Source organism: Argentina anserina, chromosome 1 (assembly GCF_933775445.1).
Source record: "Argentina anserina chromosome 1, drPotAnse1.1, whole genome shotgun sequence".
Taxonomy (NCBI): domain Eukaryota; kingdom Viridiplantae; phylum Streptophyta; class Magnoliopsida; order Rosales; family Rosaceae; genus Argentina; species Argentina anserina.
The window spans coordinates 7795307-7867073 of record NC_065872.1 but is presented as its reverse complement, the minus strand read 5'-3'; the positions used below and the strand labels follow the sequence as shown (position 1 = coordinate 7867073).

Below are 71767 nucleotides of genomic sequence, written 5' to 3'. Positions count from 1 at the left end.
GAGAATAGTGGAGAATCAGAACCAGTGGTCGATCTGGCCTCCATGGGCCTTTCGTTTGTTTTTGTTGCTTCTTCAACTTGTAATTCTATAGTTATAGAAATAGTACTTCTGTACTACGATTGATTACTTTACGCTTTTTTTTTTGGTCAATACATTGATTACTTTACGCTTAGTGATCTATATGAGCATAAGTTTGAAAAGATTGGGTGGTTGTGAAAAAATTTATAAGAGTCCGCACGGCCACACCAGGTAGCTAATAATATTTTTTTGGCTGTACGCCTGTACTGCACCGGCCCTAGGAGAAATATAAAGAGCTTAATTAGGGAGATAGAAAGATTTTGTAAATGGACGGTTTGCTTGCCCATGCAAGTAGTTAACAGATCATCTTAAAACCCCAAATTTATACACAGTGTTTGTTGAGCTGTGCGCGCTCTATGTATTGTTTCACCATGCTTTTAGTATAGTAGGTTAACTGTACTGGCTGGGGTAAATATTGAAAACAATCAAAACATGAGAACTTAATTCTTGATCTATCGGTTTTCGATTTTCCTTGTCAAATATTATGGGGTGATGGGAATTATATATGGGGCCAGAGTCAAGCTTGCATCGAATGATCGAATAGAAAATTCAAGTGTTACAATTCCTAAGACTTCGATATGCATCCAAGTGTTGATAGCAAAATTTTACACAACCTAATGATCTCAATCTAACCCTACTCTTTGTCATCGATCGGTAAATCCAGAGAGAGAGAGAGAGAGAGAGAGAGAGAGAGAGAGAGAGAGAGAGAGAGAGCACCATCTTAAATTATTTCTCAGGTAGTTTGAACTTGGGAGAATCTGATTGGTTGGGATTTCAGCCCTAGTGGAGCTCTCAGCTCTATATATACTCACAGAGAGGGAAGTTTTTAAGCAATCACAGCTGATTCAAGGCAGGGTTTAATTGCTACACTACTCTACAGCAATAACTTGCCTGCATCGATCATTCTTGCGTATTTAGCTACCTAGTTGATCTAAATTCTAGCCAACATTCTTAATTAGTTACTCAGTTTCAATATTTCAGTTTTTACCTTTGCTCTCTAAGCAGCTCCTCGATCCGCATTATGGCCTTAAGCAAGTCAACTTTCATTGGTTGCTCTATATTTCTGCCTCTACTTATAATCTTGACCTGGGAAATTCAGTCAATTGAAGCAAGGCCCTTGGTTGATACGAGCGAGCTCCGAACAGCTGATCAATACAAATCAGCGGTTCACCACTTGACTGAATATGAAAAAGTGATCGTATCTCACCCAACCTCAGTTTCACCACCACAAAGTGAGGTTACTGGTGCAGCACAGCCCCCTCCTCCCGCCCATGGCATAGTAGACTTCAGGCCCACGGCTCCAGGTCACAGCCCCGGTGTTGGACATTCCACACACAACTAGCTCTAGGGCTTGCATGAGTTGCTTCCAATATCCTTATGCATGAGAGCCACATTGACACATTGTGTTTTTAAGCCGTCATTTCCGTAATTAATCTGTTAGATTCCACGCAAGAAGTTTGTAGTTTGTACAAATTTGTTTTAAATTAAAGTTGTAATTGGCTGGTTAATTATAAATGAAATTTGTGGATTTCAATAGTTTTTTTCGCATCTGTATATTATCACCTCAATAGTGCTGTCAAATTAAAGTATATAATGTATGCTATACTATTACTTTAATTTACAATGATACTATAGTCTAATTAGGGATAAATTAATAATGTATATACCTAAGGAATAATTGATTGTTTGATTCTATTTTTTTTTAAATAAGGGTAAGTGTGGCTCCCCTCAAGCCTTCATTAATGAAACTATCGAATACAATAGGGGGACTTGAAGCCTAAACCCCTGATTACAAAGACCTGACATAATATCAAATATCCTTACAAACAACTACCCAACAAAGCACCAACCAGTAAAAAGTACTACACAAACAACGACTCTATTTGCTTTCGACCAGCAATGACATAGAGAAGACATCTAATGTCTAATAAAACAGTTCTCCAACTATATTACCGCCGGAATAACCCGACGAAACTTAGTATCATCTTACCGCTAGGAGATAACGCTCATTTAACAAACTGGCGACACTCACCTAGAGCAACAAATACCAAGGTGCAGAAACCTACACAAGGCATATCTTTCCCTACCTTAAAAAAATAGGGTATTATTCGTGACAAAGAGTCACGTTTTAGCAAAACTAAGTAACAATAAAACATAAATGAAAAATAGAAATAGTTTAGGATCAAAGCTAAAGCCCAGGCCCAAGTCCAAACTAGAGGCCAGACCCAAAACTTGTTACCAACAAGCCCAAGTCTTTTGCTGCAGAGGCAGCAAGCATGACAGAGCTTTCCCGTCGGCACCTCCCAAGACGATCTGACACCGGCATCAGCCTTCCAAGACACCAACCATCTTGCCGCATCCCTCTCCCTCAACCATGACCCAAACCCGCCAAACCAGATTAGGACAACCCGATCCTTAGCGTCGAGGCGTAAAAGGCGCATTCCAAGACACAAAAAACATGTTGAAGTGTGTTTTAGAGCGCAAAAGGCGCAGGCTCAATTTTTTTTATATAGACAATTAAATGAAAAAAGGGCAACTATGTTGCACATGGTCTTTTGGGTTTTGAGAGACAGAGGCCACATTTCTTTCTTGCACTCTTACGTCTCCTCTTCTCCTCTATTTTGCCACAAATCTCATCTTCTTGAAATTTTCTCAAAGACGATTCCGTCAAGACTCAAGACTCTCCTCTGTTGGGCTCTCCACATCATTCAATCTCTTGGTCTCCACCTACAAAGTCTCCCTACCTGCACGAACATCTCATCAGTCTCCTCCTCTCAATTTCTTGATTGGAATTTAAGGTAAGAAACTAAACATTTCTAGTTGGGTATATGGATTAATGACTATAATTGATAGATTTTGTATTCCCAACTCATATGGTCATAAGTATATATCGAGTTTAGAAATCTGATGTAATTTAGTCGAACCCTAAATTGAAATTTAGAATTCTAGTGAAGCTTGTAATCATTGTTTAATAATTGAATTTAGATTAGGCAAATATTGACATGATTTTCTAATATTAATTATGAATCTGTATGAATATGAATTTAGGATGAAATTTATGCTCATTTTTTTTCATAATTGAATTTCAGTACTTATGTTAAATATTAATTAATCATAATAAGTAGTGTTATTTATATAAAGATAGGTATAATGAATTGTTCTTGTTTTATTTTATATTTCAATACTACTTAGTACTTTGATATATGGATTTATGTTATGTAATGCATGTGACGTTGGATTAATTGCATGGTTTTGATATGTATTTGTTATGAAGGAATAACAATTTATCATGTTTATTTTGGTTACAAATCATGTTATAAGCATAAGATTAATGAATGTACAAGTATATGGTTTTTATTCATAAGACTTACGTCTTTTGTCTCAAGGCTTACGCCTTTGTGAGGCTCTTCCGAAAATGTTTTGGCTACGCCTTAGCCTTTTAAAACATTGCTTGTATGATCACAGTTAGAATTCTGGATCTGAGAGCTAGCATGCATGGTTTGCTTCTGCAGTTTTTGGCTATAGGTAGTTTATCGATTGATTTAATTTGGCGCTGATAAATTGGTTTCTATTAATAAGTATATGGCTTAGTTTTCTTATTTAGACTTGTAACGAACGAGCCGGTCTTTTTAACTGTAGTACTCGCCAGCTAGCTGGTTTTGCAGGCCAAACACTATTTGTAGTAGCTTAGTTTACAATCAGATTGGATTCTTTTTACTTAGCATAGAACTTTAACTTCTCTGATGAGATAAAAAAATGCTGGAACGATTTCATTGAAAGAGAGGAAAAGAAGCAATACAAACAAAGGCTAGCGGCCTGCCTAATTAAGCAGAAGCAAACTAAGGACAAGAAAGCAACCTAAAGCAAGAAATCAAGAAAAATAACCCAACAACAAAGAAAACTAAAGAGGAAGCAACAGCAGAAGCATTGGGGAGGACCAGGAAGTCCGTCGCTTCTCAGTACTTGCAAGAGGGAGGTTCAAAACTTCAAATTAGTAGAATCAGATAAGTAATCCCTTATTCCAATTCCAGAGAGGAAGAAGCCAAACTTACTATCCACATTATTCAATCATAGTCCATGTCCTGATAAAGGAGCTAATTTAATCAGCATGCATCATGTATGCATTTCTTTAGTAAGCATACATGCATTCCCACACATGAATGCCAGAGGCCGATCTCAGAGAGAGCGGACCCAACGGATGCTGGGTAAGTTTCTATTGGGTTATGATAATATTCTTTTTTCCCGCCGGGTAAAATCTCAAATCAATCTACGTATCTTATGGTACCATATACCTTTTCATTAGGCCGTGTGTTTAGTACCATTTTGAATGGTTAGTTCACGTGAGATAGGCATGCTTTTAGAAGCATTATAATGGAGCTAAATGGTCATAAAACTTTCGTATTCTGGATATGCACCTACTTTCGTATTCTGGAGCTCAGTCCTCAATGTCCTGGTCTCTCACACTTAATGTTTGTTGATGACACCATTTTGTTCACCAAGGCCTCGGTTTCAAATTGCAGAGTGTTGAAGTCAATTTTGGATACTTACTGTGAAGCTTCAGGTCAGGCAGTAAACCTTGGCAAGTCATCAGTATATTTCTCTGCTAACTCTCCTATTGAGGTTCATGAAATGGTTGATGAGGAGCTGCAAATTCCAATCAGTGTTCAGCCGGGCATTTATCTTGGTCTCCCAACCATTTGGGAAAACTCTAAGAAAAGCGCGATGGCTTACATTCGTGAAAGGATTAACCAGAAGATTCAAGGTTGGAAGGCTAATATCCTTTCTCAAGCGGGAAGAGAAGTCCTCATCAAAGCCGTGGCTATGGCTGTCCCGGCTTATCCAATGTCTATTTTTCTTCTCCCTAAGACATTGTGTAAGTCAATTAACTCGGATTTGTCCAAATTCGGGGGGGGGGGGGGGGGGGGTTTAACGAGACTAAGGAGAAAATGCTTTGGAAGAAGTGGGATGATCTTTGTAAAGGGAAGTTTGAGGGTGGCCTCGGGTTCAAAAATATGTAGGCTTATAATCTAGCTCTCCTTGCTAAGCATTGTTGGCGGCTGGTGAACAATCATACATCTTTATGGGCTCGTGTTCTAAAAGCAAGATATTTTCCTCATGAAATTTTCTTGAAGGCAAGAAAGGGTCAATGCCGTCTTGGATTTGGAATAGCTTACTGGCAGGGAGAGACTCAATTGTGGAGGAGTCGATTTGGAGAGTTGGTAATGGAAGAAGCATAGATGTTTGGGTTGATAGGTGGATCCCAAATGGCAAGGGGGGTCATATTGTCCCCACGGATACGTCTAATAGATTTACTCCTTTGTTGGTTACGAATTTGCTCGATAGTCAGAGGAATTGGACTATAGCTCATTTGAAAGGTTTTCTCAATGATATGGATTGGTGTTCCATTAATGCTATTCCGGTTGGTGATGAGCAGGAGAAGGACATACTTGTGTGGCCTCACTCCAAGAGTGGTTTATACTCTGCAAAAAGTGGGTACAAGACGATTTTTGATGAGATGAGGAAAGGTTATGTGAAGCATTGCATGCCTTCTACGTCTCATTGTATTGATCCCAAGGTCTGGAAGGCTATTTGGCAACCAGGTTTCATTCCAAAACTCTCAAATTTCTTGTGGCGTGCTCTTTCTAATGCTTTATCTACAAATTGGTGCATTTTCAAAAGAAAAATTATTCCTAGCCTGGCTTGTGAGTTATGTGGTGAGCAACAAGAAACGGTGGAGCATTGTTTACTACTATGCCCGTGGACTGCGACAGTATGGTTTGGAAGTAATCTTGGTTATGTTCCTGACAAAGCCTCAATTTTCACTCTTGATACATGGTTGCTTGCTATGCAAAAAAAGTTTAATACTTTAGGGGAAGATTCTTCTAAGCTCTTCCTTCTTGTGTGTTGTCACCTATGGGAAATTTGGAAGCAAATGTGTAAAGCTGTAATAAAAAAGATTGCTCCAGATCCTACTGCCACAATTGATAGGATTCAAAGCAGTTTTTCAGAGTGGTTTGCAGCTTAGCCTATTCTGGTGAATGACAGGGAGGGGAATGATACGGTTGCTTCATGGCTGCCTCCTCCTCCTAACTTTGTCAAAGTAAATTTTGATGCAGCTTGGAAGTCCACGCACCCTAACAGTGAGATAGGGGTGGTTATTCGTGACTTTAGGGGTGAGTGCATTGCAGGTGCAAGTGTTTTGAGCTCCCACAATTCGGCGGTGAAGGCAGAGTCGAATGCCGCTTTGTTAGGGCTTGAAAAGGCAGCTAATCTAAGTGTTAGGAAGGTTGTGGTGGAAGTGGACTACAAAGAAGTCATAAATGCTCTAAGGGGTGATGTATGTGCTAATTGGAGGTCAGTGCTTTTTTTAAGGAAGGTGCTTCAGTTGAGCTCTTTGTTTGAGGAAGTTTTCTGGAATTGCATTCCGCGTAATGCTAACCGCATTGCTGATGCCGCGGCAAAGCTTGCAATTGAGAAGTTGTGCTCTATGGAGTGGGCTAATACGCCCCCAACTTCCCTCTCTTCGGTGTTGAGGAACGATGGTTTGCCGTGTCCTCATTAAGCCATGTTGTTCTCTTTGCTAGTTACTTTGTCTAGTTAGTTTCTTGTTGCTTTCTTGTTTTTGTTGTTTGGGTTTTTGCCTCCTCTTTTAATGATTTTTCAGTGAATTGCCTCCTCATTATATATGCAACTATACGCAACTACGTAAGAAGTGTATGCAACTATAATTTATCACCATTTTCGCACGAGTTGGGTGCTTTGGGTGGTTTCAATTTGAAAAATGGTAGCCAACGCCTTATCGTATTAGGCATAGTAATATCAAGGAAAACTACATCTGGATATAAGTTGAGGATGATAAAAATGAGTTTTGGATTTCTACAACGTTAGCGTTCTCTGACCAAATTAATTGGTAGCACTTTTCAATCTCTTGAAGTTGTGTCTTAGTGTAGATGTTATTGACTCTTTAAAATTACATTTCTTATCTACTTTGTACATTACGTAATAAATATATACTGACTTATTACTGTTTTTGATGAATATTTTCCGCTCACCTAACTTTCAGAGGCTAGATCCGTGATTGATCAATGCGTTTCGATATAAGCATGCACATCGATGAGGCTAGTCATCTCAGATCGACTATCGCAAATGGAGCTAATATCACTTAATTTTCTATTTAATTTAAAATAAAAAGGCATGTACATCATGTAGCTCTGTGTTCTAACTGTTCTTCCGGACGTACATTAATTGTTGGCGCCTACTGCCGGCCTTATCAAACACCGAGTTTACACTTTAATTACAGTTCCGACTAGTCTTTAAAACAATTTCACACCTTAGTGCGTAACCTTACTAAATTTAGTATCGTTCACATTTTCTTCACGTACTGTTCACTGCACATTTCCTTTTGTTTTTTTACCGAAAGTTTGAATGCATGCTTGTGCTTTCAGATGAATGACTTAGTGAATAATTAATAGATCAATTATAACTTAATGCTGTTTGATTAATTACATGCATGTGATGTCATAATCCCATTTTTTCCCCTTTCTCCGCACCCGCGTCTTTAAAGGCGAAAATTTCATTCCGACCTAACCCGACTTTTCCGGTCAACTCCGGCGGTTTCAGGTGACCGGGCCGACCCAGATAGCTTCATCTTCTCTTTGTGCACCTCCCTGTGGTGGTGGATCGTGGAGTAGCACGCCAGTTTCCACGCATCGAAGCCCGGAAGCGACCCGGATACCCGTCGGTGACCCGGTTGTGTTTTTCAATTTTTCGGCGATCTCCGGCGAGTTTAGGCTTCACCACCGGTCTCAAACTCTTTGTCTCAACATCGTCAACAACTCCTCCAAAGGTTTTGAGCTAAATCGAAAGGTAAGAACTCGAATCAAGAATTTTCAATTCTAGGGTTCATGATTTGGGATTTTTCGGAAATTCCGAAATTGGAGGTTTTAAGCTTTGATTTAGACTTTGTTGTGAATTAGAAAGTTATTAGGAATGTCATTTAGATTGTGTTGGTGAAATTTGGTGGTCATTGGTGGCGATCGGTAAACAGTGGCGCCGCATGAACAATGTTCATGAATAGTACTATGAACAGTGGTTATAAACAATACTCGATAGACAGTAAATGTGAACAGTGTTTACTAAACAGTAAATAGTATTATAATTATGAATTTAATTTGTATTGTCACCATAGTCGTTGCATCACTAGTTTATAAAAATTATTTTAAAAATATGTTTTGGTTTAAATTACATGAACTTGATCGTCTACGGTTCATGGGTAAGTGAAACGCTATTTTAATAAATGATTTTGAAAAGGTTTTTTGTGATTATGGACTATGTTGAATGTGAGTAAATCTCACTATGACGAGTCTACCCTTGGTGGTGACTCATATTTACGTTTTCTTAAAAAATATCGAACTATGACATGTATATAATATAGTGGGTTGTGTATGTGTATAAAATGGTAAATACGATACATATATATGAGTTGTTATATTATATACTGTTACATTCTTATTTCCAAATGAATTATATTGTGGCAACTATATTTATTTTATGTGAGCAAGAGTTGCTTGTTGTAGTACAATAACATGAGTGGATTGTTATTGTACGTGGTTTTAGCATTGAGTTTTGTTAAAACGTTTTATGTCTTCGGACGTGTTTTTTCTGTCTTCGGACGTGTGTTATGTCTTCGGACGTGTTTTCTGTCTTCAGACTAGTATTCGGACGTGTTGGCATGTCGGAACCGAGCCTTGGTCGGACGAAAGTTACGATACAGTTAGAGCTCTAGTCTGTCTGCCGGTGTACTGCATGAGGAGTAACATATGGGTTACCAGCTTATGAGTACCCATATTTTTGGGATTTTTGGGTGACAGATGGATTGCCCAATGCCCGGCAGTGTACTGCACGAGGGGTAACGGATGAGAACCTGGGTCTCATGAGTACCCGTATTATAAATGTAATTGGGTAAACAGATGGGTTGCCTGATTTCTCATAAGCACTTATATTTTCAGATATTATTGGACAACCAGATGGGCCGTCCTGTGACTCATGAGTGCATTTATAATTGATTGTTTCAGTATTTACTGTCGTATTACTATGCATGTTATTTTGTTATTTTACTCATACGAGCTGCAAAGCTTACCGTGTTTGTGTTTCCAATCTCGGTGCACCTATTCGATGGTGTAGGGGATAGTTCTGCATATGTGGATTAGCATAATTAGAGGGCTTTCGCTGAAGATTGTCGAAGATTTTTTTCTGCTGTTTGTGGTGAGGATTGAGTGAATTTTACATTTTCATTGGTTGTGTATTATTTTAGTCGAATGAGTCATGATGTGGACTCAGTTTCGATACACTGTTATGATAAGATGATTTGAATATACTTGATATTGTTTTAAAGTTTTTATAGTTTCAAATTCGAATTTTTACCATTTAAAATTCGAGATCGTGTGAGATGTGAGGTTTCACTGACATCTCTATCATCATTAACAAAACATATCCTCCCCTCTTTTTTCCTAGTGAACGAAAAAGATATACTCCCTTGATTCTTGAACAATGCACACCGCACGTTGTTCATTTTATATCAGTATTTTGAGACTGTCGAGCGCAACTTTGTGCACTACATGAATCAACTGAATCAAGTGCGCTTTTGATCTGGGGAGGGCTCTCTGAAAGGCTTCCTCAGAGCGTGGAACGAATAACAGCTAAGCCCTTTTACAAGATTCTCCATTTCTGTTAATTCCATACAAAATGGAGCTCAGTGGAAGCATGGGGGCTCATCATTTGCTTCAGCTTGCTTGACTCTATTAGTCTTCAAAAGGCGATTAGTTGAATCCATTTGTTTAATCTGAGACAAACTACAGTGGTCGGGACCCGGCCTCCACAGCTCTGGGGTTTAGTTAGCGACTGCACCTTGACTTGATTATATTTTATTCTTTGACCATGAGAATTTTGTTTTTTTGTTTTTTGCAGCCATGACTCAATGAGAAACTTCAAAAAAAAAAAAAAAACAAAACCACATAAGGGATCATAGCGTAAACCACTGGTTGTGTCATCTGGCAAAATTTGGGATGTACGTATGATGTTCATTTCTCCACTAGTGATCGATATCAATTTCTCAATCCGAAGCTCAAAAGTTTGGTCATTAGGAGAAAACAAAACTTGATCTATATTACTTCATGTTTAGATTGAAGAGTTGGATTGGATAATCTGGTTTAAATTTATAAAATTCATCAAAAGAAATATTGTAAACACACATTAATTAGCTTGCAGTAAACATTCGCGTACTTAATTCTTTCTCGAAACCAAAAGCTTGATATTGCGATTATATTTATCTTGATCTTATATATTTCTAATATATAAATATATATACAAATTAAAGTGGCTAAAGATGAAATAGCTACTTTTGAAGTAAAAGAAAGAAAAGCAACAACTGAAGTGGTAGAGTCTGAGTCAAAAAGAGGATTCCTCACTTCTTTCTCTCATTCAAAACTGTGTATGAGACTTTTATCTTGCACAACTTCTAAGTGATAAAAGAAAGAAGAATTCTGAAATGAAATGTTCCAAATGTTTCTGTAATTTGCTTCCATTGGACCATTTGTATCTATATGCATTAGGATCCCGATTCATGGACGAATCTATAATATAGTATATCATTCGTGTCTCTGTTACAACACAGCAAAACAAAATGGTTCAAATGTGAGAAAAAAGAACAACAAAATTTAGGTTGTACACTCTGGGATTGTAGTTCACTCGATCAGAGCACCACCCTGTCAAGCGTTCTCTAGGATAAGAGGAGGTCATTCTTAACCTTATGACGGAAGCTAGAAAAAAGGATCGTATCTTCGGGGTACGGTAAACTGATTGACTATGTTGGATACAAAACCAAAGCGCCTACCCGGGCGGTTGGGAGTCGGATGCGGATTCAGCAGCCTAAATCATCATTCTACAGTTTTTCTTGATTTGATACTCTTCCCACTATAGAGTTTCCTAATATGTGTTTAAGAAGTCCCTAATCTATTCTATCAGTACTACTAGCGAGCTAATATGCTGCTAACAGTAGTGAAAAACTGGTCTTTATTAAGCTCCCCTTTTTACCTAGCATAATAACTAACAGGATTAGAAGACTAGCAGTTCCACTAATAGGATAAGAGCGGATCCTTTATATCGCCACTCAGCCTGCAACCGAGAATACTTTTCAACGAGCATTCTTCGGGACAGAGGCAGTCATTACAGTGATCCGTCCTTGTGTTTCATATCTTCCTCGGCGTCAGGAAGAATAGTGAAGAACGTTTTAAGCCTGTCAACCAGCTATAGGAAACTTTACAGGTGTGGGTTCCAACCTGACGACAATTGTCTATAGAAAGGAGTTTTGATTATACTTGTCCCGCCATCAATCTAAATGCTTACAAAATTTAAAATATAATTATTGCAATTTGCAAGAGAACTACTGCCACTCTACTATATATATGTGTATAATGACCCAAAATTACTCGTTTTAGACAGCACGAACCTTACTTTTCAATAGTGGTTCCGGATTATATGAGGTGAATGAGCAAACTATCATATATATATCGGAAGCAAGTCAAACTTATTATCATATAATCATACAGCAATCCAACTAAAATTCCATAACAGAAAGAAAGTACTGGCTCCCGGGTCAATCTTTAATGGTTATCACTAACCACTTAGATTCGGTCAAATTTTCGGCGGCATCATGTAAACCATCCATGATGGTCACTAGCTTTCCATCAAGATAGTGGTATTTAGAAATTATTTCTTCAAATGCACGAATGCCACAGATTGATATAGTACGTAGTGCTGCTTGTACTTATTATGCACGCGCAAGAAGTATATTGATTAGCTAGATTAGATTCGCAAGATCAAAACAACGATATGTATGATACGATATTCTTTTTAGCAAAATAGAGTCGCAATCGATCTTAAAGACAACGATATATATGATAAGAGACACCAATACACTATACATTTTAGAACAAAGACTCAATAAACTCTAATCAATTGTTCTTGTGCGGGAATGAGTGATTATATGGCTATGTTGAACTTGAATTTCTTTTGCAATTGAATACGGTTTAAGTTAGACCCAATTTCTTTTGCAGGATGTAATGATATTGCTCAAGGAATCTTCACCAAACGTAGCTAGCTAGGTTCTTTTATAAACGACGGCTAGGGCTAATCATTCAACCCATTTGAAATCATAGAGATCCAGGAAGAACATATCTGTTTGAACAATTGAACTGTGGACCAGCAGATCGAGTTATAATCCAAGCATGTAGAGTACTAGCCATTCCACATTACATATAATAGTACACCCGTAAGTGGAGAGTACAGAAGAAAGTAAGATTGATTCGTACTTAATTAGTTCTGTGTTGTTTATAACTTAATTATTTGAGTACTGATAATCACTTAGCTCTAGCTTCAAGCAACATTTCAGCACATTGAAGGGTCAACTTTCATATAAATCAATCACCTTTCAACGCCATGCCTTCAGTACGGCCTTCACAGTTCAAAGTTAGGCCTTAGGGAATGAAGAAATTATCCAACACTTCATTTCGATACTGATCGTGAAATTGTTACAAGAGATTCACATCAAGCCAAATTTTATTACATGCACGTCGAACTAACAAACGCTGCTCATTGTGCAGGTAATGCAGGTTAAAGGATCGAGAAATTATTTTGAAGATTTAGAAAGTGGTGAATGAAGGTTGCATCGGACGAGACTTTTTGAAAGGAAAGAGAGGTCACCTACAATGATGCCCCGTTTGTATTATTATCGACATAGCTAAACATTGGGGGACCTTTGTGCCTAAACCCAATCAATATTATTATAACTATCTTTGAAGAGAACGTCCCAAATAATAACAAGAGCCTCCTCAAATTATATCTGATCTACCAAAGAGAAGAATTGAGCATCCCTTCTACAATCTTCAATGATACGGCCTACTCTAGAAAAATCCTCTTCAACTCTCTTAAGAGCATCTAGGAGCAAAGCACAGTCTGACTCAAGCTCAACCACGTCCCAACCTTGGTGAATAGCTAGTAAGAGACCAGCCCTTACTGCTTCTGCTTCGACATGAATCACCGAACCAACGTAGTCCGTAGGCCAAGCTAGAGAGCTGCTGAAAGAAGCTGAGGTTGATAGTTGATACCTTTCCAATAAATGGGAGGACTGGAAGAGCTGACCGGAAAAGAACTATAATTTAATTAATTAAAAGAAGAAGTAGAAGAAGAAACATTGTGCATTTTACTTGAGCATAAGAGTAAAGCAATCATTTTCTTCGTGATTTGAGAATTAACTCTTTAGGCAAGTTGGTTTGGACTATTAATTATTTTTTTATGAAAAAAAGAGGGATTAGTATGAAAGTGGCAAATGGACTAGCAAATGATTGAGGAAGATCTTTCCCCTTAAACGGCTCGGAAAATCTATGACTTACAAACGTACCGTCCAGATTGAAATGTCTCTATTTTGTTTATTCCATAGTAAGTAGTGGTTGAGGTCCTCGCACTGCTTACTCTGCTTGGATTATAAATACCCACATAGATATCAACTTTGATATTACGTGTCGACTTACTTGCTTCTACAAATCTTTCGCATCATTTCAGCTAGATTGAGTTTCTGTAATCAGCCTTTACATACAACCCTCATTCAGAACTACATTCCAGATATGGAAGCTAAATGTGCTGTTCTTTTTACCCTACTTGCATGCATTGAAATTGCGATTGTTGAGGGAATAAGGCCCTTTTGGTTAGAAAATAAATCCACAGACACGATCCTCATCGATACAAGGGAAGCTAACTATAAAAGAGAATTGGGAGAGCAAAGCAGGGAAAACAACAACTTCAAGGGAGAAGACAAAAGTGCACCGATGAAGAATCAAGAACACTTCAGTAAGCCGGGAATTCCAGCATATAATGACGAGGAGAATTTTCGACCTACAACACCAGGTAACAGTCCCGGCGCTGGTCATAAGTCATTACAAGCCAGTGAACCAATGACAGTAGTGGGTGGTAGAGATTACTTTACTTCAGGAACGAAAGAAGATTACCGGCCAACCCAACCTGGTCACAGTCCTGGTGTTGGCCATGCTCTTCAAGATAATGTCAAACCAATGCCATAGACATATACAGAAATCGGAACAGTTGGCTTCCTGTGTGTATGTGTCATGCACGTAATTAGTGTACAGTTACCCTAGCTATGCATAAAATTTAATTGCCATCTTCTTGCTTGGTCCCAATTCAAGTTTTAGTTTATCTTTCTAAGTAAGCTGTTGTATACTTGATTATATCTCGATCTGTATCATCTTATATATGCTTTGCATGCTATAATAAACTGATAGTAAAATTTCTTGTTGGATCGGATGTCTTCCTAGCTTTATCCAGGTTCGAACACCAAAACTAGTTGAATTATGTCTAAGTAATCAGACACTATGTTGCAATGTAATAGTTTGAATATTTCACATGCACCTAAAGTTTACCTTCAGAGCGGTTGGCAGCCCGGCCTTAGGGGTACTACTTAGCACTGTTTAAAAAGAAAAATAAAGACAAACGCGGGGGATCCTTGATCAGGGACTTATTTGTGTGTATGAGGACCAACGTATTTGGGACTTATAAATGATGTGCATATGCAGAATATAGAAATTATGCTCACTATATAGAAATTATCATCATCCCGGCGTAAGTTGATCTGAGTTCTTATATATTTTATCCCTAGACTGATCTGGCCGGCTTGGGCTTCCACCTCTGCTAGCTAGGGTTTGGTATGCAATTTTTATCTTTGAATTTTTATTTTGTTTAGACGAGATGTCGCCATTACATATATCTTTCCAATTTGTGGGAATGAGGGCGGCTGCTTTTGCGCAAAGATATACATATACCATCATTACCATGGCTTCTTTTCTGCAACACTATTACATAAGTACGATTAAATATATTATTACTTAAATTAGACTTTTAGAATTTGGTTTAAATTTTAGCATCAAACATCAAGGGCCAATGAAGCACTTTTTCACATATTGATCTATAATTCTATATGATACGTACAGAGAGGAAGACAAGAGTTCAAAAGGACGATATCGAAAGCGATAGAAGGCACATGAAAGCAACCGTCATATGTTGCAATATGCTGAAAGCAGTATTTGATGTGACTACCGCCAATATTTGTTTAACCCACGAACAAAGAACTTTAATAATACTTCATAAAAGCAACGAACGAAAGAGAAACCGGTCAGGAGAAAAGGACATTTTATACTACTAGAAGATTATTAACAAGGTTATAATACATATTAAGTCTACTCGATCCAGGCTAGCTAAGTAGCTAAGTGAGAACTAGCAAGACTTTTCCATATGTTGAAAGAATATTGCCACATTGGTATTCAATCAATTAGTCCAATGTATCTCTTTCAGCCAGATTAGTCATATGCAGTTGGAAAGTTCCCCAGAAGTGGGAAGTCATGCAGCAAAGTATATTTTGTAGTAAAACCTATATGATCGGGCTCCTATCTCAATAGTTACCAGACATTATTCAGTTTTAACTTCAAGTAAAAATCATAAGATATTTGGAGTCTACTTTAAGTGCAAAGCTAGCTAGCTAATTCATAAGAAAATTAACCGGCCTAGCCTTAACTTGGTTGGTATGCATATTATATATATGCATGCTACTGGTACTAGCCGCAAATCTGAAAAGGTTCATGAAGTGAATCCTGACCGCATAATTCTTGAAACCACACGGCAATCAAAGAGGTTATATATACTAATTATAGCTAGTAGCAGTACAAAATGTATATACTACTAAGCCTTTATTTGCGCAGTAGCAGTGAACAGACCCATAAGCCATAATGTTTTATTTCAAGTTGGCGATCGTAGACAAAGAGAATCAATAGATATAGTGAGAAAGAGCACTGGATTTGAAGAGATCGCCTCATGAGTCCATGTGCATTGAGATTTAGCTTGGTAGTTCCCTATCTGACTGTCTATGACAGTTGTGATTGCATTACATATATTGTAACGAGTTGCTATGGCCAGCTTTTTTATTAACTATATACGAAGAATCTTATATGCAGCAAGTGGAACATATATAAGCAGGTGACCTCTACGAACTACCGTGAAGGTTTGATGATAATATAAATTTGAGTTTATGTCATTATGTGAATAGTGGCATAGGTTAGGCCGAAAGAATCCTCCTCCACACTCTTGGCTCAGGTGTGTGATACAAGTACCAACTTGTGTTCTTAAACAAACGTATAGATCATTAGGAGGGAGACAATGTTCTTCCCCCAGGAGAACTGAATTGAATTAGAGTTGTAAGTTTTATGCAGAACTCAAGAACAACTTCAAATATTGTAAGTCTTGAAAAAAAATTACAGAAACAGCAACCAGAACTGGCCGGTTTGCTGATCCTAGCTGATATCCTCATGTCTTTTGGTCTATGCATTCATGTGAGAGGAATACTGCTAACTTCATACTAATATCAATCAAAGCAATAATAGATCAAAGTAATAATCATTATGATCAATGCATTTAACATGCCTACACACATATATAAATACACGCGATATTGTTTACGGATGTAATTGGAAATTACTCTTTAGAACAGAAGAAAAAAACCATAGAGGCCCCTTTGAAATGAGTAATGCTAGGTAGCTCATAACTTAGAAGACCATCTAAAACTCATCTTAGGTGGCAGCTTATGTGGCAAGGTCATGTATGTCATCAAAACACATAATTATTATTCATTATTAATTATATTTTTATAAATAAAAAATCCTTTTTTCTTTTTTAGTTTTCCTAATTTATCTTTTTAACCTAACTTGTTTTTACCTAATCTAACTCAGTTCACATTCTTTCTCTCCTAGCCTCTGCTCCGCTCCTCTCATGAGTCTCATCCATCCTCTCACCTGCGTGTTCTATTGTTCTCATGTATATTTGATCGATCATAAACTAGTCTTCAAATAATTGATCAAGTCCTATAATTGAACAGGTTTCCTCACAAGAACATCATTCAGACGTGGCTAGTGTTTTTTTTTTTTCTACCATCATAATTAGGGTTAAAAGAAGTTGGATTTTGATTTGGGTAGAGAATGTTTAGGGTTTTCTTTTTTGATCCTGCTACTTTTCCATAATAAAAGAAAATATTTATCTCGATAAGTAATTTTATCAATAATTTTGTTGGATATTCAGTCCCTTATACTCTTAAAATATTAGTTTTTATTCCCTAGTTGGAGATGAATGATTTGATCAATGGAAGAGAAAGGTAAAAGGTTTTTTTTAAAACGAAGGAGAGATTCACGTGAAAGGAGGAGAGAACTGATTAGATTAACCATTAGGTTAAAAAGATAAATTAGGAAAAGTAAAAATAATGGAATCTTGTAATTATAAAAAAATAGAATTAATAATAAATAACAATTTTGTGTTTTGATGACATAATTTTGCCACGTAAGCTGTCACCTAAGATAGATTCTAGATAGTCTCCTAAATTATAGGTTACCTAGCATTAGTCCTTTTAAATATCTCCTCATGAAAAACTTAAAAGAATGAAATTGTGTTTAGGAAAAATGATTGATATGTTCATGACATCAGATCGATGGTACTTAAACCCAGCTAATAGTTTCTTAGATTTATATGACTCGTACGTCTGGCCTGTAGTTCGTTTGTAACTGTTTTCAGTTAGCGATGCTAACTTTCTTAAGATATACGTACATTTATATAGCGTTTTCATTTTCCGTCATTGTAAACCTGTAAAATTTGTTACTTTATCACGCCTATAGCCAGTCATATTGTACTCACAGTTATCACTGCTGAATGATAAACATACAGTAACAAACTTACCCCGATGGTTGGATGAGCACTATTTAGCAAATTTTTAATTTACTACCTTGTAATTAGTACATGAACACGTTCACTGGCATAACTAGCTGTTCCGATCCATATTCAATATTTTCAATGTAAAGCATCTCACGTTATACGGAAGGAATCTTCCTTAGAGTTCGGGGTTACCTTCTGTCGATCTGTCTAGGTTCCAAGCTAGGGTTTCCCAGTTCAATTCAATTTTTTTTTGAGTCCGTACATACTAGCGCTGGTTTTTCGCTCTATAAATACCCCTGCAGTGAGAGATGAATTCCTTGCAAGTCTATCTCTCTTCCTTCTCTAGCTAGCTTGAGTTCATTAGATTATACATACGCGCTAGCCCTTCAAGTCCGCTTATTCACTATGGCCAACGCTACTTATACTTGCTTATTTTTCCTACTAGTAATTTTCTCTCATGAACTCATTTCCTGTACTGAAGGAAGGAATTTAAAAGTAATTAGTAAGAAGTTGAAGTGTGAGAAGTGTTTGAATCAAGATATTGATGCAAAATCCATGGCAGGAGATCAGGGTAGTGAAGATTCAAACAGTAGCGAGATTCATAGCCCACCAGCTGCTCCATCACAAGCAAGCCCTGGCCATGTCGAAGCATTTCGCCCCACAACCCCTGGCCATAGTCCTGGAGTTGGTCATACAGTTCACAACTAATTGGAAATTATCTTCATCAAATCTGTAATAGCAACTGCATGCGTGTGTACTACATGACTAGCAGTAGCTAGGGCATTTTATTTTCAGCAGACAAAAACAAAAAAGAACAAAAAAGGTATTGTGTTTATATTCACTGCGATTGTTTATGTATTAGCGAAGATCAAAGTGGCTTGTATATCTATGTATTTTCACATTTATCTGAATCGAGAATCTTCCGGGCCGGTACGTACTTATAAGCTTTTGTTTCTTATGTATTAGCTAGACATACATGAAGTCTCTCTCTCTCTCTCTCTCAATGGAAGAATGAAAGAAATTCAAAAGAGGAAAATTAAGCGGGAGTTAATTTAATTATTTATTTTATCAATAATATGATTTATTCTCTCACACTCAACAACTGCACGGGATTCCTAAATCACCGTTGACGAGCATATTTGCATGGTGATAAACAGAACATGGAAATAAGTTTGTTTTGGTGACTAGAGAAAAAGGCTTCAATGTGTATCCAAAAAAAAAAGATTCAAAGCCTTCGATGTGGTTTTTACGTACCCAGAAGACCTTCAGTCTGGTAACACTGCATTAGATAAAGGTCTTTATTTGATTTATCATCATACTGTTAATTCTTGACCGAAATGGTATAACTCATTGGCGAACATATATTCAATAAAAAGTGTCCAGAGCGAGATAGATTAATGCATTGAGACATTGAGTGACATAATGATTTAGAGTACGTACGTACTTGAGGATATACCATCAGTTGATGCTTAGATCAGCTCAGCTACGATATTAGTGAACAAACATGAAATCATATATGCGTCCATTGATCCATGTCAAGTACATTCTCTCTGTCTTGATAGCTGGAGTTATTATAAGAACTCAGACATCGAGATTAGAGCGACAAATCCTGGCCGGGAATTAAACTGAGGGAAGTTAAACAACTCTATAACGCATGGTGTTTTTTACTCGTTAAATGAAACTTATATCATTTTTTTTAAATTTCAAGTATATATATATATTCGATCAAAAAAAGTATATTATATATATGTATTACAATAGAAACATCCAACAGAAAAACCAACTTTAAGATTTCACGAATATATTTACGTCAAAGTCACATATACAGATCGACCATATATAAGAGAATGTGGATCAGAATGTCCTTGCATGTCTCCTTGCTTACCTCTTGCATGCATGAGTTTGGAGTCTCTAAATCTAAACCCTTAATGACTTTACGCGAAGGTTACGGGTTGCAAATTTGTTTCTACATGTAAAATGCAAAAATCATGATTTTGATTAAGTGAATGAGCAAGTCCTTGATTGTGAGTTGTTTTTTTTTTCTTGATGAAAAAATTAAATTATAAGGCAGGAAAGCTCTCTAACACAACCTAAACTATGAAAACCGAAGTTAAAGTCGTGTATGGAATAGCCAAGGGGTTCATTATCTTAGGTAGCAAGTAATGTAGAGTGAACAATATTGGCCGATTGCATCAGGGAGAAAGTTTGATTGCCTCACTGCAAACTCACATAATATGCTGATGGAGATAAACGTACTGGTAATTAACTGGCAATACTTCTAATATCGTGGACAATCCTGGTAAGATATTTGTTCTCAAGCCAAGGCTAGGGACGATGTTTTTTCAGAATTTCCTAGTTAAGTTAGGCATTACTGTATATACCAAAGTTCGAATACTCTATAAAAATCATCAACCTATAAAGAAACAGAATTTTGAATCTAAAATTGGGCTATTTCGATTATCTCATCCTCCCTCTATCTCTATCCCCGTCCATTTCCCGCTCCCTCTCTACCCCCTCCCCATCTCCCTCCATATCTCTCTCTCTCATCTTAATCAAGAACCGTTCCACACGTTTAGCAAAAAGGATTCCAGTTTTATTTACAGATATAAAAATAAAGAAGTGTTCGTTCATGAATGGAGAAAAGTTATCAGTACTTCAACAACACCAGGCCAGGAAATAAAGTAAATGCATGTTTTGCATTATGTATGAACAGAACTCTTGTAAGCCTGGAAGGTAAAGGAAACCGGCTACATATTACTAGTTAATTTTTTCGTGTACTGTAATTCCCACAGGCCTTTTGTTTCATTCCAACATTCTTGCCATTAACTGCAAGTCGGTAGGGGAATCTTTGTAGGTTTGGTGTCTCAAACTCTCAATATTCAAATATCATGCAATTATGTTATGAACTATAGTATAGTATCTAAATCACCCTCTTGTGCGACTGGAATTCTATAAGTTTAATGGAGGTTGCTTTCCTATCCTTAGTTAGGTTTGTCTCTCCCTTCAACTTAAAAATAATTAAGTTAATGTCTTTTTATTTATATAAATTAAACTGAGGATTAGACAATATAATATTCTCTACAATAGCGGATTAAAATAAGCCCATGTCTTTGGCATTATATTTTGCTTGAATCCCGAATACAGGCTATACAGCAAGTGTACATCTAAATAGCTAATTAAACGACATTAGTATTGTTAGGGCTATCTAGCTCAACACGTGAAATAGTGGGAATTAGTGCACCCATACATATTTAAACCCCTAATGCAGCTAGCTAGCCCTAGCTCTTGAGGGATCTGAAAGGTAAGAGGTACACTTAAAAAGTGCCAAATTTGTGAAGACTTAATATTAATAGTGACGAGCCTTATAGTTCTAGTGTTTAGGAGTATTTTTTTCACTGTTAGTTCTGAGTTAGGGTTCGAATCTCCTTTCTTGTTTTATATGTATCTTATTTTGAAAATAAACATTGTTGTGTCGCTTAACGGTCCATACATGGCATGCAATAGCGTGATTTTACACGCCGTAAGAAAAAAAATAATGGGTAAGACCCACCTAGAATATTCCTAATTAAGTCATTCTCCTCACTCGTTCTTGATTGAGTTTAATTAGATGTGAGAGATGTTAGTTTATATTAGTTGAAATTACACTGCGTTTTATATTGATTTTAATCGGGTTGATTCTCTACTTTAATTAACACAAATATGAGAAAAGTACATCATCTGAGAAATCGAAAGAAAAAAAAACTAGGTAATTAGTTGCATGCTGCTGCATGGGCCATGGGGCAAGCAGAATATAGACAACTAGCATGAAGCGGCGGTGCAAGTTTTGTAATGAAAGGTTGGGCATAAACAGTTAATATAAACCATCAATTGCTGTACTACTTTTCCTTCGGCTCTCCTTTGCTAGCTTTTGATGGATTTTATATCTCATCGATCTAACACTGGAATTGGAATCTTCCCGCTCCATTGGACGTCGCACATGCCTTGGCCGGTCTGCAAATAAACCTCCGATACTTTAACCACACTTGGACATGCGATTGCTGCCATGCACTACTCTCACTCCCATATATAAATACCACAGTGGAGTTGCAACCTAAAACATACCAGCCTAGACTTCAACCACCGTTCAGAAAGAAAGTTAATTATTACATCTCTCCATAGCTAGCCTCTCCCAGTCTCCCCTCTCCGATCACTCTCTCTTTCTGATATCTCTTAGTTTTCCCAAGATATGGCCAAGCAGACTAGGTTGATCGCCACAACTACTAGTTTTCCCAAGATATCTCTTAGTTTGCTCATCGTATTGATATGTTGCCACGAAATTGCTCAAGTTGATGCAAGGCGTTTGAAGTCGGGGTACTGTAAGAAATGTTCGAAGCTGCAAGGTGAGATAAACACTTTGAGTGCAAGAAAGGTTAGTAACAAATATCCTAGTGGTCGTTTGGTCCGAGCAGCTGAAACAAAGACGATGAAGGCAGCACATGTTACGGATGATTTTCGACCTACGGCTCCTGGTCATAGTCCTGGTGTTGGCCACTCCATCAACAATTGATTTGTATTCATCCTAGTTTACTAGTTATTTTTCAAAACAGATATGTTGTAACATTTAGTATCTACTCCTTCGACTGATGTATATAAAGTCTCTGTTACTCCGATCCCCTCCTGAACTCTTCTCCGCTATGACAGAAAAACTGGTATTCTCTTCAAACAATATTTGGAACTTGAGTAATTACTATACTTCAATCTTTACGTATTCTCAATGCAAATGGAAGAAAGAAGACTCAAAATCTACCATGTATAACCCCTGTTAATGATTGTGATGAACGAGACATTACACTTTTGAGATCCCTATAGTCTCCTCATGTTCAAGGGAAATTTGATATTCTTCTTCGATCTTTTCGGCATTTTGAATCCGTGTTTAGTGCTTGTTAAGAGAATCCTACTTATAACGCCACTTATAACACCTATTACAAGTCAGTAAAAATGTAAAATGCTATGTACATCACTGTAACTAATAAATGAACAACTAAATTAACATTTACAGTTTCACACATTGACTCATTGTTCATAGTTGTCATGTATGGTGCTTTCATCACTTTTTCCCAAACCATCGATGGCCTCCAATTGGAATTTGCAAATACGTACAATCACTACAAATATGAGAGACAATAATCCACCCAAGATACGACACATCATCAGCAAGCCGTCAAAAACAAACATTCATTCAATTGGGAAAGGCTGCGGCTTACAGGCCCCACTGAGTTGCATTATGGACGTTAACCAGCCCACTATTTACGTACCATGACAAAGGCCCATCTGGCCCACGGCATCTCCGAACCCTACATGGGATCCAACGGCTGCCAAGGCAACCTTTTCCAAGCGACGGCATAGATTTGACAACACTAAATGGGAATCTGCCATGACTGCGACGCCGCCGCCATAGTCTGGCGTATCTGACTTGACTATTTCCCCCTAAATGGCAGCCGGTGGCAGTGCGTGAACCCCACTCGCGTTTTGCTTCTCTCCCGGTGTGGAAGCTTTGTCAATATCACACGCGCCGTAGAAAATATCCAGCCCTCTGTGGTCCCACTCATAGACCCACCTACTATTAAGGTGATTATTAAATAACAGATTCCAGAAAAGTCTAATATTCGAGTATATTCAATAACGGTGGACATTGGCCAGGAAAATGGCGTTTAATTGTATAACAATTTGATGTGTCTCCCTTAATTCATTTGTAATATCATATTAACAACATATTAGTGCATGTAAAGCACTAACAATAATTGATCACATCATTGGAAACAAATATGAGTTGACTGAAATAGGCATGCCTCAACAATACAATATGAGGTTTCAAAAAGAGTAGTGAGAAATAAAATTTTAAAGTCACACAATTTTTTCAAAGATTGCATATACAAAAGTTCAAATAAGATTTATGCAGATAAGTATTTTTTTTGTTGAATGAATCAAATATGAAAAAAGATAAACAAGTCAAATGTGTTACGAACCCGATTTAGTATTGAATTTACGTACAATCCTAATAATTGAATTCCAGTATTGTCAATTTCAAAACTTATCTATTCTAAAGATGCTGTCAATTGTTCAAACTAACTGCCTTACACTCCATAAACATTATCACGAGAAAATCCAAGCCACTTAATTTCGGAGACTATAAGATAAGTAGACTATTAAATTTAAAAGATGCAAAAAATTATTACTCTTCCCTCCTGGTATACCTGTGTGAGTGGAATACACCCGGGCATAGTTACCATTTTGTCCGTGGTTGTGGCACACGAGGACCCTCGAATGCTGAGCCCTGCGGTGCGGCAAAGGCTCGAACCACAACGCGCCAAAGCGTCCCCTTTCCGCGCCTCCCAGAATATAGTGCCCGGGGGCATAACCGTCGTATCACCTCCTCAAACACCCACTTATTTACAAAAAGCGAAAATCCAAAACTCCTTCAATTTAAAAAAAATCACACCACCCTGGTTTTCAACTTCTATTTCCGCCCTGCCACCTCTGCCCTCACCAGAAATGCTCCCTCCCTTCAATTTCCACCAGTTTCCCGAGGGCGGTTCCGTCATTTCCCCCAGCTCAGTGGCTGTAAAAGCTCTCTGTGTGTGGTTATTGAGCCCATTTCTCGTTCGCTATTATCAGGTGGTGGTGGTCCGGTGTCGTCGTCCTGCTTCAGCTCTAAGCATCGTACACGAATCGAAGCCTAAAACGCAGCGTTTAAGGTCCTTCATCGCAGCCTTGCATGGTTCAGCCATGGAGCTCAAAACCCTAACAACCTCACCTCCGAAGCAGCACCACCACCGGCACCTCACTCCGCTCCGCCGCAGGTCCGTCGCGGAATTCCTCTCTCTTCCGCCATTTCGTATACTCTCGATGTTTCCAATAACTCGTTCTAAAAAAAAAAAAATCTCAGATAGCTTTTGCAACATTTCTCAGCTCACTTCATCATCATCGCCTTCATCTTTGTTTCGCTGTACTCGATTGTTCGTTAAATCTTTTGCTTATATAGAAGGCCTTGAATCGTTCGACTTTGATTTTGATTTTGATTTTTTTTTTTTTGAAATTTGGTGATTTTGTTTGTTACTGAGCTTCGAATAGTAGTGGTATGTGCTGATTGTGCTAGCTAAAGAAGTATCTGTGGATGATTTTGGTGTAGAAGGAGTATTTAGTTTTCGAGTTCTCGGTGTTGTTTTAGGAAGGTTTTGGTGTTTAATGGAGTGCTTAAATCATGTCCAAGCTTGTTGGAGAGTTGGAATTATGTGTTTGCTGCCAGATTTTTACTGTGCCTGTGGTTGTGTTCTTATTTAGGGTAATAAATCTAGTGGTGGATTTGGGTAATAATTGTTTGGAGCCTTTGAGAGTATGGAAATTTGGTTTTATTAACTTGCTTTTTATTTACTTTTGAAATTTTCTGGGATTGTTTCTATTTTTTTTTCCTTTTGGGATTGAGATGAATTTATGTTTATTTCTTTGTTTGGCTGTTGATAAAGTGTTGGAATTTGGAGTTGGAATTTCTGTACTGATGTAGATGCAGGCAAATTTACTCGGCTGAAATGCGATTTTGGATAGTTCTCATTATTATTAATTTTTACTGTGTTTTTTCACTGTGGGGGGAATTTAAGCAGCTTGTTGTAAATTTTGAGACCAGGTTTATTTTGTCTATGAACTTGTAAATAGCGATGTTGTGATGTAATTTGCATTGCTCAATTCTGCAGGGGATTGCCGCTTTCGACCAAAGCATGCCTGGTGTTTGTGGTTTTACTATGTACTATTTTCGGCTTGGCTACATGTGACAGCTCTGGTAATGGGTTGCAGAAATTACTAGGAAATGATGAATGTGGCTCATATGGAGATAAGTTTGATGCTCCTGCAGATGGTTTTCTTGGTGGGACCCCCTCGGGCAGTGGAATGCAGAGAGGCCATTTCAACAGTGAGAGTGTTTGTATGAGTTCTCTTTCCTTCTGCTTTCCGTCAACATTACCTGGTTTTTTGGAGCATAAGCTCAAACTTGCGGATAGTGAAGTATCTGGGAGTCACTCTGATGGTCTATCATCTATAGGATCAACTGCAAACAACAATGTGGCAAGTAACAAAAGTTGGTCCTCAGATAACGGTATGTTTAAGTTATTTAATGGGGGGATAGTTTCTTGTTCTTTGATCTCCAAAGAGGCTACTAATGAGTTTTCATCCCTTCAAACTGATAGTGCTAATCAAAATGATCTTTCTTCATGTAGAGGGCCTTTGCTCTATCAGAAAAGCACAAGTTATAGGTCAGAGAAGACCACTGAGATGACCAAATCTAATTCTTTTGGTGGTTCTTCCTCACCCCATGTAGAAATTATGCCTGCTGTGTTAGATTGGGGACATAAGTATATGTATTTTCCGTCCTCAACTTTCTTAACTGTGGAAAATACATGCAATGACAGCATTTTGCATGTTTATGAGCCATTCAGTACCGACATACAGTTCTATCCTTGCAATTTTAGTGAGGCTGTGTTAGGACCTGGTGAAGTAGCTTCGATTTGTTTTGTCTTCTTACCTAGATGGTTGGGGCCTTCCTCTGCTCACATCATTTTGCAGACAAGTTCTGGTGGTTTCTTGATTCAGGCTAAAGGATTTTCCACTGAGTCCCCTTATGGAATGCACCCTTTAGCAAGCATGGATGTTTCCTCCAAGGGAAGATGGAGTAAGAATTTGTCTTTGTTTAATTCCTTTGATCAACATTTTCATGTGGAGGAAATAACTGCATGGATATCAGTGTCTCTAGATCATACTTCCCATTATGCAGAGGCAGCATGTAGGATCAGAAAAGATCAAGGTCTTGGTGTACTGAATGTTAAAGATCGTCTTTTTGTGAGTACTGGTCAAGTTGGTTTGCCTCTGCTGGCAATGAGACCCTTTAGGAACTGGGATATTGGTCCCCACAGCAGTGAAACTATCATAGAAATAGACTTTTCCATTGAATCTAGAGGAAAAATCTTTGGTGCAATTTGTATGCAGTTGCTAAGATCTTCAGAGGACAAGTCTGACATCGTTGTGCTTCCTTTTGAAGCTGAAGTGGACGGAATGGCAATGAGTGATGATCTTGAAGGACCTATCATAGCATCTCTTCAAGTTTTACACCCTTGGGCTGGCAATGGTGCTGTTGTTGCTATATCTCTGAAAAATTGTGCACCTTACGTTTTGAGAGTTCGTGAAGTAACTGAGATTGCAGAGAGTAAAATCTTTCAGATGAAGCAAAATGAGGGACTACTGCTCTTCCCTGGCACTGACACATATGTAGCCATAGTTACTTGTACTCACCTGCATGTTGAAGATGCGCGATGTAAATTAATTATACTGACAAATGACTCAAGCAGCTCGCCGATTGAGGTTCCTTGTGAGGACGTTGTTCACATTTGTTCTAGTCTCTGGAAAGATTCGACTGTTGGATATGAACATCAATCTGAAAGGAGTGAATCTGGTGATTTAAAGAGACTGTTTTCTGACAGTACCAAGCAGCTTCCATCATCGATCATGGTATGCAGATGCCAGCACTATTCATTCTGAGTATTGTTTGGACTAGTTAACCTCGATTATGCTTTCTAAGTTGCTGTATTATTTTCTTAAAAGAATTATATTATATTTCCACATCATTGAAGCGGTGATCACTGATCAAGCATGTTAGCTTTAATATATGCGTGTGTGCTGAACATGCTTTTAGTTGAAGAAGTAATAGTTCGAGGTTCCTCCTTACAGATTGTGTCTAATTTTCTATTAAATAAGAAGAGTATGTGTACAACTGTGTTGTGTACTTTGTTAAAGGTAAAGAATCTACTTGTTCTAAAAAAATTACTCATCTGCTTCACATTTTTGCACTGGATCTCTATATGATTTTGGATTTCTATTGTTACTAATAATTTTCCACTATTTGTTCTTATGCATTATCATCTCCATCCAGAATAAAACCATTTGTGAAATTCGATATGCAGGCCATGGGTACAGCTGGGGAAGCAGATGAATTGGTGCTTCGGAACTGGAAATCTCATGATACCAGGAGTGGCATGTCTGTGCTTGATGATCGTGAGGTGTTGTTCCCATTGCTTCAGGTGGGGAGTCATTATTCTAAGTGGATCAATGTAAAGAATCCTAGCCAAGAGCCGGTTGTAATGCAGCTTATACTAAATTCAGGAGAGATCATTGATCAATGCAAAAGCTCGGATGGTCTCATACAGCCTCCTTCATCCGGTAGTTTAGTTTTTGAAAAATCTCCTTCTCCGAATAGGTATGGGTTCTCGATAGCAGAAAGTGCATTGACGGAAGCTTATGTCCTCCCTAATGGTAGAGCATGTCTTGGACCGTTATTGTTTAAACCTTCAAGTCGATGTGAGTGGAGGAGTTCGGCCTTGATAAGGAACAATCTATCTGGTGTAGAGTGGTTACCTCTGAGGGGCATTGGAGGGTCACTTTCTTTGCTGCTCCTTGAAGAATCGGAACCTATTCAGGGTGTGGAGTTCAACCTCAGCTTGCCAATTCTACTCAACATTTCTTACCCAGACATGTTGCTCCATGTGGAAGATAAAACACTTTCTTGTTTACAGCCGTTGTCAAAAGAGCTCTATGTTAAGAATACTGGGGACCTGCCACTGGAAGTTACAAAAATGAAAGTGTCTGGAAAAGAGTGCAACTTGGATGGGTTTACGGTACAGCATTGCAAAGGTTTTTCTCTTCAACCTGGAGAATCAGCAAAACTTCTAATTTCATACAAAACTGATTTTTTAGCACCATTGATTCAACGAGATCTTGAACTGGCCTTAACAACTGGTACTTTTGTGATACCCATGAAGGCAAGCCTCCCATTGTATATGCTCAACACATGCAGGTCATCAGTGTTCTGGACACGCATTAAAAAATACACTGGGGCAGTATTTTTTGTGGGTTCCGTGATGTTTCTGGTCCTATGGTATATATTCTCTCAGGTGTTCGCCCTTTCTTCCAATGATTGTTTGTGCACGAACATAAGTTCCTTGGATACTTCTACAAGTGTGGCAAGAAAACCACGTGACGTGCATGGCTGTAGAAACAGTAAATTGCATGTGTCCAGTGAAATAAATAGCTTGCTAACATCATTTCGGGAAGATAGAACGTTGATGCAGGCATGTGTTGGTGGATATACTCGGAAGCAGGCAGTGACCATAGACCTGGAAATGAAAAGGGAAGAAGGGAAGAAGTCTGATCATCGTGCCAAACAGATCCTAGAACCTCCTAACCAAACACATGATTTGTCAGGGAGACCAAAGAATAAAGGCATAGCCTTCTCACTTGTGTCTGAATTTGAGTTGCTTGAGAATCCTGACAAACTAGAAGCTTCCGAACTGAGTAGCCTGACTGTTAAAACTGGAAAGGAGAAGGGAAGAAGGCGCAGGAAGAGAAAGAGTACTGGTTCCAAACTAGCAGGACTTCTTGAACTCTCAAGTAGTCAGAGTGGAAATTCAACTCCTTCATCACCGTTGTCTCCAGTCACATCTGTAACTCCAAAGCAAATGTGGCAACTATCTCCTGATGTGGGCCAAGCGGTTGTGGCTACGTATCCTTTTACTCATGGATCTCCTCAACGCTGTCAGAAGAGTCATGTTTTTAAAACTGCTTCGAAGTTAAACTTATTAGAACCTGGGGATTCTATGAAGTATTGCAATAGCCGCACAACTTCTCCTTCTCAAGTGCAGCCTTCTGCCCCAAGAAAAACTCTGCCAAGACCTGTTTTGTTGCCTTCTGCCACCTTTCCTAGTGCCGGCAGGCTTTCACCTATTATGGTAACCTCTGTTATTTCTCCACATGCTAGAGCCCCTGGGTCCAAACTCTATGACCGGAAAAATATCAGGGCAGAAGAAAAAGCTCAGCTTAAGGATGAATATACATATGATATCTGGGGTGATCACTTTTCTAGGCTATTGTTGGGTAGGTCAAAGGATACCAATCCCCTGAGCTCCAGCAATACAGAGAGTGACCCTGATAGCTTCTTTGTAAAGGGCCCACAAATCCTCATGACAAATTGCCCCCCAAGATCTGTAAGTTCTTTCTATCAAGAGGTTTAATGATAAAAAGTTTAAAATAATCTATATCTTTCTCTGCTGCCAGATATCTGTTTAGGTTAGCATGACTGCAATTTTATAGGTGCAATTCCATGAAGAGGTGCAGCCTAATTAATCTGATGATAGCTAACTAAAATATAGCACATTGAGTAGCCTAGGCTTATAGAATAGATGGCCTTTATCCTAACAAAATATGGATTTGGGGGGGGGGGGGGGGGAACAGTAACAGGGGAAATAGATCTACACTAGATAGATAGATAGATATTAAAGGGTAAATAAGAATTATAAGATTTGTGCAGCATGCATAGAGTACTTGCAAAATTCGTAATTTCCGGAAAGAAAATTTGAACCTGGTTTCTGTTCAACATAGTTTAGTTTGACTACATATGGAAACAGTGATTGGGAAATATATATTTTACCCTAAAGTGCTCTTATTTTTTTGTAAATTGAGGAACTACATGGTATAGATTTGGAACTCAGTAATTGTTTAGTCAACCAATTTAAGGCCATGGTATAGATTTGGAACTTAGTAATTGTTTAGTCAAACTCAGTAAGTGTTTGTGGCACTCCGATTGCAGAGGCTAATGTTAGATTTATCTGTTCTTTTAAACTTCCTGAAGCCTATGCAAGTTAGAATTTCCAGTTAAGGCTATAAGAAGACTTAGTAATTGTATGTGATGCTAATCAACTGAGCATTTGTTAGAAGTTCGTCAAATGAGCACTCTTTTACTCTTAGATTTTATCGGAGCTTTGGTTAGTTGGACTCGGTTCTGCTGTTGTGTTATTTGAAAAGGTTATGGAAGATGTTTGCAGTCAGTTGGTGTTCCCTATCAGACTTCATCCTTTTGAGTTTTTGGATGGTCCTAAGGTTGTAATCCATTTGAATTGTGAAGCGTAATGCTTCAGTTCATTGTAGTCGGTGTACTTTCTATAACATAAGCCCTGCAATTGAAGTGGATGTGGCTTATATTTCCCACTGATCACTCTCTTGGAGTCCTTAAAAGCCTAGCCCAAAATAGATTTTTCCTGTCATCCAATTGAATGCAAATTTGTACATGGATGTTAGAAATGAATATAGACCATGCTATTCATTTTGCACTAAATTTTCTGTTGCAATTCCTTTTACCAGTCTTGTGAATTAGACCAACAGTTCTTATGTGTACCATGTGGGAGACAATCCTGTTATGGTGATTGTAACTTTACCTTGCAGTCACTGTAGTACAGCACCGCATGCAGTTAATTTCCATTAGTGTTGGCCGCATCGTTACGACCGGAGCAACACAGAAATAGTGGCGATGTTGATGGCAGCCAGAGAATGAGAGCTCGTGTGAGTGCTTCGTCAGAAAATGCCAGCAATGGAGGAAGATAAGGCCATTAAGGTGATGGAGTTGCGAGAGAGGAAACTGTCATGGATAACAAGGACTCCCAGGGACCATTTCTGGTCTTAGAGCTGGCACGACCTTTATGAACTACCAAGAGCTGGCATATCAACGGATTACATGCAACTGAACAGTGACAACTGACAACGGTAAGATTTGCGATCAAACCGGTCGGACGACCGGTAGGTGAGAGCCGATACAAGCCTAGGTTCGTGAGGCCTCCAAACTAATACATTCAAGCTAGCTAACCGATAAAGAGAGGGAAACAATAAAAGCATGGAATGTAACAATATGGTTAGGATAGAGTTAAGCAATCACACAAACATGACATTAAATCCACTAATGATTAATAGAGATATAAAATACACAAGTAGAGATCCTTCAACACAATCTCTTTACAGGCATTACAAGCCAACTTGGTTAATACTAAACCTAACTTATGAAATCAATCTAGATCTAATTTATGAAAGACTGAACACGCATTTTTCTTAATCTTGAGACTGAACACGCTCAAAATTCTCTAGAGCTCTTACACAAATCTTTTACTTAAAGCTCTCACACAGCTTTTGTAAATTGAATTCTCACATGGCTCTATAGTCCTCACATAACTATTACAGTTTGACTAACACTCACACTGCTAGCTAGTCATCAATTTTCACTTAGTTGATCTTCAAGCATTTTTAACAGTGCTTAAAAAAACTCAAGTTCCTTTCTTAAACACAAAGGTTTGTCACTGATCTTAATGAGTCACACAAATGCACATGAGATGAATAAATGTTTCAAATCAATACACATGATCATAAAGATAATTGATCCTCAAGTGCAACAATGCAAATAAGAGAATTCTTTCAACTACGCACATAATCAATTATGAGAGATGCAACAAGGATTATAGCTTTCAAAAGTAGAGGTTCTACAACATAACCTCTTTACTAGCATAACAAGCTAACCTATGATAAGTTGTATTATCATATGCACTAAATCATGTACGAGAGAGAAGAATGAACAATAGAAACTCAAAGGTATCACAACCTATTGTATATGCTCCAAATCTCTAACGTTCACTATTTCTCAAATGTTTATTTATATGAGAATACAAACTTCTCCCCCTCACCTAATGCACAACACATTGATAAGGAATATATATATATATATATATATATATATATATATTATCAATCTGTTATCTTTTGAAAAACTCATTCAAACCAGAATATCCTTAGTTACATTTCCAATATAACACAACTTCTTTTCTAAAACAAAACATCCTTTTAAAAACTCTTTTAAGCAAATATTATGTATGATATGCATGAATGCAATTTACCTTAAAATACTATATATATATATATATATATATTATCAATCTGTTATCTTTTGAAAAACTCATTCAAACCAGAATATCCTTAGTTACATTTCCAATATAACACAACTTCTTTTCTAAAACAAAACATCCTTTTAAAAACTCTTTTAAGCAAATATTATGTATGATATGCATGAATGCAATTTACCTTAAAATACAACTCATGAGATCAATGATGATATCAATCACCATGACTTGAATATTCATTCTTCAATCAAATTCAATCTTTGACAAATTCTTTATCACTTCGATTCTCTTTTCTTAAATAATCTGCCATAAGATAAATATAAATATAAATATCTGATAATCAAGGAAAACAATGTCATAACCACATTAGAACTTATTTCCTTACGCACATATAAGTCATAATCATATTAGAACTTTTTTTAAGCACACCACTGATGGGACGCGCGAGCGTCACATAATTAACCCCGTAAAATGTCATTGGTAGAGTTTTGGCTCTTAAATGCAAAGGAGAAGTGATATTATTTGAGAGGTGAAACCAGGTATATATAGAGGAAAGAGGGAAGGTAGGCTTGCACAGTTTGAACTTTGATGTTGCCTCTTTCTTCCTATTATAATGTCATGATTTAATCTCTTAAATCATGTCATGCTTTATTTCCTAAATCATGCCATGTTTTCTTCCCTAAATCATGTCATGTTTTATTTCCTAAATCATCTTCTAGCTTTTAGGTTGCATATGCATGACTCTATCGCTCTTTTTTTTTCAGTTAATTAATCTTCATATTTATTTCTTCATTCTTCTTTTCTTCTTCCCACGGCAAAGACTCCATCTCTTAATTCTCTCCACTTTTTTTTATCTTTTCTATTTAATTGTTGCATGACTTGTTGATGATAGGACTTCATGTGCATGGCTTCTCCTTGTTTTCCTCTAGTATTATCTCTTAAATCCAATCTGAAAATAAGAAAATAAAATCATAAGTAAGAGAAATTAGTTTCGAAACCTAACAAGGATTTTTAGTGCAAGAATGACTCTCAAAATATCGCAAATGCGACTAAAACGTAGAAAGATAAAGACTCCTAATCCAACTAGGTTTCCTAGTCATACAAGGATTCCTACTCAAACTAGGACTCTAGACCAATTCTGCATTTTTAACTTATATAAGCACAAAAATGCATCAAATACCGCCCAAGACTCTTACTACAACTCAATGACTCAATAATATAACAATAAGAGCTAATCAAAATACAAATGAAGGTAAAAACATGTTAAGAACGTCGCACAAAGTGCTCATATCAACCACCTTAGTTATAAAAGATAATTTTAATTCAACAAAATCAGAATTAAAGATAGAAAAACACAACCAACTAAGAAACTGTATGCACATTGCACATTGTATAGGAATGCCAACATAGATATGTACTTTCAAACAGAGCTGAACCTTCCGTCTATATTAGCTGGTTTTGGCCGGGATAAGAAGGCTAGCCGGTCGTCAATGACAATGAAGGTGGTCCATTGCTTTGGCTAGGGTTTACTGGACCACATACAGCTCCAGCATGGAAGACTAGGACTCGACTCGTCCTGTGTGTTTCACCTCTGAAAGCTACCGTCTACCGATGTGCAGAATACGATTGAGATAGCTACCCTTTGTACATAACTACATCAAATAATTGAGAGCGTATAATCTCAAACGCATGCAGTTCGTAACAAAATTATAAGTCTCGAAATTCAATACCGAGGCGCCTACATACCCTCCATATAATCCCTTTCTCGACAGAACTGCTATTTATCACTCGGAAAATTTTTCTATGCACACCATACAAACACACGATCCAAACTCTATATCTATGTGACTATGATCATGTAACCTAACACTGAATATATCATCTCTCATAATCCAGTGGATGACAATGGATTAGAGAAAGTCGATCACTTTTATTCTGAATGCATGTGCTGCTACTTTTGCCCTTTTCTGATGGCCTGCGTCCATCGAATCTTCATCCATATCAGCAATATGGTTCCCTCACTCCACTCTTTCACAGTTTTAGTTGCTACAAACCGATCCCCGACGTTTAAAGTGTGCCAACGACCTATGCCCTAATCAGGGGACCAAACTACCAAAGGGCCACCCTCTCTAGGTCCATCTCCAATTCTCGATCGTGAATTTCTCAATGTGGGTTTAGGGTTGTAAGCAATTCTGGGAATTGTACCTTTTACTCCTTTAGCTTTATAGATGCCCCATTACTTAGGTCATTTTCATGACGACTCATTTTCAAGCTTAGTACGTATGATAGAAATTAAAGCTTCAATCGCACCATGACAATCAACATTCTATTATCATATCTTGCTACTCTGCTTCACATGTTGGCTTTTTCTTAGGTGTCTAGTTTAGCAATAATACAGGTTTAAAATGTTGGGGTCATGCATCTACAACTCTAAAAGCAAATGCCTATGATCTATCCTCTTTGCATATAATGGCTTAATTATGTGACAAGAAATATTGCATTGGTGGCTCTACACCAAATGAGGTTAGTACCAATTAGCAATCAAATTAATCTAGGTGGTTCATGGTTTACAATGTTTCATACCATGAAGATAATGTTGGTATGGACTAAGAATTGAGGTAGGTACAATTATTGCTCTAGTAGTGGCATATATGATGCATAACTTAGCATTCACCATGCCCCCTTGCCATCACCACATGCTTTCACGAAGTGTCACTTCAGCATATGACTATAAAACCTTTAATTGAGTTCAATACCAAAGCTGAAATATATCATATACGTGAGCCCCTCTCTATCGCTTCGTGAATACCGGATCGGCTAGGGTTTTTGGAAAAAATTGTTTCTCTCCGACGGTGCGTCCTCTAACGCTGTCGTCGTACGAGAGTCTTGGCGGGTCAACCGGTGGTCTTGCTCGGGTGGTATATTGGTGGTGGTCACTGGCGGATCTAGCCTTGGCTTGCCTAGGCTTAAGCCCTTGCAAGATTTTTGAGGCAAACATGTTTAGTATATATGTACTCCACTACATTCCATCTGTTTTTTTAACAAAGAGAAAATATCAGAGGTTAACTTGATCATAAGGTAAGGATCTCAGTAACTGATTTATTTGGGACCTCGTTTGACTATCAAGTATCAACGTATTCATGGAGCTTCCTTCTCCAATGACCTCCGCCTCCATATCTTCACCTCATTTCCTTGTAAGGACTTAATTTTTGTTCATTCAATTTAGAGGTTTCTTGCTACAGATTTTGGTCCATGAGGTTGGTGTCCCTAACTATATATATGCAAAAGCTTCTCGATCTCACCAAACAATGCAATTATTGATGTATATGAATCAAATATGCTCATACTAAAACATGCAAATCATTCATGTTCATGATCATTCCTGCAAATACAACAATCAAGATTAATTAAGGAGCTTCTTAGCCATGCCATGAGAAGGGATAAACACTCGTTTACATGCAATTGACTGATTGAGCTTCAATTGATTATTACTTCTACATGCATTACATCAGTCTTCAATTATCTTTTCTAAAATAAGAGATATAGGAATTTCCTGTAGTTGTTTACGAAAAACCAAATGGAGTTACCGAGAAGTTGGAAAACGAGTTTTTCTTTGTCAATTATAATTAGCCCATGTACTATTTAGATCATGGATCCGCCACTGGTGGTGGTTCGGAAGAGGGTGGCTGGTTAGGGCGGTTTATGTTTCTGTAATTTGATCTATTGGTGCTGGTATGCGGCGTCGGTGTTGTGAAGCTTTCATAAAGTGCTGACTGAGTTGGTGGCGACGTGAAGTGGGTATGGTGTGGTGGTTCGAGATGGGGAAGCGTGGCGGTGATGGTTTTGCTTGGTTCTTTTCTGATCTGGGTAGAATCTAATCGATATGTTGTTTGTTTAGATTCTTGTCAGACGGGTGCTTTTCTTTCACCACCGGCTTGGATGGTGACTATGGCGGCCACTGATGTTGATGTATGGGGATCAGCCTATGATCGGAAGCGGAAGCAGACGGCGAGATCTTTGATCAGCTGCTCTCTTGCGGCTCACCGGAGGTGGGCCTGGGTTGGGTCAATTTAAGTGGGCTTGGGCCTTTTTGCCCAAGTATATTTTTGTCCCTTTTTAGTATTTTATTTTTCTAATAATGCTCTTTATTCAGTGTAGTATACTTGTTCCTTAGGTAACACATGATTTAACCCATTGCACTAGTATTGATGTATACCATTGAGGTCTTACGTGGATATAGTATTGGGTTACTTTATAGTGCTTCCTATTGATCAAGCGTAATAGTCTATATTAGGCTTGAATATGAGTTTATCTCCCGCTTGACCAGACGTATGGTTTGTATTGGAGTTTTTCTCCTGCATAACTACTGGTAGTTGTAGGCTTGGCCGTATGGGTGACTTGTCCGATAGAATATATCAATTTCCCTATAAAAAGTTCAATGCCGAAGCTTCTATCTCTTATACTTGATAAGTTGATATTACATCTAGCTCTTTTATTCTAATTTAATCAGACATTTTGAAATGCAGTGTATATATATATATATATATATACACACGTCCGTACCTTAGCTGAAGGTATGGATTTCCATTTTTTACCAACTTTACGATTGATTTTTCACATCTCCACCTTCAAATCCTTAGGTAATAACGTATAGATTATCTCTGTAAATTTTCAGTTAATTTGGTAATCGTAAATCACTCAAAGCTGCGTTTTTCTATTATTAACATGAACGGTTCAAGTTCGGCAGGTTCATTGGTTTAATCTAGTTAGATACCTTAACGATTATCAAATTGACCATAAATTTACAGAGATAATATATACGTTATTACTTAAGGACCGAATGATGGAAATGAGAAAACTCGATCGAAAAATTGACAAAAATAAAAATTCATACCTTGAGCTAAGGTACGGATTTCCGCACCGGATCCAAATTATATATATATATCACAAATCAAAAATTCAAAGGAAAAAGTAATTACCCTGAGTTGAACAAAGGGCCTGAACAATGTTTATGCCGTATACCGACATTGATAAAAATATGGCAAATTGCATTTTACTGTCGTACACTCGTACATATATAATTTGGTTTGGGGAAACTATACTAAGAGGGTGTATTAGGATACAACTATTACATCGTTTATTTCAATCGCTCTTTTGTTTTTTTGTTTTTTTATGCGAATCGCTCTTTTGTTGCACACCTTACCTCATATGCTTGATCCATTCCCATGTTCAAAAGTTAGAAAGATGTGTTAACAAGTAAAACATACTTAATGTTGAGATTGATACTTGATGAAGAAAATGATTTGTTAAGCTAGAGCTATACATGAGTTATTACTCGAGAGAGAACTTCACTTTTCGCCCGACAGAAAGGGTATGTAGAATGATCGATGTTGAATGAGTTGGTATAAGAAGTATTAGCAAATTGCTAGCTCACGAGAGTGAGAGCTAGGCATGCTTTGCTTCAACCAGGCAAGCACATGTACAGCATGCAAACGAAGTTGCACGCTCACGTGCTTCTACTAATACGAAATGCAATGCATCATTGAGCTCAGACCATGTATGCACGGTGCCCCTAATCTTGTTCTTTAATTTGATCATGTCCTATTAAGGCTTTAGATTATTATATCTCATGTTCTTATAATAATCAAGTGTAACAGTGCATCGGGAATGTCTAGTTCTCAGAGTCTTACTATTTCTTTGTGATGGACATTTTGTTTGTTATCATTTTTTTATTGCTATAGGGTTTCTTTTCAGTTCGAGAAGAAATTGGTCATTTTCGTTTGGGGAATTTCTTTTAGTGGTTGGCTAATACTTTTCCGATCGGGGTCATATTTTCTTGTCTCCAGTCTCTTTTTGTTTTGAGTTGGAGTATGCTCGAGTGCTAATTTGTCGCCATTGTTGGATTTTATAGAGATCAATGCAAGCCTTGTTTGTCATTGTTGTAATGGCTCAGTTCTATTGAATCACCTTTTAAATCTCAAAAATCTATTGATCACAGAGCTATCTTGGACAAACCCCTAAGCACAAATTTGGGTTTTGTACGTGATAAGACATGCATGTGTGTATATATAGCTGAATGGTATTTTTTTTTGTTTTTCTTCTTGATGTACTTCTATTCTAGTCCCACATTGTGAATGAAATGTCATTTTCTTTCTATGATCAAAACCATCCATGCATTTTGCTGGTTAGCTAGCTGGGGTTATCCAGTTTGCATCCTCACGATTAATTATTCACTAAAATATCAAGTGTTTGTTTATAGTATGTGTTTAGTTCTTGTGCATGCATCGAATAGTTTACTTGCATTTGAAGCAATGAGAACTTAAATTTCAGCGAAAAACTTTAGATTCGCATGCATTATTAGGGGTAGATCGTCCAAAGTTATCTGCAATTAGTCTTGCCGGGTTTGTCACGCATTTATGTTTGATGTTATCAGTTAATAATTCATAGAGCTTCAGTGGTTTGTGGAGTACGTTAATGTTTATCTTTGATCCTTTGTCTTCATGTTCCTGATGCCTCTAGCAATCGAAACTTGTATTGTAAATTTAACCATACTGCATAATTCCATATAACACTAATTGAATTAATACACTAGGATAAAGATCGATATATCTTTCCACTCAAGAAGAAGTATATAGCTGAGGATTACAAAAGTTTATGCTACATGTTTCAAATAGTTTAATTATACTATCAAAATTATCACCTCGGCCAGTAAATTCGTCGAGTTACTTCAACAGCTCAACTTGATCTTTTAATTTTTTCTTTTCATAGAGGATGGTCTCAATCATCTAATGACGATAATTTTCTAGACGAAATACGTACTTACTAAGAATATATATCAAACCTCCGCAAGGACTTTCATGGCTAGAAGTTAACAAATGGAAAGTTGCCAACATGTGCACTAATCAGTAATCAATCAGTTAGTGACGACTGACGACAACTACGAAGTACTTAACGCCTTCTGCAAGTGTAAGTACCAAGCCACCAACAATTGGGGACCATAAACATCAATTTGTTACTCTAAAAGTATTTAAAACGAGAAGCTGCAGATCATCAATACAGTTGCAGATTGATGCATGGCCATGCTTAATTGCTTGCTGTAAAATTATCATATCCAAGGTACAGAAAGATGCACTGTTCTCATATTAAATGAACTTCAACTATATGCCTTTGTAAGCAAGCAATAGCTAGCCCGACATATAACTTTAATGATGGAGAAAAGCCAGTTGTTAATCGGATATGGAAATAGTGATGCAAGAATGGAGATGATCCACTTAATTTTGATCTATGCCTTTCACTCCTCACTGATTTAACATGCTTTCATTAGACTAACATGAAAAATTATCATGGAAAATGAAAGCTTACTTGACTGTACTTGGTCAAGAAGATGACTCATTGACTCTAATCTCAGCCTATATTATTGGAACCACTCCCAGAACCCTACCCAAATGGCCAAATAGTAAGGAGCATCATTCATGACGTTCTGTTTTTGCTGGCTAGCACCTTATTAGTTAACATATTCTACCTTTAAATTGGAAATTGCCTGTGCTTCTTAAACATCAAAATCATTTGTTTGAGCCTTTGAGGCTACCATGAAAATTATGCTACCATGTTTGCTACCCTACCCAATAATGGAAATTTCCATATATATTATTGATGTATTTCAATAGATGTTTTTCCAGTTTTCACAAAAAAAAAAGATGGATTGTTAATGAAATACATTCGTTTAAAAAAAATATATATTAAGTTGAAAGAGTGCTGACGATGGAGAGAAACATGCATATTGAATGTGTACATGCGTCTAATTTTTTTAAATAAAGATGTTCGAATCAACCTTATGTATACTTTAGTATAGTAATAAGTTTGTGGTTTTACCGCTGATCAATTCCAAATTGCTTGTTTTAGTATTAATCAAAGGAAATACCAATTCTTAAAGGTCCAAGTAGGAGACAATATCACTGAGCATTAAAAGACAACAAGCATACCATGGGAAACTCATTTAAATTATTTCTAATAAATGAATCAGAACCAATGAAGTTGGGTTTAGAGTTAAGTACACAGGGAATCCAAAGTGAAGTCACCAAAAGAGGGTAAAATAAAGAAGAGCATAAAGAAGATTGGTTGGTCATGAATTATGATAAGTAGTAGTAGGAATCGAAAGAGGAGTGTGCAAGTGAGTGAGTGCATGTTGATTCATGATTATGAGAGCAGGTTGTCACACAAGCACAAAGGCCTAAAGTCACTACTTGCAGTCTTGCACCACCACTACTGACAGGTCACTTTCCTCTCTCTCTCTCCTCAAAGAAGAAGAAGAAGCAAGAAGATCAAGCAGAACAGAAGCAGCACTAAAATTTTGAAGCAGGTGAGATTCTTAGAGAGAGAATGTGTTTGGGTGTTTCTGCTTGTCTCCAATATCCTCTCTCTAACTCTGATGTTTATTTTTACTCCAGATTATAATATATAGTTCTGAAAATTTTGATTAAAAATCTTCTGATTGCAATAGAATAATGCCAGTACAAATTGTGAGTTGGTTTTTGTCTGTCTGTTACGCTTTTCTTGGATGACTCTCCAGCCTCGAAATCTCGTCGTTTTCTGCTTCTTCTCAACTTCTGTGGGCTTTTCCTGTTTTCCTTTCTCTCACTCTGTTGTGAGATATAAACAAAACAACTGATCACTTCAGCCATTTATGTTCCTGCTGGTTCTTTCTCTTCTTCATTTCAACTTTTCCCGCTCAACTCTGCATTACGAATATCAAAATGTAAATACCCTTTATACTATTTGGCTTTCTTATATTGCTTTCTTTAGAGAGAACCATCAAATTTAGGTAGTGACCCTGTTCATGTTTTTCCAGGGTGTATTGAATTTGTGTCTCTGTTTCTCTCATCTTCTTGAAAAAAGATGAATTCCAGAGTCCGGACCAATCATCAGACCATGAAAGCTGCTTCAAATAATGATAAAGTAAGCTTCTTTCTTTTTCTTTTTTCTTCATGGTTCTTGTTTCTTTGCTAAAGCTGATGTCTGGTCCAAATCATGTAACACATTTCGAGATGTGAGCCTTCTAAAGCTTTTCTGAATCCGAAATGAGTTTTGAAGGTTATATGAAAAAGGAAAGGTTTATTCCCATAACAGTTTCGTGTCAATTTTCCACATTTTACAAATGAGCTACTAAATATTCCTTTCCATTTCGGCTTAATCTTCTACTTAGCTGCAAAAAGTGGAGCACTTTTGATCCAAATCCAAATTGGGTTCTTTGCTCCCCTCAAGAAACGAATAGCTTCTTTCTTTCTCTTTCTTTTGTGTTTCTTTATTTAACATTGATTTGATTTTTATGTTGAATTTACAAAGAAGGAGAAGATGGAGAATCAGAGGAAGAACAGAGTGATGGGTTCTGAGAAGACTGGAATCAATCGTCGTAAATCGAATAGAGAAAGGAAACTGGCATTGCTGCAAGATGTACACATTTCAATTAGTTTGGCTCTTTTTTTTCTATTCTTTTTTCTGTGAATGATGCTGTTTTTCTATTTTGGGTACTTTGAAATTTATTGGTTTGACTTATTGGTGTACTTTGAAATTTTCCAGGTTGATAAGCTGAAGAAGAAGCTGAGGCATGAAGAAAATGTTCACAGAGCTTTGGAGAGAGCTTTCACTAGGCCATTAGGAGCTTTGCCTCGTCTTCCTCCTTATCTTCCTCCATATGTTAGTAAAATTTTTGCTCTTTTTGTTCAATCTGAGAAAAACCCACATGAAAACTAGGTCAAAACTGATAAGTGTTGATGACTTTAGTTTCAGTTGGTTGTGTGACATAGTGATGTGAAGTATTTGATTGTTTCGTTCCAGACATTAGAACTTCTGGCAGAAGTAGCTGTTTTGGAAGAGGAGGTTGTTAGGCTTGAAGAACAGGTTGTGAATTTTAGGCAAGGTTTATACCAGCAAGCTGTATATCTATCTTCAGCGAGGAATGTAGAAAATTTGAGTGAGTCTCCAATTGAGCAGGCCACCCCAATTAGAAGTTCTAAGCATCAGAGATCAAAGTCTATGTCACATAATGAGTTTACATCAGCAATATCAGCAACCAAAGTTAGTCAACCTTCTCTTGGTAGAAGTGCTTCTACTCGAAAGCTACTATCCACTGATATTGCCTCCGGAAATTGCTCTAGTAGGCAATTCAGTAATGGAAAACAAGTCACCAGGAAGCCCATCTCATCCTGCACACCTATCTTAGAAGATGTGAAAGGGAAAGAGAATAGATTGAGTACTAATGCAGTGAGGGATAAGCAATCACCTGACAAGAAAATAGCCAAAAGTGTTTCAACACCAGTGAAGAAAACTCCCACCAAACATGAATCCCTGCCGAAGTGTTTGGATCCTTTGAAGTTAGAGGTACATTCTACTGATCGTTTCTTATTAGAATCAAATTTTAAAATATTATGTTTATTAATTTGTGTTATGTGTAACATTCAGCTAGAGTGTAGATTAATAGACCAGGAAAAGGCACATGAGAGTTCATCCGGTTTATCAGATGATAGGACAATGGAGACAGATAACACTCCCAATAAAGTATCCGAGGAGATTGTGAAGTGCTTGTGTAGCATTTTTATGGGGATGATCACTTTGAAGGATAAAGTTGAGGAATTGGAGAATGGAGAGACGGGGTTTCGAGATCCTTATCAGATTGGTTTAGAATCGAGAAAAATTGATGTTGGTCCTTATCAACATCTGTTTTCGATTGGTATTGGTTCAATTGATCTCAACAGAACAACAAGTGCATTGATGCTGGTACACAGACTCAAGTGAGTTATCATTAGCCTGTTGAATACTATTGATCATGTGCACTGCTTGGAGATTGTCTTTGAACTCAACTCTTAACAATGTCCAGAATTTTACTTGGAAAGCTTGCTTCAGTGAACCTAGAGGGTCTAACCCATCAAGAGAAGCTTGCATTTTGGATTAACACTTACAATTCCTGCATGATGAAGGTAATATTCTCTCTCTCTCTCTCTCTCTCTCTCTCTCTCTCTTTCTCTCTCTCTCTCTCTCTCTCCTGCAATTTTCAAACACTTCCTGTCCAAGACTTTGGGACCTTTTGAAGCTTTGCTGTTCCTTTACCTCATGTATCTAGACAACTATTAGTATACTGAAAACAGTTCTTAAAATTGCTGTAGGCTTTCCTAGAGCGTGGGATACCTGAGACTCCTGAAATGGTTGTAGCACTAATGCAAAAGGTAAGGGTTAGTTTACTAATGATATACAGTCATTGAACTTTACCTTTAATATTGATATAAACTGTCAACTATTGTTTGTAAATTGACTTTGTCTATGTTTGTACTAAGGCAACAATAGCTATTGGGGGACATTCTCTGAATCCAATTACAATTGAGCATTTCATTTTGAGATTGCCTTATCACTTAAAATTTGTAAGTAGATTCAACCTAAACTTCATTATCCTACTCTTCGAGTTGACCGACTTTTATCTGAGTTTCAGTGTTCTTTGATTCTTACATGCCAATTAAGTTTCACATTGTTTCTCCTGTTAAAACAGACATGTCCAAAAGCTGCAAAAAATGATGAGATGAAAGCGCGCAGCATATTCGGATTAGAGTGGTCTGAACCCTTGGTTACATTTGCGCTTTCTTGTGGAAGCTGGTCCTCTCCAGCTGTAAGTTTGTTTCAAATCTTATCAGATATTTCAAAGTTGGCAAACTCTTGAAGATTATTTTCCATCTATATCATCATTAAATTATATGTATTTGACATCCATATCACTAATTGAAGAATATTATGTTTCAATTTTTGAGAAATCATAGAAGTTCTATTAGGTTTGAACATTATTGTTGATTTTGTACTTACTGATGCTGCATAAAATGACTGCTAATTAACTTGAAATTGCTCTCTAAATTTATTTCAGTTTATAGACTTGCTAGTACTGATATGTTGAAATATCTTGTAAAACAAAGGTGAGGGTGTACTCTGCAACTCATGTTGAAGAAGAGTTGGAAGCAGCAAAAAGGGACTATATACAGGCAGCAGTTGGAATTTCAAGTGCAAACAAGTTGATGATTCCAAAGCTATTGGATTGGTATCTACTTGACTTTGCAAAGGATTTGGAGTCATTGGTTGATTGGATTTGCATGCAGCTTCCAAATGAGTTGAGAAATGAGGCAGTTAAAAGCCTTGAAAGAAGGGGAAGAGAGCCATTTTCACAGTTGGTGCAAATAATGCCTTACAATTTCAGCTTCAGACTTCTCTTAAAGCCATGAAACTTTTTATTCTCTTTTTATCTCTCTGATTCTTTAGTTTGCATAGTGCATATTGTATATGGTGGGTTTGTATATCGATATAGTAAACAATGCGCAGGTACACACGCAAGAAATTTTGGGCAGATTAATTTTCTCCCCCACATTAATTTTGAGCTTGTTCACTAAAACTGGTGAAATTTAAACCGCAATTTTTGAGAGGCATATGGATGAAAAGTCATGTTGTATATTTAATTGTCGTCAATTTGTGTTCTTGTGTATAAAAAAATTTCGCTTAATCAGAACCCTGCAGGGGCTGAAGTTCTGCGTGCAGCCCTGCATAACACCGCACATTCTGCATAAACCCTATCAGCCATCAATAAATAGATTCAATTATTAACTTCTGTAGATATGTGAAATTATTAATCACCTTGGTTGCCAAATTCACAATGTCACTTCAGTTCTGTCGTCTGTTCATGTGCATTGTAGTTTTGGTCATATCATTATTGCGTACAGTATTTGATTCGTCCCATCCAGGCGACTTTAAACTTATGTAGGAGAAGAGAGTAGAGACTTCAGTGAAGAGAAGCTTTGAAATAAACTCGACAGAAAATTGCACCTCAACGATATTCTGATTTCTGAGTCACTTGAAACTCATTACTTCCGACTCCACCTCCAGGCTTTTTTGGAGACCTGCAGAAGTCTCAAGTCTGAACATTACTCGATCTGACATTTTGTTGCATCGCCTTTAAAAATGTACCAAACATGTTTATGATTGCGAACTTCATTCAGATGAGGGATTCGTCCTCATTTTTGTTTCATTTTATTTTGGCCTGAGTTTCCTCCTGATCTACTTCAAGGAACCTGTTTGTATTTACCTCATCAAAACTCCGAGTCAACACCAAAAAACTTAAAAACACTAGTTTATGTTGTTATACTATCACACAATCGTCTAGCATTAAGAGAAGCTGATTTTTCAAAACATGTCTTAAACCTCAAAGTTTAAATTTTCAGAACGAAAGATGAAGGAAAAAGGAATTGAAAGCATAGAGCCATAAAGCACAAGCAGAGAACTCTTTACGTGTTTTTGAAGTGGGCTTTACATGAGATGACAAATAGTCATACCCAAAAGAGAGCAGAACAAATTTGTCAATTCCTCAAATCCAGTTCGGTTTGAATTAGTATTACAAAACTGGGAACATCAATGATTTTGCTACGACAATACAAGGGTGGATTATGAGAAATTGACAACAAAATGGAATAACTACATGAAACCTGAAATAATCACAAATGCAACTCAAATACATATAGGTATATGATACATTATATACCTATAACGGGCAGCGGCATTATCTCGCTGAGTGTCGGTGAAGCATCATCTAAAATGGCACCAACTACTTGAAGGTTGAAAACACCACATGTCCTCTACAATGGTTGAAATCCAAGCCAAACTGTAAAGAACCCAACTGATGAGATCTAAACCTCAACCAAACGGTGAAGGAACAGGCCCTGGCCCTGTAAGGGCATCAGATCGTTTGATGCTTCCCATACCGCAGATAATGCAACCAGGCGCTGTGAGAGCCGAAAATTTGGCCCCACAAAGGTCACAAACATCATATCCAATTGTTGACAGACGACTGAGTGTGGCAGCACAGAACTGGGAAGGGTCTTCAAGAGGATCAATGGACTTGTTGGAAAGACCCCTTTGAACACACATGTCAACTAAGCTCCTAAGCTCTTCCTGCTTACTTGGTGGTGCTTTGGACAGCAGGAGTTCAAGCATCTGTTTTGAATAAGTGTAATTCTGCACTTCCATATTCCTCTTAATGGCAGTACGAATACAATTTATCCTGTGCTTTGCCAGAAGAGGCAAAGAACCCAAGTGGCGTGATAGTCTTGCCATCTCATCTTTTGCACTAATTGCACTAGGGCCGTGGACCCTCTGAAGCCGCCCGATTTCCTGCAACAAAACCCAAAATTCAGAGATGAATTACCTAGCACTGATTCAAAAGAAATTTTTTGTTGTATTTGCTGACGATTACAAAAATCCAAGTAAGTTGTCACACAGAACATACGATGTCTTTCCTTACTGTAAGGATGCAAGACTTTAATGAAAGAGAATAGGTACACCTCATAGGTCAGCCTCAAAGAACTCATTTAATTTGTTTTACTGAGAGCTTATACATATTTATCATACCTGAAGAAGAGTGACTGCTATCTTGTATTGAGCACAGATGGTGGCTTGTGCTTTAATATCAGCTCCGCGAGAGTGATCCTTAGCTAATGCAAGAAAAGCTTCATCGAAGCAGGATAATGCATCTGAAAGTTGATTCTGCTCAAGGTGGGATACTCCAGTCTTAAAGCATATAGGAGCAGCTGCCCCACGAGGAACCTGATACGATGACAGCCATGAAAAAAAAGAAAAAGAATTAGCAAGGTGTGTAATTGAATGTTTATTCATGAATGTGACATGCACATCTTGTGTATTACCTGTCCAGGACGCACAGCAGATGGAGGCGAAGGAGGCTGCCCGGCAGGTTTCCCATTATCAGCAGAATTTGGAACGCCAAGGGCACTAAGATCAAGAGGCTTAGTAGATATTGGATGTTGAGCTGGCTGCATTTGAGTCTGTTGCTGAATAGGAAACTGGCTTGGGGCTTGCGGTGGAACCCCACCATCAGGAAGTCCAAAGGACTCTGGTGAAACACCCTGTTGAGTAGCTTGAGGGGGAACACCACCATCAGGAAGAGCTATATTGGCTTGGGATGCATTGACATGGTTAGATGGTTCCATATTTCTTTCAACCCCCTGGGATGCTTGATCCATCTTTGAAAGGTAGGTGCCAGGAGGGGGCAGTGAGGCTGCAACCTGGAAGGAAGGTATGGTGTTTTGGAAAAAGTCCTCAGGAATTGGTCCAGCAGTCATTCCCACCCCTGGTGCTGGAGGAGCTTGCTGTGATACAGTTCCAGGTTGTGTTAGTGCATCCATATTAAACAGATCACCAGGTGCAGAACCTACACGAACATTTGGAAAACCACTATTGGCTGGAGGCGGTTGGGATAACATCTGGCTAAGGTCCTGGGATCCAGTCAATGACTTAGTTCTGCTGGGACGAGCCAACCCCTCACCAAGTTTGAATTGCTTTGTCGCTTCTTTGATCTTATCAACATCCACAGTGGTAGAAGCAATTGGTTTCTCTCTTATCCTAATACGTAACTTTTTAGCTTTTGAAGTTCCCTCCTCATCACTGCTGCTACCATCAGCTGTACCATACATTGATTTCTTGAATTCTTCTTCAGCTTTAGCCTGTTCATCAGCCACAGTGGAACTGGCCACTTGTTTGGTGAGTGTTTCAAGACCCATCAACGAACCACCACCAGGCACTCCCTTGGACACATCAATTGTAGATTTCACAGAGTCTCCATTTGGCTTACTGTCACCAACTGCAGGTCTGAAAGCTTTGACCAAGCTATTTTCCCTTACTTCTACAATGTTGCCTCGTCCTCTTATGGAACCCAAGTAAACACCAATATGATCAGCAATAATAGATGGGATGGGACCGTCATCAGTTCTCATGTATGGCATCACCTCGGCAGCCAATTCCCACTGAGGTATTGCCTTCATGTTAGTTGGGGTTTTGATTTCCCAGTTACCACCACCCCATTCAGGACCTTTTGGAACCATACTCTCAGCAGCAAAGTTAGCAAAAATGCCTTGAGTCCATCCTTTAGAGCGGGCTCTTAAAATCCTCTCAACATATCTCCTTAGTTCTGAATCAGTGCCATCTTCTTCCAATTTTTGTGCAAGACGCCGCATGGCACTGGGGTTAAGGTGGCAGATAAACAGATCGAGCATGCTTTCATAATCTGCTATGACTTCAAAGGTCTCTTTTGCACTATCAAACTGACCAAACCTGCAATATTATTTGAAGTTAAAGAACAAAAAGTAGCTTCAATAAAACCTAGTATCAAGATATGTGGTAGTTCTTCAGCCTGATTTCTGGACATTAAACTGATTAAAGAGCCCTTATTAGGCCTCGTTTGGTATCTGGAATGGAACGAAGTTTCGTTGTAATTCTCAAGGGAAGGGAATGGGAAGTGGATTTTTCTTTCCGGTGTTTGGTAACAAAAGGGAAGTTAGTAGTAACTTGTTTAAAAAGTTGTAATTAATAGAATAAAATAATAGTTAGTGAGTAATAAATTCAAGGAATTGAGAAGGGAACTTAGTTCCTTAGGTTTATGAGTGGAACGAACTTCCCCCCTATTTTCCCCTTTAACAGGAATGTACTTCCCAAGTTTTCTGTTACCAAACAAAGGAAGTGAACAAACTTCCTTTCCTACTTCCTCAAATCCGCGAAACAAACGAGGCCTTACTGTCACAAAATTCTTTTAACAGTATGTGGTCAAAAGATTTAAAAAAACACTCGATATATGCAAAATTCAAGAAAAAGCATGCCAAATCCGAAGAGTTTATAATTATTCCATCCAGCACCATCTACCTGATGTTATGTTCTGATCAGATGCCAGTCAAACTAACAGACGCAAGTTTCATCGGAATATTGCATAATTTAAGAAAAAGCATTACATAATGCAAATACTAAATATCTACTCCATCCAGCATCATCTACCTGATGTTCTGATGAGATGCCAGTCAACTAACAGACTCCAAATGGTCTCGTTTTCATTTTATTACCTGTGTGCACGCGGCGTGCACATGTTTTTTCACCCCCTCAGTATGACCTTTTTACACTTTTTCAAGAACCCTCACAGAAAGGCAAGAATACTAATCCTTAGAGCACATAGTCAATTGTTTAATAATCCAAAACCATGTGTTCCAACCATTTGTTAGGTCGCAGAACAATACAGAAAATTTTAATTGCAGAAGCCATCATCAAAAATAGAAAGAAAAAAAAAATAACAATCATGAAAAATACATGAATCAGGGTAATATAATTTTCAAAAGAAGGTTGTGGTTGCATACTTGATACAGGCATAGCCCAACTGCCGGAACTGGTGGAACAAATGAGAGGTTGGAGGACACCTTGGATAATCTCTAGAGCGCAGAAATTCATCTTTCAAAACCGATAAAGCAGTAGAAAAGCGGAGAGCTTTGATAGCATAGACACCGCGCAAAACCTGTGTTATTACACAACTTTAGTACACAAATCACACTGATAACAAAATTTCATAAGCAAAGCATTTATTTTCTACTCACCTGTGTGAACTGTGGTCCTGCTTGTGATAATGAGACAGAAAGATCTCCACAAACAGGAGAGCCTCTGGCAAGAATATCAAGTGACCTTGGAGTGATACGCAGGCTGTCAAACCTTCATTCAGAAAGTAACACCATATTCATCAAGGTGCAAGAAAAGAAACATGAAGTGACAAGTATGTAACACAGCTATAGGATATTAGGATCTAAATGTTTATAAAGAAAATTCCAAATGGTGGCAGCATGTGTATAAATAATGGAGATGAGAAAAACCTTGATGTTATTTGATATAATATCTCTGGCAGGTCAAGCTTCTGCTCGAATCTTTCTTGCATTGTGGCAAATCCAATTAGAAGAGGTTCAAGGAGCCCAACAAGACAACTCTTAATCTCAACTCCCTTCTTTTGTCTAGGATTTATTTCTGTTGGGGTAGCAAGCAACAAGCGATCGTTTAGCGCACCAACCAAAACTGCAGAGAACACATCATAATGAGTCAGAACTCCAAGGATAACAATGCACCAACGTGATCTGTAGCAAAAACTGCATACCTGCATACGGCATACTGATAGAGAGTATAGTCCTCACTTTCCCGTCCCAACCGAGCACGCTAACAGCAGTGGTTGTAGAAAAGAGAAGCGCAGGACCAACCCATAAAAGCGATCTAAAGTGATTAGAAGTCAAGGGAGCTCAAACAGAATTCGGAATCACAAATATCACTAAATAAAATAGTACGCATAGAAAAGAAAAAAATTCTAACACCAAGATGATGAATAAGGATATTGAAGGAAGTCCTTTATCAAATCTTGCAGAACTTCCTGCCAGTATATCTAGATCTGCCGAAACTATAAGCACTCTTTGTGTAGTTAATATTCCTGCAACATAGCCCCTAAGAGTTTCTTGCCAGTGGACCTGTCAATTTGAACAGAAGGATCTGTTAATAGAGATCCAAAGTAGACTTCTGAAAAGAAATATGAATATACAATTAATAAAATAAAGTAGCTGGCTCCTTCAAATGAATTGACTAGCATGCGTTCTGATTTCAGTTTTCTCATATCAACACCCCACTTTCCCAACTAAAATAAATAAATGGCAAAACTATTACTTGGGTACAAACACATGAAAAATCAAAGAAGGCATAATTTATATATGAAGGAGTAGATCTGGGTCCAAACATTTTACCGGTTGTGGTGACCAATGATTACCATTCAATGATGCCATGGGGAGTAGTAACTGAGGAAATTTAGCAGACTAGAACGAGTTTTCCTTACCAGATATCCTCATTATTTTCCATTATTCGACAATATTGATAAGATTAGGAGGTATATAATCACCTGAAGTACAATTTCATTAGGTTTCAATTTGATTGACTTTCTGCCCTCATTGGTTGTTGCAATATAATGACCACCAGCATTAGAATGGCGGTATCCTTGCACCAGCTTTGCCAAGCCAATCTGATCCCCATGAGAAGCAAACATCAGAGTTGACTCTGCAATCACATAGTATCAGTTAGCATGTTCTATCCTCATTTTTTTTTCTGAAACCATTGTTCTATCCTCAAGTACCTATAGGAGTCGAAAAGATTCGGTCGACTTCAGTTTCAAACATAAATTGCATTGGACCCCGTGGGGCACTATCAATATTCGCAGTGGGGTTTTCATTTTCGTCAGCAAGTAGATTTTTTTCATTCGCTTCTGGAGTAGCCTTTCCAGGCAGTATATGTAAAGCCAGTCCAGTCTTATCATCATCAAGGATTGCAAACTGATTTTCGTTGGGACCAATAAATGCTGCATCTCGACCTACAAACTCAAAGATGCAATTTGTGAGTAATAACTAGTCCAACATGCATGTAAAGATACTCTATGGAAATACGGATGCTTCAGTCACCAACCTTTTACTGTGGTGCATTTACTATTTGCTGCCTGAGAATCAGAATTTTCAAAATAAAGAACAACTTCATTTGTAGCACCACTAAATTCATACACAACCAGAAATATGCACTGTTTTTTACTGTAGAACAGGTACTTTGGATGGTATTCCACATTTGCTGGAACCTATAAAAGAGGGGGAAAAAAAGAAAGTTAATATCAACATAGGGGAATCCCATCTAAAAAGATGAAGGGTATAGAGAACGTCCCATTATTCTGCATGATAAAAAATCGTGTTCTCCTTACCGATGTATGAAGTCTCTTGTAGATACTATCAGCCCCAGAACACAGATTATATGCCATAAGGTTTGATCCATCTATACAAAAGGCTCTAATAGGATAATGAAGAACCCGATTTTCTTTACTGAAGAAATTGAGCTCCAGGTGAAACGGCTGCAAGTCAACTGAACTTGTCATAATCATTTTAAGCAAAAGACCAGATGATGAAATAAGTGCATATCAGAAACATCTTACCTGACATACAGGAGCATCCTTCAGATGATGCTTAGAATCTACAATAGTAATTAGAGGCAGCCGAGATATGGGAGCACTTTTGGCATGGCCTTCCATGAAATGCTACAACAACAATGCAAATAGATGAGTCAAAAAGGAATTTTTATCGAACAGGTAACCCAAGAGATAACTTGCTTAATCAGATCAAACATGAAGTTTTCACAAAGCAAATTATACGATGAGACAGAATGACCTAAACGTTTGCTTTTACTAAGTTGCGATCCAGCACATTAGTCTCGTCAATTTCAAAATTGTCCATGATCCTTCTCAAAACAAAGTATATTCAACATTTATTATATATATAATACAAAAAGTGTCATACACTGTGGAGAAAAGCCTTCCGAGCAATGTCTGATATTGTAAGCTGACTGTGCCTGCCAGATATGAAAGTTAATATGATCTAATATATATATATATATATATCCTAATGAGTAATTCAACTTGAAAAATGACTTTTATCCTAATGAGCAATTCAAGATGTCAAGTCTAAGAAGGGAACCAAGCAAAGCAGTAAAATCACGACCAACAGTTAAATATCTAAAATCCTAAAGGTCAAGATATCCAGCCTGTGTCATTATCAAAACTCAAAAGAGAAAAAGGTTAAAGCAAAACTTATTGCTAAATGTCAGACAACAGTATAGCATCAAAACCTACTCTGTATCTCAACCTTAACTACCATGTTTTCTAAAGACTAAAGACATCGCAAAAATAAAATCTACCCTTTCATATGATGTTCTTGTAGTTGAGCTTGAAGTTGATGTTCAGCTAATATTCCAGATGACCCCAAAGATGAAAGCTTTTCTTTTAAAACAGATGCTGCACAATAATTCTATCATTAGCATCGCTGCTAATAGCAGACAGCAGTGGAAAGTGGATGGCAGTTAACTCTTTCATTCACCTGAAGATCCTCTTGCCCCTTGCAAAACTGCAAACAGTTGTTTCCTTCCTTCCCTAGTGTATGCGGCCCTATTCTTCACATTGTCTCCACCTGTCATATTCTATAAGAAATATATAATTGTCAAATTATGCACTTTTTTTTTTGGCATTTGCAGCAAATGAGCGTTATGTAAGTGGATGCACTTAACTATGAACAAAAGCGCTGCCAAATTCAGTTTGGAGTGAACTTCTAATGTTTTGATACGTGGTAAAGGATAAGCTGCTTCTCCCCCCTGTTGAGAAAGTATGCGAGGGATATCAAGTGCTTCAATTGCTGCAAAATAAGATGAAGGAGAAAGAAGTCAGTGCAACCTGTAAGACTACTACTACTACTACTACTACTACTACTGCTACTTGAGAACCAATGTTTTACTGTTCATAACTATTAAATTTACTGTTGCCCTAAATTTTCTAAAATATGAAATAAGCCCTTACACTGTTTGGTATTTATTAGGAGGTCCCTTCATACTGGATTATTATTGCAAACACGTGTGCAACAACAAATGCCCAATTTGGCAAGTTTTGGCACCTGCTGTTGGTGCATGCGGATGGACCAATTTATATGATGCATATGTATATAGGATTTGGATGTCTATTTGATGTCTATTTGATGTCTATTAGAGAAATTAAAGCAACATAACCCGCGGCTGGGCCGCGGGCATCTTCCTAGTATGTCTCTATATGTGAAGAAGAAATGTCTGTTCATATCATTTTCATGATATAAGGCAACAATAATAGACACTAACCAGCAGGTTCAAAGAAATTTGCTTGCATTGGTGGTCTGTTAGGATTAATAATAACACGTGTCTTCCAAACTTGAAGAGTTCCATCCCTGGTTACAGTTACCAGTAACCGCAACATTGGCAGCCAAGAAACTGAAGAAATTGGTTGGGAACCCACTTGTGTACTGAATTGCAACAAAAGATAAAGCTTTGAATGTTGATTAACACCAGAAAGAGATTGACAGAAGCAAAGTTAAACATGATTGGCATTATAGAGAGTATTGCCGTTTTAATTTAAGGACAAACAGAAGATTCTATTTAACAAATTTTTTACTTGTTAAGGAACAAAAAAGACTACTGAATCCATTACCAATGTATAAACACAATAAGAATGATAATGAACCGTAAGAAAACCCATCACACTCCTGACAATAAGAGGCCTCTTGGATGATGGGGGAAACCTTTACAAAATTCTGAATCTCTTATCATGTGTCTAACAAAACTTAAGTTGTTGACATTGCATTCTCTTACTTAGAGGAGCTGCTAAATGTGTCTGGGACTCTGGGTAATTAATGTTAAAGGGCATTCAGAAGTTTAAAGGCAAATTATGCCATTATTCTAGCTGCAACTTGGTTTGGACATGATTGTCAGGTAGGCGGTCTATAAAAATTTGCTAAAACTGTCAACTTGAAAAAAATTGAACTTAATGAAACCTTAAACTCAACAACAACTTATGTTATACGATGGATGCCAATACAAAGAATTAAGCCAGCAATTCATGAGGTCCACAATGTAGTTCAATCCCTATCAGTTGATGTAAATGAACCATTTGTTCCTTTACTTTCTTTATTTTATGTTTTCATTTCCTCTTTTGGGCCTTTTCGTAACTTGCTTTGAAATGCAAATGAATCACTCTACTCTTACTATTGCATAAGACTTACATTCCAATCATATTAGGTCTCTCAGTTGAAACATCCCATGCAAGAAGTGTGCCCCGTCTATCACCAACAAAAATCCACTCCAATGTTGGGTGAAAACCAAATGCACCAGCACCAATTAGTTTTATGGTGTTGTCAACTGCATATCATAAACAAAAGATTGAAACAGACATACCACTTGAAGCTAATTTGAAACATTATCAACAAGAAAGAATCAGTGAGTTTACTCTGTAATGTGTAGTGAACTGCATAGGTGTGAATATTGTATGCTCGAATCAAACCATCTGCATAAGCCACATACTGAAAAGAAAAAAAAGAGAAGTATCGTCTAAATATCTCTATAATAGATCTATTATCCACCAGCCACCACACAATGTACACATTACAAGCACAATACAATTCAATACAAACTATATTACCAGGACGGGATGGCGAGGGTGGCAGGCAAGATTCACAATAGGTTTTTTCAGATCTGTCTTTATTTTTGTTGGTGCCCTTCCTCCTTCAACAGTCCCAACAACTTCATGCATATTAAAGCAGAACCAAGAATTAGACCATCATTGGGGGGGGGGGGGAGGATGAAAGATATAAAGATATTCTAACAAATACCTGTAACACTCATCCTTTTATGGAACCCGAAAAACACTACTGGTTGGAGTGGTGTCAAAGCAAGATGGACTTCTGTATCAGGAGTAATTTGATCCAACTTCTTCTCAGGCGAATGCAACACACAAGTTTGTTCGGCATCAAAATCACAGGAACGAATGGTACCATCCTACAGGGTAAAACCATATCCCACGAAACATTCATATACATATGACAACATACTGCTCGAGAAGAATACCTAACATGTAAAGTATGCAGCTTGGGAATCAATATATCAAATTTTAAGACACCTATAAAATTAGAATGTTGATGCTACAGAGATTCAAAAACAAAACATTTGCGGTAATTAGATTCATTTTTTACTAAACCAAAATGTCTTACAACTGAAAATGGCATACTAACACTAAAATGATATGAAAGATGCAATCTTTCAAAAGATATGAATGAAGAACTACTTTATATGTAAAGATGCTGAACAGAGAAGGTATTTAGGCCAACCGTATGAATCACTATAACAGAATGCCCGCTTGTAGGACTCCATGACATGCAGATGACAGGTATACAAATAGATGAAACCACACTTCTAGTGAGTGAAAATTAACATCAACCCTGTAACAAGCAACACGCCAAATCTAAAAAGCTATACAAAAAGGCATCCAGAGCACCAACCTCATGGATCGCTACGACAGAATGTCCACTTGTGGGACTATATGCCATGCGGATAACAGGTACACCGATATCAATAGCTGCAATCTTGCATCCCGTCAACGCATCCATTTCTGTGTGCCAAAAAATACAACAAAATTTCATTCTATAACAAAGTGAACATGATGAAAACTCCACATAAACATTGCATACATAACTATAGAAACTACATAGCAACTATCAACCGATTCACATTCATACCGTAGGGACACTAAGTACATTCATACTAATAACCACGGCAACCTGGAGGTTCCACTCACATCCCGACACCGAAAATCAATTAACATTCAGTAGCCAATCACACAATTTACTTCATTATTCCAATTAACCTACCTTAGAATCAAACTAAAGCCTCAAATTCGAACACAATGCCACCTAAACTAGAATAATTCATTCACATACACACACAGCCATACATTCAAAACATAAAATGCTAAGAAATTCGAGGTTTGAGTAATCGAAGACGTAAAACGACGGCGTTTCTCACCGACGATGTAGTTGCCAATAGCGACGGCGACGAGCGCCTGATGCGGATGGAACGCGGCGGCATGAGGCTGCAGAGGCTTGGTGCTCCGCGCGACGTGTCGTAGATCCAGATGCTGCACCGTCGTCCACTCCATCGGAGACGAATTTTTCCACCTGCCAAATCCGGCACCGGAGATCTTAAACCGTGATCGTGAATCGCTTGACTGTAATTGGATCGGGAAGGGGCTTAGGGTTTCGGATCTTGATTGAGCTTAGGGTTTTACCTGAACAGAGATGCCTGGAATTAAGTGAAGGAGAAGCTCATTTGAAGATCGAAGACTGTAATGAAGAAAATTACCAGACAAAGGAGGGAGAATAAGTATAGAGGAACGGGTTTTGGGCCTCAACCCGGTCAATTTCAGCCCAGCTTTGGTCTCTGAAGCCCAATATATGCAGCCCGGCCCAGTTTCTCATTTCTCTGTCTCGTTTGAATTCTCCCTCCAATATAGCTTACTGCTTCAAAATTCAAAAATCTCACTCAGACTTTGCATTTCTATTCAGTCTTTGTATTTGAATTCGGTCTACGAGCTAATAATAGCTGTAATGTGATTTTGAAATTTCAAATGTTATTGAGAGAGCGGGGCAGTCTAAATGACATTTGCTAAACATAGAATCTGAATTTTGCCCGATATATAAGTTTTTGCATGTAGAGTGCTTTGAGATTTTAATTCTACGGTTTGTTCTCGTTCTTGTCAGCTGTTTGGTCATTTGATCTGCTTCTGTGTACTTGTTTTTCTTCACTCATTTCAGTAGTACTTTGTCTAGATATTGCATTGTAAATTAAGCTATGAGATGTAAACATGTCGTTTGTTATATGTTAATGAGAGGAACAATGCGATTACCTGCTAATACTTTACAATAGTCTCAACCGTTCATAACATTGTTGTTTAATTTCTTGTGTCAATTGACAGGGTTGTTCGGACTTGAGAAAAGGAATGAAAATAAGTGTCGGAGAAGACATAATTGACAGAATCAGCAACTTGCCGGATGATATTATTGTCATCATATTGTCTGGCTTGCCGGTAAAGGATGCAAGCTACTAGTGTTCTTTCTAAGAGGTGGCGTCATACATGGACGAACATCACCACTCTCGACTTTGATGATGAGAAAAATCTACGCAGATTGTATGAGCTGAGCAGAATTTGTCCAGAGGGGAAGGAGTTGAAGAAGGTTAGGTATGTTGATTGGGTGGACGATGTGTTTCCAACACATAGAGCCCCATACATTGAGCGATTCAGGGTTTCTTTTGATATTGGTCCGAGAAAGTCCATTGATGAATGGATTCAATTTGCAATGAAAAGAGGAGTTCAAATACTTGAGTTGGACTTCTTAGAACGTCCTGCTTACAGTCGATCCAGTACACCCGTGCGCTATTCACTTAGCCAAAATGTTTTTGGTATCGAAAAAGGTTATGGATTGAATCCCTCGTGTTCTGATATACCAAGTGACCATATTGGGTTTAAGTCGCTAAAAGTTCTTGATTTGCAATCAGTTGATGTCACTGGAAATGTTATTGAGGACCTCTTGTCTAACTTTCAAGTTCTTGAGAGACTTTCTGTGTCTGATTCCTCGAAGCTGGTTGACCTAAGAATTATCAATCCCTCAACTTCATTGAAGTACTTAATGATACAGAGGTGTTACAAGATTAGAAGAATTGAGATTTATAATGCAAATCTTGTTTCATTCGTTTACGACACAGGCAAAGCATTCATTTATGACCCAGTTGAGATAGACTTGGTTCTTAAGAGCCTACCGCTTCTTGTTGAGGTATCCCTTGGTGCAATCCATTCGATAGATTTCGCAGAGGTTGCCCCTCAGATTTGCTGCCTTTCACAACTAGAGACTCTCAAACTGAGTAATTTGAGCCTGGTTAGTAATACTTATCATATGTGACTTTAATTTCAGCTCTATTCTTTTGGGATTATCTGTGTCTCACTCTTTTGTTTTTCAGAGCTACAATATTTCCAACATTAACCAATCTCAAGCATTTGGAATTGGCCGTGAAAGAGTATTGGTGTTACGACCCCAAAATTTCGAGTATAAAACTCGAATTTCGACGTCATGAAAAACTCTAAAATAATCTCAATAAATCGAAATCGTTTTAATGTCACAGTAGATCATTACTGAATTCACAATACAACTCAGATAAACTAATTATTACAAACCAAATTTATAATTCAACATTACATCAAATAGAAATGTAATAATCCCCACCAATTCTCACACAAATCCACACAAACTCTCACCACAAGATGGAAAATGAACGACTTCGAATCTTCAGAGTTGTCCTTCGATTTCCACTAATCGACACCTGCGGAATTATCTCATACACCATCGAATAGGTGCACCAGGATTGTAAACACAAACCCGGTAAACTTTACAGCTCGTATGAGTAAAATAACAAATACCCCTCGCATATCAATATATACGAAAATCCACAAATCAACAAATATAAATGCATTCATGACTAATTAGACGGCCCATCTGGTTGTCTAATAATGTGAAAATATATGAACTCATGAGAATTGGGCAACCCCTCTGTTTACCCAAATGCATTTATAATACGGGTACTCATGAGCGCTGGTACACCTCTGTTACCCCTTATTTAGTACACCGCTGACATTGGACAACCATCTGTCATCCAATATCAAAAATATATGGGTACTCATAAGCCGATAACACATCTGTTACCTCATATGCAGTACCCCAGCAGACAGACTAAAGCTCTAACTGTATCGTAACTTTCGCCCGGCCAAAGGCTAGGTTCCGACATGCCAAACACGTCCGAAGACATAAACTCGTCTGAAGACAAAAACACGTCCGAAGACATAAAACTCGTCCGAAGACATAAACTCGTCCGAAGAAATAAACATGTTTTAACAAACTCAATGTTAAAACCACGTATAATAAGCATCACGTTATATTGTACAATCAAATCAAAATGCTCAATATATATATCTCATCATCAAAATGATCTTATTCACAATGAAATCCTAACAGTATATAATATAGCAAACTATATATATGTACCTATTTATCATTTATACAAATATATATTCCACTATATCATATACATGTCATATTTCATTCTTTAAAATTATGCATAAATCATGAATTACCGCAAGGGTAGATTCATAATGTGAGATTTTACTCACCTTATAATCTCGAGCGTAATTTCACAATTTCGAATGAAATTTTTTTTTTAAATTATCGATCACCTTGAAAAGATAAGAAAAGAATTTAGAATCGTTACGTAAACCTTAAATGCCGAAACAGTAATATTATTTTACTGTTCAGAAATTTCTGGTTTTACGAAATTACTGTTCACGTATTTACTCTTCATGTATTACTATACAAATACATATTAATTACGTATTTATGTACGCATACATACTATTTACGTATTCATGTACGTATAAATACTATTCAAAGTAAATACTGTTTCAGTAAATAATAATTACCGATTTACCATTCCGAAATTACTTTTACATTTACTCAATGTAATTTACATTTAACACATGTAAAATAAATTTACATTTATCGTACGCAAATCACTTTTATATTTACCGCACGTAAAAATATATCTACAAATTTACTATTTCGGAAACACTGTTCACGTGCCGCCGCACGTGGCGGCGCTTGGGGTACACGCGCCACCCTCCGGCGACCGCGCGTGGGGCCCACACGCCGAGCCTAAGGCCGGCGCGTAGCACACTACCGCCGCCCCATTTCTCTTCCTTTCTCCTCCCTCTTCTCCTCCACGGCCTCACGCCGCCTCCTACCCCCTCCACGCACCCACACGCGCCGCCTAAGGCGGCGGTAACCCCTCCTCCTCCAATCTCCTCTAAACCTCCACCAATCCATCCAAAAACAACCCAAAATCATAAAACAACCATCACAACATCCAATTAGATAGAAACCTCACCTATTCCCGGCCTTAGGAGAGTTCGGACCGACTGTGCTCGGTTTCCGTGAGTTGCGTCGAGGCTTCACGGCGCCGTTGGAGACCGTGCCTTGCTCGGAGGGAGGTTGTGTCAAGCTGCTGAAGACCTTGGAGCCGGCGGTGAGGGCGACGTCGGCCGGAGGGTGGTGGATCGACGGTGAGAATTTTCTGAGGAGGGAGAGAGCGATTTCGGGGAGAGAGAAAAGAGGGAGGCAGAGAGAGAGGAGAGAGATAGAGAGGGATTTCCACAAATGGAAACCCTAAACAGAAAAAGTCATTTTTATACTAGTTTCCAAAATCAGAAACTAACTTCCGACGTTAATAATGTTCACGTCAGACGTCCGATTTGAACATGTGATGCGTTCACGAACTCGTATCGACGAGTTCTACAACTTCCGTGAAGGAAGTTTTCACAAACGTGCGATGAAATAAAAGTCAATACTCATGTAGCGGAAACGTAACGTTTTTATAAATAAACGTTCCGATAACGTTTCTGTTTTCGATTTCTGACGTCGCAAGGCGACACAAACACGATCAATGAGTTTCATAATTTTTATAAATTTAAAACAATCCAATAATCGTTCAGGAAAAAAAATCGGGTTATTACAATTGGAGAAGCGACGACGACGAGGATGCCGCTCGCGACTCCTTGAGCCGCAACAGTAGCTTGACGATGAGGACGTCGTCCGCCATCGCAGCCCTTGTCCACTCGTCATTCGCCGCTGCCCTCTGCCCTCAGCCGTCTCCTCTGGTCTTCAGTGGTCCCTCTGCCCGGCACGTTCGACGTCGCACTCTTCTCAACTCTGACGCCACCTCCGACGACGCCCACTCCTCTTCGGCCGTTTTTTAGCTCTGCTCTCCAGTGGTCCCTCTACCCGGCACATCCGATGTCGTGCTCTCCTCAACTTCGATGCCACCTCCGACGACGCCCACTCCTCTCTGGCCGTTTTTTTAGCTCTTTCGGCGAATTTCCACCCCGACCGGCCAGCCTTAATTCGACCCGACCCGGTCTGACCCGAATTCTGTGGTCTTGGTTGTCAGTGTAGGTTCACCGACAGTGCAGGTGCACCCAAGACATGTTCAAATCTATTTTTTATTTTGTGTTTCCGCTGCATCAATCTTGAGTTTTTGCTTTTCAATGGGTTCTGGAGACGACACATAGAGTTTTCAGATCAATAATATTTCGCAATTTGAAGTATCTGTTAAGAGTTGTGAAAGTGGTTCTTTTGGGGGTACCAAACTCAATGAGACCAATTTCTGTAAATGGAAGAGAATTATGGCCGCTCATCTTCGACGCATGCACAAGATGGGGCATGTAACCTGTTAACGTAGTGATTACCAGATGGGTGGCTGATCACACGGTTAGCTATTAGTGAGTGTTAGTTTGACACAAGAAGTATAATGGTTCACCTCCCTCTCTTGGGGTAGGCTACGTCCACTTGAATCCACTAGTATAAGTAAATAGCCTTGAGTTATACAAGTAGTGATCCCTCTCTAAGTGGGATGATGGGTTCCTTTTATAAGTGAGGGAACCCCTCTCATTTACATATTCTTCAATGTGGGACAAGTGCCCCTCTAGGCTTACTATGGAGTCATCTTGATGAGGTCGGAAAGGTGACTTCCCGGTGGTGTCTTGGTGAGTTCCGACTATCATTGGAAAGCTTGTATGACGAGGTACGCTATGAATATCATGGTTGAGCCACATAGTGACTTGTAGATCCGCCTAGAGAGTGATGCTTATGCTCGGTGGCATGCCATACTAGCTCTGTGCTAGTAGGGGTGCCAACATAACCAAAGTAACTACGGCTCCTAGTGAAGATGATATTGTTGCCTACACTAAGTGGGCCGACGACGATGGTCATGTCATGTCAGTCTTGTGGAAAGCTATGAATGACGAGATCGTTGATCTGGTGGAGACATGTACCACTGCGCGGGCAATATGGTAAACACTAGAAGGCTTATATACTAATGACTCTGATTTCATACAGGTTCATGAGTTAATGTGCACAGTTTGGCGATTCAGCAAGATGGGCAACCAGTAGTGTAATATTTCACCAAACTGAAAAAAATTTGGGCTGAGATTGATATGAAACGTCCTTGCATGATCAAGAATCAGGAGGATATTGTTTGGTAACAAAAAAAGAAGGAGCTTGAGCGAGTTCACCATTTTCTAAAAGGTCTTGATGCAAAGCATAACAGTGCGAAAGAGGAATTGCTCAGAAAGACCGAACCCCCTAGCCTAATTATAGCTTTCACATATATCCGTAAGGATGAATCTCAACAGAAGAGTCTTCATCAGACACAAGTTAAAGTTTCTAGCTTTACTGTTCGTGCTAGATCTCCAGCACCACCCCTTCAGCAGGCCACTTCAGCTCCCCTTCACCACCACCAGGCTTCGGGAATCAGCCACACCCTCATTGCTCTTATTGTTGTGATACTAACCATTCTCGTGCGACCTGTTGGAAGCTGTATCCACATCTTCGGCCTAAGAGGCCTACTTATCGTCCCAAGGCGAAAGCAGCGATTCAATTCGTCCATGAACCAGATATCTATGGTGTGGTTTGACATGATCATCATACAACAGGAGGAGCAATACCTACCGCATCCATAGCTGGTGGTGGCAAAATTAGTATGGTTTTAAATATTTCTAACTTTGTTGGTTTTGATACATGGATTATTGATTCCGGTGCGTCTGATCATATGACTTATGACCAATCTTATTTTACCGTATTGTCTCCTCCACCAGTACCCTATGTTACTAATGCTAATGGTAAGATCTTCCCCGTATTAGGGAAATGGTCAGTTCGTCTTACTCCCACAATAGAGCTTCACAATGTGTTATATGTACCTGCTTTATCTCATCATTTGATCTATGTTTCCCAATTGAACACTGATGCTCAGTGCTCTGTGACATTTTTTCCTATGTATGTGATATTTCAGGATCTTCTCACCGGGGAGTTAATTGGTCGGGGGTATCTAAGGGGCCGGTTGTTTCATCTGGATCAGACATATGCGGGGGAGAAACCAGGGGCACAGTCTCGGACCGCTTTAATCTCCACTATTGACAAGCTAAGTGAAGTTTGGTTATGGCGTCATCGCTTAGGGCATCCATCTTTTAGTATTATGAAATAATCTATGCCTACTTTGTTTATTAGTGTGGATGAGTCACTTTACGTTGTGAGACATGTGTTTTGGGCAAGAGTCATCGATCTACTTATTCCCATAGTACTTCTAATAAATGTATTCTTCCTTTTGAATGAATTCATTCTGATGTTTGGGGACCCTCCAAAGAGTATACTGTGTCGGGGATGCGGTATTATGTGTCATTTATTGATAATTGCACCCGTTTTTCATGGATTGTTCTTCTCAAAACTAAAGATGAGGTCTTTCTGGCTTTTCAAGCCTTCTATACCACTGTCCGCACACAATATAATGCTACAATTCGAGTTCTTCGTTCTGATAATGGGGGAGGGAATATGTGAATCATGTCTTTTAGAAGTTCTTTAACACACATAAAATTATTCATCAAACAACGTGTCCTTACACACCTGAGCAGAATGGCGTTTCTAAAAGGAAAAATCGTTATTTACTTGATATGGCTCGGTGTATTCTTTTTAGTGCCCATATGCCTAAATACATTTGGGGTGATGATGTCATAACTTCTGCCCACCTCATTAATCGTCTTCCATCTCGTGTCCTTCATGGAAAAGTTTCATATGAGGTGCTTGCATCTCATGTCTCATTACCTTCTTTTCATACTCTTCATGCCTGTGTTTTCGATTGTGTTACTTTTATCCATCTTCCATAACATCAGAGGTCTAAGTTAGATGTCCGGACAGTTAAATGTGTGTTTGTTGGATATGGAGGACATCAACCAGTGCTATCATCCACCTATCATGAAGTACTATGTCACTATGGATGTTACTTTTTTTTAGGACATGAGCTATTTTACCTCTTCTGATACTGCTCTTCAGGGGGATGATTCATATTTTGAAGAGTTGTATCATGGAGAGGGGGAGACAAGTGAGCCAGTACATATGGTGACAGGTTCCGTTGAGATTACCAATGTGTCAGCTGCACAGGCACCACCGAATGATTCCGGTGTAGTCACTCCAGAGATTCAGGAACTAGAAGATGACAACACAATTGCCCTTCATGTCTCCCGTACTGTTGTTTATCCACATGACCAATGCTCTCCTGGTACAGAAGATCACTCATATGAGGTTAGTCATTCTATTGGAACTAATACTAGTGAGGCTAATATTAGACACTGTCTTGCCAAATAGGTCTACTCGGGATCAGCCAACAAAAAAAAATGAACATACCCTTCAGGCTAAAGCAAAGTATCATGTGGCAAATTTTATATCTACCAAAAGATTGTCTAAGTCATATGAGTCTTTTGTGAATCAAATATCTACTGTATCAATACCTAACAAAGTGCAGGATGCATTGGGAGATCCAAAATGGAGGAAAACAATGGAGGAAGAGATAGAAGCATTACAAAAGAACAATACTTGGGAGCTTTTATCTCCACCACATGGCAAGAAGGCAGTGGGATGTCATTGGGTGTTTACAGTGAAGCATAATCCAGATGGGTCAGTGAGCCGGTATAAAGCACGCCTAGTAGCAAAGGGGTTCACCCAGACATATGTCATAGATTATGATGAGACATTAGCACTTGTTGCAAAGATAAAACACTATTCGGGTATTGCTCTCTTTTACTACTAGTTTAAACTGGTCACTTAGACAGTTTGATGTTAAGAATTCATTCCTTCATTTCCTTCATGGAGAACTAACAGAGAAAGTGTACATGGATCTTCCGCCTGGATATGTGGCCGCTTCTCTAAGTAACTTTGTATGCAGATTGAGAAAGTCTCTGTATGGTCTTAAACAGTCACCTCGTACTTGGTTTGGAAGATTCTCACAATTCATGAGGAAAATTGGCTACAGACAGAGTAATTTAGACCACATGTTATTTCTCAAACATCAACAAGGGAAGGTAACAGTCTTAATTATATAGGTTGATGATATGATAGTTACTGGGAATGATACTGTTGAGGTGGATAGATTACAGAAACAGCTAGCCACAGAGTTTGAGATGAAGGACCTAGGTACACTCAAATACTTCTTGGGCATTAAGGTAGCCTGGGGAAGTGATGGTATCTATATGTGTCAGAGGAAGTACATCTTTGATCTACTAACGGAGACATGTATGTTGGATTGCACTCCCATTAATACTCCTATTGAGCAGAACCATCAATTAGCAGAGTATATAGATCAAGTGCCTACTGAAAAAAGTCGTTATCAGAGGCTAGTTTGACGTCTGATCTATTTATCACATACCAGACCAGATGTTGCGTATGCAGTAAGTGTAGTGAGTCAGTTCATGCATAATCCCAGTGTGGACCACATTGATGCTGTTGTAAGGATTTTAAAGTACTTGAAGTCAGCTCTAGGGAGAGAAGTAATGTTCTCTAATCACAATAATATCCTTGAGGTTTGTGGCTTCACAGATGCAGACTGGGCTGAAAATATTACAGATCGGAGATCCACATCATGGTACTTTACCTTTATTGGGGATAATCTTGTTACATGAAAGAGTAAGAAATAAAAAGTGGTAGCTCGATCTAATGCTGAAGCAGAGTACAGAGATATGGCTTAGAGAGTGTGCGAATTGTTATGGCTTGGAAATTTACTACAAGATTTGGATATTAAGCCTAAGTGTGCTATGCAGCTGTACTGTGACAACAAGGCAGCTATTGATATTTCACATAATCTTGTGCAACATGATCGTACAAAACATGTGGAGGTTGATCGTCACTTGATTAAGGAGAAGCTAGACACGAAGATCATTAGTTTTCCTTTTGGTCCTACAGAAAAACAACTTGCCGATATGCTCACAAAAGGAGTGTTTAAGAAAGCGTTTCATGACTCACTTAGCAAGTTTGACATAGTTGATATGTATGCGCTAACTTGAGAGTGAGTGTTAGCGTGAATGACGGAGTAAATCATGGGCGTGATTCAAGGAGCAAATCAACACACAACAATCAATATACAATTTAACTTCTGTCACCGGCGTTACCGCACAAGAGTTGACAGTTTAGCCAAGACGGAAGTGTCTGTCACCGGCATTACCGCTCAAGTGTTGACAGTTTAGCCAAGACGGAGATCAAGCACGAAGCATTGGGCAAAGCTTATTTATCTCCTCTTGATCGGAAGATTGAGAAAAAGTTGCCTGCAAGTGTAGAGTTGTGTGCCTCTAGTTACTACTTAATAGGCCACTAGGAACTACTATGCTTTCATTTTCCAGTCATGGTGTTTCTTTTTCTTTTTTTCAAACAAATATAAACATGGTGTTTGCATTTGATTATGAAAATTTGGTTTGATAAATTTCAAATGGAAGAAACAGGAACGAATAAGTTAATTTAACCACTGCGGTAAATCTGTATGAGTGAAGGCAAGCAGAGCTGCTAATGAACTTGTGAAGTGAAATGCTGGGAAGTTCCGAGTTTCTAATCGCATCTCTTTTCTCAAAACAATTTACTTGAACTTGCGTTTATGTGGTGAGTTTTCATTGCAATTTAGAAATGGATCTACTTGTGAAGTGAAATGCTGAGAATATCAATTGCGCTAAACTTGTGTTTACTCTAGCTAGCAAGTTACAAGGACATACAGTTAGACGTCCTACAGTAAGATGAAATTAAAATACACCTACTACAAGTTTACTATGCAACGTCTTTTTTGAAGGGGTACATCTAATTTATCTTAGATTTACATAATTCAAGCACGTTTTTTTTCGTTTTCCTTCGACTAAACATGAAATGACATATATTTAAATGCGAGAAAGACTTGAGCTCATCGATTTTTTAACGTACATTAGAATGTTTTAGGTCTTACTTCTAATTAGTCTCTTCGAATCACCTTCACGATCTGAAAAACAGAGAATCAAGAACCCAGTCTATTAGAGTAGAAAATTGGGTGTATAATTTTCAGTGACACTACTATATCCCGAGCCACATATCATTACATCTTGAACCATACATAACAGTAGACCATAGTAGATTGTTGTCCCGATTAATACTGCCACTCTATTCCTACCCAGTTTGTGATTTATCTGAAATTAAAACTTCCCTCTTGGAATCAAAATAAATGGGTTTGTATGGTTACAAGTAGAAACTTTTAAATGTGGTCCTCTGGTCGATGCCCCAAATACCCAAAATAGAGTTGACGATGAAAGCACAATAGTGAATCTCTGGAAAGAAGAGGACGACATTGCAGAGGAGAAAGTGTAAAAGTGTGCAAAAGTTTTAAAGCCGCATCCAATGATTTAATGCCAAAGGATTTGATGGGGTCTCCATGGATCATGTCACCCCAAGATCATAAACGAATGGAAATAATTGCGTGATCGGGAAAGGAATCGAAAATGACACAATCACTAATACCATCTTCTTTTCTTCCCCAAGAAATGGAAAGCTTCATCTTTTTGGTCATTGGAATGATTCTTGTTATCCAAACAACAAAATCCATATGTGAATTTTGAGAAAATGATTCTAACGAATTCTCAAAAAATAAAATAAAGAATGATTCCAACGAAATCGATCTTTTCAAAACACTGAATCTCTTCCATTGTGAAAGTAGAATCTGTGCGCTATAGTGTTACACTATGTTATGGTTCCTTCGTCAGTCAATTTTCCAAAGTTTGAATTTTTTTTTATCAACTGAACTTTTATTGAACATGAAACAAGTACAAGAGAGGTTAGATCGATACAGAATATCGGATCAAACCAGATTTCAGACTAGGAATCCATACAAGACAGACAGGAGTAGACAGGCTCCGACCTAGAAAAGAAAAAACAGAAATGAGCGAGATGCACCGAATACCACATAATAGCAACAAACTTATCAGAGCCAGAACAAGGCGTTAACTGTGGATAAAGACTATCTATATGGCATGAACCTCTAAAACTCACAACAAGCCTAAATCCTTCTATACTAGATAGGACCCAACAACTATCCAAGTACAACAGCAAAACAAAAGACGTAAAAACATGCCAAAATTGACACAAAACAGACTAATGGAGCAAAGATCGAGTGCGAAACCGCGCCACACCAGTCGGAAAACATGTATCACATGCCAAAACCAATCACGATCAGAGATCATAACTTGAAAATCGTAGAGCCACGCCATCCAAACATAACAGGAAATCGCACAACTAGCTTGAAGCAAAAGCAAAACATCTCCGCAAAGCAATCGGCAGAAAGCACTGAAGAGTTGGAGAGCAATCGTTCCAAGGATGGGTGTGGGAGAATTCGATGAAGCTTGCATAGACTGGTTCTTAGAGTTGCAAGCCCAATCCATTTGGAGACAGAGGACGTCCACGAAGGACGAGATGATACCCACGGAGAGCGAGAAGTGAAAGAAAAGTAGGAGCCTCTCTCAGACCGAACGCAGCGTTGAGAACCGACGGCGACGACCGAGAGAGAAATGAGGTGTTGGTTGCATCACGTAAGTATTATTATGTGTATTTGTGTGAAGCTACCTACTCCTAATATTAGGAGGTCAAGTTTTAGTATAGAGGGGAAAAGTAAGAGTATCGTACCCAAGAGATTGAGTAACTTCACCCTAACTAGATTACCGCAAATAAAACCTCGAAAACACATGCAAGTCTACCTTTTTACAATTTAGTGGTATAAGTCCTTTGGAAGCCAACACCACCAATTGGTAATATTTATAATGGAGGGTAGTAAAATGATTGTTGAGCTTATTTTAACAAAATGAAGGTAAAATAAAAATAAAGCAACTAAACTAACAAGTGTAGAGAGTATATCAATGAGAGGAGTAGAGGCTTAGGCATATAACCTACCATTACTCATGCACAAATGTAACCCATAATTAATGTGAAACATGTTTGACAAATTTCCTCTAGTGCTTTGGTGAAACTACCAAGAAACCAACTAATCACGCAATTTAACAAAGTCTTTTGGAGCCAACTTAAACCACACAACCTTAGTCCCAATTATATTACCTTATAATACAAGTAAGCTATGTACCACAAGCATAACACCCCCTTAGAGTAATTACACTCATGACACAAGCATTAATTTCAAATTAAAAAATCCAAGCAACTTAATATTTCCCGTAGGAAACATTAAACCACCACCTAAGGGCTACTCATGCTATGGATTCAAGAAGTTGTCAATTTCAAGTTTCCGGTTCATTAGTTTACTAAACATACTCTCTAGGTGACAAAACTAGCTAACACATTTAGTAGCATTAAGTATAGAAGCCAATAGAATCAAACACGTATCAATAAGAAATTAAATGGAGAAAATACATTGTTGCACAAGTGTGGGTAAGGCTAGCCTAGCCTCAACTCCACTACTCACAATACATAGATAAATACATAAAAGCCATCATAGAGTTATACATCATGAAAACAAAGAGTGTGTGAGAAAGAACCACAATACCCATGAGCTTCATAAATGTAAACAAAGGGGATGTAAAGCATCAAAGTATAGTATTTTTGGTTTTCTCAAACCCAAAACACTATACAAATCTACATACACAAAAAGAAGATTAAGAACAAGGCTTTATGAATCTACCATAATTGTGATTGATCAAGAGGTGTAGAATCTTAGGTTTTGGTTATCAACCCAAGATGCTACACCCCTCTCTCTGCACAAACTTGTTGAATTTCAGAGAGCTATGAGACATGAATTCAATGGAAATGTGAATGTGTATATTACAGTTCTATGATTACAAAGCAGCCAGCTGCATATATAGCAGGCAAGGAAGAAAACTAAAAACAAACAATTATAACCTACTTAGCTATTCAAAACTAGGACCAAGACTAAACACCACAGCTTTTTGACTAATCAATACTAGAAGAAATGGGAAAGGAGATCAGGCTGGAGCTTTTTAACTAATCAAATCATAGGCAGTACTAGAAGAAATAGAAAAGGAGATCAGGCTGGAGGCAGAGGTGTGCAAGGAGAGGAGGGAAATTCAACAATCATTAAATGCACTGATTTGAACTCATACGACACAAAAAGGTGCAAACGACCACCTCTTGTACAACTGAGAACGACATGAACCAGGAGAAACGGCAACAGCAACTGTAGAGCTGCATATCAAGACCTGCACTCCTGCATACCCTCTACATAAATTACTCAACTTCAATAAAACTTGATACTTATGAACTAGGACTAAGAAACTAAGCTAAAACTATGAAAAAGATGAAGTTTTGATGAAATTTTTGTGTGGTAAACGAGGTTGCACGAATTTCGGAAGAAAGATGGTATTTAAAGGCCTTAGGGTCATAAATGAAGGGTGGAGATGTAAGATGATGAATGGCTAGATATGATGGACAAAGGTAGAAGCACAAATTGTGGATCTTGTCATTGAAATGGTCATATTCATTTGTCTTCTTCTATTTTGAATTTAAATTTAAATCAAATCCACAATCAATGCTTCATTGACTTATTGACTTCAGCCACCACCATTTCAAGCAACCACTTTCTTATCGCAGGAGTTGGATCAACATTTTCCGGCGTTGACTTTTGTCTTCTTGTGAAATCTCCACATTTGGTCTTTTTGGCTTGAAAGTTTCACCTGAATCCAGAATGTGCGCTAAATCCACTCATTTTAACGTGTTTTCGATCATTTGCACATTTTCCTAGCATGAGTAGGAAACGTAATAAAAAATAGATAAATATACAAAAAAAATAAAACAAAATAATAAGAATAAGACAAACATTAATAGGTTAATATTAATCTAACAGGGGGCCTAACGGTGGAACCTGGTTGGGTTGAGAGAACCTTTTGAAGAGGG

At 38.1% G+C, this 71767-nt stretch overlaps 4 protein-coding genes and 1 long non-coding RNA gene across 8 annotated transcripts; 4 read left to right on the top strand and 1 right to left on the bottom strand.

Annotated features, from left to right (window-relative positions):
- The first annotated feature begins 2709 nt into the window (after positions 1 to 2709).
- On the top strand, positions 2710 to 9199 carry LOC126798653 (uncharacterized). The gene is made up of 3 exons (XR_007672553.1): positions 2710 to 2876; positions 7699 to 7944; positions 8788 to 9199. It is a non-coding gene; the product is annotated as an uncharacterized LOC126798653 (long non-coding RNA).
- A 15291-nt stretch (positions 9200 to 24490) lies between these two features.
- On the top strand, positions 24491 to 30024 carry LOC126784874 (uncharacterized). 2 transcript variants are annotated; one of them, XM_050510411.1, is made up of 3 exons: positions 24491 to 24731; positions 25620 to 27423; positions 27876 to 30024. In XM_050510411.1, the coding sequence occupies exons 1-3, from the start codon at positions 24658 to 24660 to the stop codon at positions 29976 to 29978; spliced, it is 3981 nt and encodes a 1326-aa protein (XP_050366368.1). In that variant the 5' UTR covers positions 24491 to 24657; the 3' UTR covers positions 29979 to 30024. The 2 variants fall into 2 exon arrangements, with proteins under 2 accessions (XP_050366368.1, XP_050366377.1); XM_050510420.1 differs by lacking the exon at positions 24491 to 24731 and having other exon boundaries at positions 25878 to 26017; positions 26139 to 27423.
- A 10942-nt stretch (positions 30025 to 40966) lies between these two features.
- LOC126787676 (uncharacterized) lies at positions 40967 to 45155 on the top strand. 3 transcript variants are annotated; one of them, XM_050513579.1, is made up of 12 exons: positions 40974 to 41040; positions 41251 to 41436; positions 41530 to 41636; positions 42024 to 42131; positions 42258 to 42374; positions 42516 to 43058; positions 43140 to 43468; positions 43555 to 43654; positions 43841 to 43900; positions 44009 to 44092; positions 44218 to 44334; positions 44633 to 45155. In XM_050513579.1, the coding sequence occupies exons 3-12, from the start codon at positions 41577 to 41579 to the stop codon at positions 44933 to 44935; spliced, it is 1821 nt and encodes a 606-aa protein (XP_050369536.1). In that variant the 5' UTR covers positions 40974 to 41040; positions 41251 to 41436; positions 41530 to 41576; the 3' UTR covers positions 44936 to 45155. The 3 variants fall into 3 exon arrangements, with proteins under 3 accessions (XP_050369544.1, XP_050369536.1, XP_050369528.1); XM_050513587.1 differs by lacking the exon at positions 41251 to 41436 and having other exon boundaries at positions 40967 to 41040; XM_050513571.1 differs by lacking the exon at positions 40974 to 41040 and having other exon boundaries at positions 41065 to 41436.
- An 822-nt stretch (positions 45156 to 45977) lies between these two features.
- Positions 45978 to 57263, bottom strand: LOC126782463 (uncharacterized). The gene is made up of 25 exons (XM_050507718.1): positions 57217 to 57263; positions 56955 to 57106; positions 56432 to 56541; positions 55766 to 55931; positions 55576 to 55676; positions 55384 to 55456; positions 55160 to 55295; positions 54243 to 54403; positions 53646 to 53770; positions 53459 to 53558; positions 53280 to 53376; positions 52883 to 52934; positions 52522 to 52623; positions 52294 to 52440; positions 52011 to 52173; positions 51685 to 51918; positions 51454 to 51608; positions 50903 to 51031; positions 50671 to 50788; positions 50396 to 50591; positions 50126 to 50237; positions 49892 to 50046; positions 47402 to 48824; positions 47109 to 47303; positions 45978 to 46871 (listed from the first exon to the last, which is right to left on the bottom strand). Exons 2-25 carry the CDS (start codon positions 57085 to 57087, stop codon positions 46395 to 46397), a joined length of 4860 nt encoding a protein of 1619 aa, XP_050363675.1. The 5' UTR covers positions 57088 to 57106; positions 57217 to 57263; the 3' UTR covers positions 45978 to 46394.
- Positions 57264 to 58021: 758 nt separating this feature from the next.
- Positions 58022 to 59057, top strand: LOC126800978 (putative F-box protein At3g58860). The gene is made up of 2 exons (XM_050528412.1): positions 58022 to 58861; positions 58944 to 59057. The coding sequence occupies exons 1-2, from the start codon at positions 58022 to 58024 to the stop codon at positions 59055 to 59057; spliced, it is 954 nt and encodes a 317-aa protein (XP_050384369.1).
- The last annotated feature ends 12710 nt before the right edge of the window (positions 59058 to 71767 follow it).

What these genes read in the sequence shown, in the direction of transcription:
- LOC126782463 (XM_050507718.1), bottom strand. Translation starts at nt 57,087, where the DNA reads ATGGAGTGGACGACGGTGCAGCATCTGGATCTACGACACGTCGCGCGG. An exon ending in CTGTCGTAGCGATCCATGAG is followed by an intron (nt 55,932 to 56,431) that starts GTTGGTGCTCTG and finishes TTTACCCTGTAG; the next exon opens with GATGGTACCATTCGTTCCTG. An exon ending in CAAGAACATCATATGAAAGG is followed by an intron (nt 52,935 to 53,279) that starts GTAGATTTTATT and finishes CATATCTGGCAG; the next exon opens with GCACAGTCAGCTTACAATAT.
- LOC126800978 (XM_050528412.1), top strand. Translation starts at nt 58,022, where the DNA reads ATGCAAGCTACTAGTGTTCTTTCTAAGAGGTGGCGTCATACATGGACG. An exon ending in AACTGAGTAATTTGAGCCTG is followed by an intron (nt 58,862 to 58,943) that starts GTTAGTAATACT and finishes TTTGTTTTTCAG; the next exon opens with AGCTACAATATTTCCAACAT.
- LOC126784874 (XM_050510411.1), top strand. Translation starts at nt 24,658, where the DNA reads ATGGAGCTCAAAACCCTAACAACCTCACCTCCGAAGCAGCACCACCAC. An exon ending in CTCACTCCGCTCCGCCGCAG is followed by an intron (nt 24,732 to 25,619) that starts GTCCGTCGCGGA and finishes TCAATTCTGCAG; the next exon opens with GGGATTGCCGCTTTCGACCA. An exon ending in AGCTTCCATCATCGATCATG is followed by an intron (nt 27,424 to 27,875) that starts GTATGCAGATGC and finishes TTCGATATGCAG; the next exon opens with GCCATGGGTACAGCTGGGGA.
- LOC126787676 (XM_050513587.1), top strand. Translation starts at nt 41,577, where the DNA reads ATGAATTCCAGAGTCCGGACCAATCATCAGACCATGAAAGCTGCTTCA. An exon ending in ATGCTGGTACACAGACTCAA is followed by an intron (nt 43,469 to 43,554) that starts GTGAGTTATCAT and finishes AACAATGTCCAG; the next exon opens with AATTTTACTTGGAAAGCTTG. An exon ending in ACAATTCCTGCATGATGAAG is followed by an intron (nt 43,655 to 43,840) that starts GTAATATTCTCT and finishes AAATTGCTGTAG; the next exon opens with GCTTTCCTAGAGCGTGGGAT.